The sequence below is a fragment of the Pinus tabuliformis genome, chromosome 1_1 (assembly GCF_031772625.1).
Source record: "Pinus tabuliformis cultivar Carrire ecotype Pingquan chromosome 1_1, CPIR1, whole genome shotgun sequence".
NCBI classification, from domain to species: domain Eukaryota; kingdom Viridiplantae; phylum Streptophyta; class Pinopsida; order Pinales; family Pinaceae; genus Pinus; species Pinus tabuliformis.
Window position 1 is genome coordinate 461,083,597 of NC_142297.1, and position 72,089 is coordinate 461,155,685.

Sequence of the window (72,089 nt, forward strand, 5' to 3'; positions counted from 1 at the left end):
ACGACAAGCATGGCAGACCGCGGGGCTTTGGAAGAGAGGATCGCGCAACTAGAAGAACTTGAGGAGGAACATTTCTGGCAGGATTCCATTAGCAGGTAAAAAAGCAGCAGGAAAAATCTTGGCATGATCACCATATCAAGATGTGCACGTTCAAAGAAAGTGATCTAGTATTACTATATGACAACAAGTTTGATAAATTCCCTGGAAAGCTCCGAATGCATTGGTTGGGACCCTATGTAGTCAAAGAAGTCACAGATGGAGGCGTGGTCCAGCTTGGCAAGCTTAATGGAGAACCCTTCCCGAGCCGAGTAAATGGCAGTTGCCTGAAGCTCTACACGGGTGGGTCGACCACCTGACTAACCGACCGAAGGACAGTCTCACCACTCCAGGTAGTTGAAAGAGAGCGCGGGATGATAAAGCAGTCTGTGGGGGAGCTGCGCGACAACAAGGGTGTGCGTAGAATTGGTCTGTCACAAGGGTCGCGGTTGCATAGAAGGGGATGCACTGTTGCGTGGACAAGCAGAGAGGTGACTGTTGCTGACACTGTTCATGACAAGATGCCTGAGTTATGGCAAAAGGGAGCGGGCGGTGGGCAATTAAGAGACGAGGTACGAGCCAGATCCGGAACGATATGCCGCAGGCTTAACGTTACGGCGCCAGAAAAGGAGGGAACCGCTGAATTTGAATTTCAAAACGCTTATAAATCACAGGGGGGCATCCACCAAATGATCTGTGGTTTCGAGAGAAGTAAGTTATTATGCCTTTCCACCAGTATGGAACTGTTCATCATTGCCACTAAAGGAGTAAGCCTGAGGGTTGTAATATGGCCAATGGAGATGCAGCACCTTCTGGATAATGTGGTGTCGACAGCTGCGGACGCCGCGCAAAGTTCCGCACCGACAGTAGGAGATGTATCAAAAATTCTTAGACATGAAGCAGAACTGGTCCGAATGCCGCTACCTAACCCATGGGCTGGCCGGCGACCCATAAAAGATAAGGGAAAGACTATGAATATGGAGACAAATGATGGAATTGCAGTTAACAGTTCGTCTCTGATGCACCTTGAAGATTGGGATCTCACGGATAGCAACAATTTTCTTGCAAAATTGCAACACAAGCTGCAGCAGACAGTGCATATAGTAGACTAGAAATTGGAAACTTACTGCGTTGGCATGAAGAGTTCCCGTATGTGGCACCCCAGCTTGAGCTAAAATCCTATGACGGGGTGTTGTGTGTTAATCGAGCAGAGCAGAATGGGCATCATCGGTTACGTGAATTAGTAGAGGAAATGGAGCAGGAGCTTGAAGAAGCATTGCAGGAGACAAAGAGGGAGTAGCAGAACATAGTGCGTCACTCACAAGGATGGTGGACCACGAAGCCTTGGCAGTGAGTATCACTACACCGACGAGTGACTCAGGATGAGTCACGATGATTGTGTTGGGGGCCTGTTGGGTAGCGGAGGCCCCGCGTAACGGTTTTGGGGCTTAAAGCCCATAAGATAGGGTAATGATATTGTAAAAGTTCCGTGAAGTGCGCGGAGCGCGAAATGTAATAGATTGAGTCAAAGGGTTTTCCGCCCAAAAATAATATAAAATAATAGGAAGTGAGTCAGCCTGCCCATGGTCTGCGGACCATGGGAATGTATAAATAGAGCGAGGCTCTAAGGGTAGAAGGAGCTTTTTTTAAGATCTGATGTGTTATGTGTTGGTGAAAGTAATATTCCCTCTGAGTCTATAAGAACGAGTCATGAAGGTTAGGAGTTAGATAGTAGCTCCGCAGCTGTGTGCGCGAAGGCCTGGTAGAGTCCGCAGCTGTGTGCGCAGACCCCTATAGCTGTGTGTGCAGGGCAGAAAGTGGATTGTACTGAAACAAAGATATTAATAAAGATAAGTTGGTTCTCAGACATTGTGTTGATTCTGAATTATTGTGGATCTGTTTATATTCTGGGTTATACATCTATTATATGAGTTGAGCCTGTCTTTATGAGTGATGATGATGCGCACTGGGTATTATTGCTAAATGTTTGCTTAAAGACCGTAAGAAGTAGAGCATATCTATAATAACCCCGTTAATAACAAAGCACATAGGCGTGGATCTACACAGAAGCCTTAGAGTAGTACAGAGTAGCACAAGGGCATAGAACGGTTTGCGAGCCCATCCAGACCACATCAAGACATCCCAAGGGTGCAGAAGCCTGGTTCCAACACCCTCCCCTACTACCTCGGGTGAGACTTCAGTCCGTGCTCAGTGGACTGTTGCTGAAAGGGCCGGTAGTACGGGATTTGTTTGGCTAATAACTTTTTCGAACCTAGGTCAGGCCCCAACAAGCCAACAGTAGATGAAGAGAAATAGGGTGTCGCTTGATGCCTTGAGCACATCAAAAATCTCGTGTTTAAATTACAGAAGCAACATGCAACAATAAAAAGTTGAGTGAAAAAAGAGGAACATGTTAAATGGGGATTTTGACAAAGAAACCCTGAAGAACCACATACGTAACATAACATATTGAAGGTATTAACACAAAATGAGAGTCTAACAAAGAATGATCATAGGTATTTAAACAAAACGCGGCAAAATCTAAGTATGTCGGCAAAATATTCACCGACATCAACGTGAAGATTGGACTAAGAGCTATCATCCTTCTTGGAGTCAATGTAAGCACAAAAATGTACATGAAAGATACATTAAGAAAAGATGAGCATGTGGTTCACCTCATTTACATATAGACAAGAAGTTGAAAATCACCATAACTTGAAAATCCCCCAACTTTTAATGGTAGCACCTTAGGTATTGCAGAAAAATTTCGGTTGCTTGGACATTTCTCTAGTGACATGAAGGGTAAAATAGCAATTTATCATAAGACAACATGCTAAAATATGTAGGAACATGATGATCAACTCAATTGAAATTTATTTACCCATAATTTCACAAGGCAATTTCTTTCTGAGAATCATTTTTAACAAAATCTTAATGAAATTTTATAAGAAGAAACAAAAACTATGGTCCAATTGGAAGATAAGCATAGATTTATTGTCCTTGTGTTGGCTATAAAATATTGTCCTTATGTTTGCTGTAAAATAGATCAGAAGCTTCAAATGAGTTGCTTAATTAGTGGTCAACTATTGCAATACAACTTTGGGTGTTGGAACCAAAAACCTTGTATGAGGCCACCAATAAACATCATCAAGACTAATGGTAGCAAAAACAAGACCTGCAAAATAAAGTGAAGAAAAAGTCGAAAAGGGAAAAGGAAAAGGGGGCTTAGATCATTCTTGAAATATGATCAAAAAGCAAACAAAACAATGTAAAAGGAAGAAAATAGCATAAACAAATGAACAAGAAGAAGTGGAAGGGCCCTATTGGAAGGTTGTTGTACACAAGGGGAAACGTATCAAAATGAAGGACCACAAAGAAGGCACAACCAGCCTCAAACTATTGCAAATGTGGAAAAAGCTACATGTGGCAAGGAATATTTTTGAAGAATTGAAGAAAAGCAAACATAGAACCAAAAAAGTTGACACTTAGTAAACTCGTTGACCAATCACTTTCTATACCCCATAACCACCTGCTATAGATAGATTTCTTTCCTATTATGCTAAAGTCTAAATGTGTTCTTAAACAAGAAAAGGATGATAAACATTGAAAATAAGAAATGGCAACAGGAACTGAGGCTAGTTATCCATGTAATGAAAAATTGTTGACTATATTGAATGGGTTGAATACATGTCCATATTTTACATGTTATTCAACAAGGATCTTATGATGTGAGTTCTAATGAACTAGAACTAGAACTAGTGAGAGGAACTAGAACTAAATTGAACTTAGAACTTAACTAGATGTTTAACTAAATGGGAGGCTAGTCTGAAGACCTACAAAAACAACACTCTATTTCACTGAAGGTGACACATGCATGCACCCTCTACCAAACAGTGGCCTATATTTCTATCCAACTGCACCCTCATTACTCCTATTCACTTTATCTAATTTGATATATGAGGCCAATAATTACTCAAAACTTTACAAATTGATAATATGCTTTCCTGATTTAAGAAAAAGGCATGGCCTCTCTTATATATGTAGACAAGATGCAAATAAAAGTTGTAGTTGAAATGAATGTTTACATGACTAGAAACTTCAACTGTAAGTGACACGAGGAAAAAATTTGTTATGGTGCCAAGTTGTGATTAAGAGTGTTTCAGGGGGTCTCAAGTTGGAGCCTTGGTCAAATTAAATACCATGCTTGGTTTGGCCAATGATAACTTCTTGATAGCAAAAGATCCATTTTTGGAGAAGTGCATCATTACAGAAAAAAATTAGATAATGAATGTTAAGAGGGATAGGTTGTAGTGGGAGGAACTAGAACTGAATTGAACTTAGAACTTGACTAGATGTTTAACTGAATGGGAGGATGATCTGAAGACCTATAAAAGCCACTCTAGTTCACTGAAGGTGACACATGCATGCACCCTCTACCAAATAGCAGCCTATATTTCTATCTAACTTCACCCTTATTACCAAAGAACAGACCTAGAAGGCATTATGCAAGTCCACTTGGTGAGATAGTGGGGGTCATGAATGAATTCAATTGTGATAACAAATAGGAGTCTAAACAAATTGATTTAAACAACAGTAACTACCAGATCTTCTCATGGTATCTTAACTGTAAAGACAAGTTATCAAAACAACAAAACAATATTTTAAGTAGTCAAACCGAACAAGATGCACTGTTGGGAAATGCACAACAAAACCAATCAATACAGTCATGGTATTTTAAGTGTACAGAAAAGTTATCAAAACAAAAATCACTGATAATTTTGAAGACATACAACAAAATGATTCTGTCTATTTGATTTTTCAAGGACACTAACATACATGTTGATAATTTCCTGCAATAAAGCAGAAGTATTTTTGCCTTGTATGAAAGCATAATGTACAAATATTCTTATCTAAATGCATGCAATAATTTTACAGGTTGTTGCATCTATGGCAAAAGGTAGTTATGTTTCTCGTACAATGAGAAGTGGCAAGAGAGTTACAAGGGGTGCGCAACTGTGATGCACATCGCCTGATGAGGACAAGACAAGTGATTTCAATGTCAACAATGCCCAAAGGAATGTTGCTAAGGATGACCATGCGACTGAAGCTGATGTTATCACAGCATCAGCCACAGAACCATCATCAACAACAGTCCAAGGGGTAAGTTCAACTAAAAAGATCAGTGCTATAAGAGGATGGAAAAAAAGAAGAAATGTTAGTTGCAATTGACGACATAGAGTTTAATGGATACTCAATTTGGGCATCTGCAAAAAAACATGGTATTCCTCCCTCATCAATACATTATTGGATAAATGGACTGAATCATACAAAACGTAGAGGGCCTCTTACAATTATGACTGAGGAGGAGGAGGCCAAGGTGGTTGAGTGGTGTAAAGAGATGGCCCAATTGGGACATGGGCTAGAGTTGATACAACTCAAATCCATAGTCGCTCAAATCTGTCAAGGGAGGCCAAACCCATTCAATGATGGGTTTCCTAGTAAATCATGGTGGTTTGGGTTTAAAAAAAGGCATCCAGGATGTTAACTCAAAATCACGCCCTGGAGGGCTGCAGACCAGGAATACTTCAAGTAACTGTTTCAAACCAATCTTTTAGCTAAGGCTTAGCCTCCTTAGCCTGAGAGGGCTCTCTCAAAGGATTTAAGGTTTGTGATTATAATTGAGATGGCTAACTCTTTATGAAACAAATAGGAAATGAGGCTGGCAAAATATAAATTAACAAGCATCCATTGGGATCATGGAGTCATGTGTCATTTAGCATTAACAGTGAATTGGCTTTGCAATAAAATCAAGGCATTCAGACTTCAATATATATAAGGTACAGCAGACACAAAAGGGACAGTATATGAGCATATGAATGAAATTAGAACACTGCAAGTGATTTCTAAGTAATCAAGTACTCATAATACTGTAGACAACATGAAAGATAACAAGAGGAATTCATACATTGAAGTCACTATGATTCTTGAGAAGCAGAAGCCATTACTATATTACCAAAAGAAACAGAGTCTTTACATAAGCTTAACAACAGAGCTTTTTTACATAAACTTCCAACCCTGATTACGTTTCCCTTTCTCCTATATATAGACCTGACTGAGATTCCTCCTTAAACATTAGGGGAACTCGAAACCTACCTCTAATGGCACCTGTTTAACTTTTAACTGCCTATTTAATGTAACAAACTTCAACTAGACTTTCTAGAGGTCTAAATCAAGTAGGATTCTAACACCATGTTATGCTAATAATAGCCTTGATTACAATGGTTCTCATTCTTTGACATCTGGATCCTTTTTGGTTTGGCTGTGATGAATATTCAAAACTCCATTCTTGTCTTCAATGCCACATCTTCTCTATTGTCCTGAAAAATAGGAAACTACCCATGTTCATCGGTCTTTAGTTTGCCTTACAATTTTCGAATCCAAAGAAGCATGTCCTTTATCTTTGATTATCCAAAATGTAACAAATGGCCATGTCCTTGATGTACTATCCACCTCCTTTATGTGTAAAGGCAAAAACTTTTTCAAGCTATTTTGACATATCTTGAACGGTGGTAAATGTGCTCACTTTATGACAAAAAATTTAAAGTTGGATTCGTATCCATTTTTTCTCCACCTGTCTTGACCTGGTTGAATGTTGAAGCTTCAGATGATGCTTTGTATATATTCCCCTTTCAAATTTCCCGCTTCTGTTTCAAAACTGGTTGATTACTATTCGATTATTTAGTTTCAGCAGTTTCGTAGCGCGCTACGAAACTGCTGAGCTCTAGTCATCACCTTCAGCAGTTTCGTAGCGCGCTACGAAACTGCTAAGTTGTTTCAAAAATCACAGTTTGAACCCAAAACTTTGCTATTTGAGCACTTTGCTGCTAAAACATTCTTTCAACTGTTTCAAGACCTTCCAAAACTGAATGGGAATGTTTGAAAAAATTATACCAAGCAAAACCATCAAAACTTTGAAACATGTCCTTACTTGAAGTGAGATTTCTTTATGGAGATTCTTTTCACTAGCTCAACTGTATCTTGTAGTCTTCAATTTGTTTCTTCATTACTTTGATCCCAGACCTGAGGTTTGTATTGACTTTTCTAATAAATTGAGCTTCCTTTATTGCAGGAGTAGTCCAGCTACAGAATTGAACACTAAAATCAACCACTTCAGGAATTTGAAATGTTTGGTCCTCCCATTGAGCCTACATTTGGTTGAAATAAGTATCCTTAGCTGCAAATTTCCTAGCAGCTTTCATCAATCTAGCAATCTCAAAGTTGGCATATTCCAATCTCATTTTCAAGTCTTCCACACTACCTTCTTCTCGAATGGCAACTGTTTTGCCTTTATCCTTTCTTTCCTGAAGCCATGTCACCTCCCCTGTTTCATCAGCTCTTGGTGGTACCTCCTGTACTTGTTTGAACTTCCTTGTTATGGGTCTCCTAGGCTTTAAAACAAATTGATCAACTTGATCATCAAACTTGAGTTTCTTTGAGGCTTTGACCTTCTTAGCCTCCTCTTTTCCTGACTGTATCAACTCATCTTGAACTAGTGGGCACTCTTCAATGCCAATTGCTTGCAATAAATCATTTAAGTCTCCCTTTGAAACAGGGCTTTCTTCAATACTCACTGACTTACCTTTTTCTTTGGCTACCTGGATCCTAGTTCTCCTTCTTTGAACTCCTCCACCTGTGCTTGATTCATGTGCAGTTTCTTTGACCTGAGTTTTTCTTTAATTGGCTACTGGGGTGTATCTTGAATAGTCAGTGGCTTGGTAGACTCTCCCACTTGTTTCCTTGCTTTTAACTTTGAAACCCTCTTGGCTCTTGTTTCTGCTTGAGGACTGATAATTGTTGAAGGTTCTTTCACTGCTTGAGGGCTGAGACCGGTCTTGCTCTTGAAACCGGACATGAATATGAATGTGTCCCAGTCTCTGCCTACCCTCTGGAGCTCATGCAGAACCATTAACTTAACCAAGCCATGGTGGAATAGTGAAGTCTCACAGGCTTCCTTTCTTAGTTGCACCTTGTCACACATTTTACTTAAACTGCGAAATAAATAAAAAGGTAGATCAATAGATGTCTTGCCTGTGAAATGCAACAGAAGTTTAAAATGGTATGAATACACTTTGTTATATCTCCCTTCACAGGTCAGATACTTCTGTATACAAGTAAGCAATTGAGCATATGATTCTTTAACATAACTTCTAGGAACAGACTTGCTCAAATCTGAGTTAATGAACTCTTGCTTTAGGAATTCTTTGCATGGGTTCATGTCAAATTTGGAATTTCTGTAACTGTGGATATCATGTCTGGTGAGACCTGCAATTCAAGCATGCCAACCTTTGAGTTTAGCCCTGTGAAATTCAGTGCAAATTCCTTAGTAACTTGTGCATGACCTCCCTGAAGCTTCCTGCAAAAATTCCAACATCCAGCTTGTTTAAATGCCAGTTCGACCTCTCTGTTCTTCAAATTTATATCCAAACCTTCAGGCTCGTTTCTCAGACATTTGCTTGATCTGTGGTCTTTCCTTTCTACCGATCCCTCCGTGAAGATTCAGTGAAATGGAGGCTAGAAATGCTAGCGCTGCTCAAACTCCAAACTCTGCCTCGCTTGAATGGCTACCTCACTTGATAGCTGCCTCGCTTGATGACAATGTTTTCAATTTTAAATCTTGCAGACTTGTTTCTCATGCAATCGCATACCATCATCATTAAGACTGTGAATACCGGATTTTCTTGGAACTTGTAATCCGTGTGTACCAATGTACCTTATGATTGCAATGATGGAGATAAGTGGTTGGAGATGATGTATGGAGTGCATAAATTGACAATGGATGACGTAGCCATAGATTAACTTGACAGATTTGACAGTTGGGAAAGATTCGTTGCGAAATGCACAAATCTCCGATTTCGCAGCGCGGTCAATGTAAATTTTGAATGATGCGCGGCGAAATCACCTAAAACCTATCGTGCTGCGAAAACACCTAAAGGACTTTTGCGTTGCGTAATCACATAATGGACCTTTGCGCTGCAAAACTGCTAAAAAGGCTTAATGCGCTGCGAAAATACTTCAGAATGGTTACATGCGCTACGCAATCAGCTAAAAAGGCTGTGTGGTACATAATGATTTTTAAATCAAACTGACACATGGCTATGAGATCGGTGATGAATGAGGGTGACCAGTGATAGATGAGAATGCATGCTTGACTCAAGACCTCCTAAAACTCAGACTCGAAGGAAAAATGAAATCAAACTTAGACTAACACTGACCTTTATCATCAGGCTAATATGAAAAAGTTTTGCATTAGAATTCTTAAGTGATAACAGTGGCTCCTCTTGGGATAGTGTGCTCCTGTAGTACACTAAGAACTCGTTGGTCCAGTGATTTTTCCATTTTATGAAAAACATAGATTTGCTTGACGAGCATTCCTTTCCAACTTGTTGGGCCTTCACCTCGAGCTTGAGCTTTCTATTCAGCTTGTCATTATTTGCAACAAAAGAAAAACTGATAAAACGGGTATATACAATGTTGTGAGAAACTGGCAGAATTTTGATCAATAATAATGCTTTAGGAACCTGCAATTGATAGGTCCTCCAGCATATGGTTTTCCATTAATCTCTTGCAGAATGTAAGTATTATTTCCATGAAAAGCAGAAATTTCATATGGCCCTTTCCACAGATTTTCAAATTTACCATGCTTACCCTTTTCTTCAATTCTAGCTTCCCATTTCAACACTTTATCATGGATCTGAAAGGTAACTTCTTTGATATTTTTATCAAATGTTCTCTTGATTCTGTTTTGATTTTGTTGATGACTGTCAAACACCTCATTTCTTTTATCCTGCAAGGCTATCAGCTGATTGATTCTTCTTTGTACAACATTTGGTTCCTCCTCTAATCCTTGAATCAGCTTCATCACGGGCACTCCAAGGGATGTTGGAAAGATGGCCTTAGCACCGTATACTAATTCATATGGCGATGTTCCAATGGATCTCTTAGTGCAAATCCAGTCAGCCCACAAAGCATACTTTAATTTCAAATGCCAAGCTTTCTTATTTTCCAGCAACAGCTTCTTGATGATTCTTACAAGGCTTTTGTTTGATTATTCAGCAAGGTCGTTTCCTTGCGGATAGTAAGCAGTGGAATGCCCAAGAGAAATGTGATACTGATGGAAAAATTTAATCATCTTCTTGGACTTAAAATCTTGAGCATTGTCAGTTATAATCTTCATTGGACAACCAAATCTTAATAATATATTATTTTCTAAGAAAGAAATAATCACTGAATCATTTGCTTGCCTTGCTGGGACCGCTTCTATCCATTTGGTAAAGTAATCAGTGACTGTGAGAATCCAGCGATGCTGACCTGATGAAGGAGGATGGATTTCTCCTATAAAATCTAATCCCCATTGCTGGAAGGGCACTTCAACATATATAGGAACCAAAGGTAGTCGCACAAGCTTCCTCTTTCCTTCAAACACTTGACATTCATGACATGTAGCTATATTTTTATAGATATCTCTGAACATAGTTGGCCAAAAATAGCCAGCTCTCAAGATCTTGTTTGCAGTAGCTTTCCAATAGTGATGTCCTCCACAATCTCCCTTATGGAATTCATCAATTACTTTATCAGCTTCTTCTTCAATGAGGAAATTTAACAATATCCCTCCTGCATCTTTCCAAAACAAATTTTGGTCATACACAAAATATCTTAAAGATTTCAGCTTGACAAACCGAGCTTTGGATTTTGAAAGATTAGCAGGGGCTTTATTATGCTGCAAAACAAATGCTACATCCTTGTACCATTCTGAAAGCAAGAATTTTTCATTTATTTGGACCAACTCCTCTTCATTTTCAGAAATTTCTAAGATCTCTGTACTCAAGTTAATATCAAGACATTCCAGATTTGATTGTGTCAGCAGTTTGGCTAGGCCTTGACCCTTTACCAACTTCATGGGTTTAATCTCAATGTCATACTCTAACAATTTTGCTATCCTCTTGCCCCTTTTCCATCTGGATCAGCCTATGTCAGAATATCCTTTATAACAGATTTGGAACGTAGGAAACAATGTGAGAATGCAAAACATAGATTCTGAAATCCTTTATTGCTTTCACCAAGGCATAGGCTTGTTTCTCTAGGATATTATACTTCAATTCAGCATTTTCTAATGTCTTGCTAAAGAAAGAAATAGGTTGTTCAGTACCTTGACTTCCCCTTTGCAGCAAAACTCCAGCAACTGTGTCCTCAGAAGCAAATGTAAAAATAAGGAATTCCTTGGTAAAACCTGGGCTGATAAGTACTAGTGCTTGTGTGAGTGCCTTTTTGATCTCCTCAAAAGATTCCTTTGCTTCAGCTGTCCACTTGAAATCCACTCCCTTCTTCGACATCTTTGTTATGATCTTGACAACTTCAGCAAAGTTAGGAATGAATCGTCTAACAAAGTTAACTTTTCCAAGGAAGGATTGAATCTCTTTCCTACTTCTTGGCAGATCTAACTTTTGAATTGCAGTAACTCTATTAGGATCAATCCTAATTCCTTCTTTAGAAACAATATGACCAAGAAGTTTGCCAGAGGTTAAAGCAAAAATACTTTTGGTTGGATTAAGAGAAATACCAAACCTTCTACATTTCAGCAGAACTCTTTCAAGGTGCTTCAAATGATCTTCTTCTTTCTTCGAAAAAACTATGATGTCATCAAGATAAACCACCACTGATTTGTCCTTTTCTTCACCAAAAGCAATATCCATTGCTCTCTGGAAAGTGGCTCCTGCATTCATGAGACCAAAAGGCATCTTGGCGTACATGAATGTTCCCCATGGCGTTGTGAAGGCTGTTTTCTCTTGATCATCTGGATGAACAAGAATCTGATTGTACCCTGAGAAACCATCAAGCATAGACATCCTTTGTGAGCCAACAATGTTTTGCAGAATCAGATCCATCTTGGGAAGAGAATAATTATCTTTCAATGAAGCTTTATTCAGATTTCTGAAGTCTATACAAATCCTGATTTCTCCATTCTTTTCCCTGACTGGGACCAGATTAGCAAGCCAATTTGAGAATCTGATTGGAACAATAATCTTAGCATCAAAGAGTTTTTTCACCTCCTTTTCAATCAATGGCATAAGAAGAGGATTAATTCTTCTTAACTACTACTTAAAAGGATTTTCATTCTCCTTAATAGGAATGGTATTCTGTATAATTGATGAATCAGATTGTTTCAAGTTAGCATAGCTCCATGCAAAGACATCAATGAACTTTTTCATCATCTCAACATATTTATTCTTCATATCAGCTGAAAGAAATTTTGAAATCTTGACCATCTTAGGCACAAGTGAGTCTCCTAAATTGCAGCTTTCCACATCTTCCTCATCAGCTTGTAATTTTGGGGCTTTGAATACATCGTTTTGATCAAACAATTTCTCAAGGGGAATGAGACCTTTTGGAATTAGGTTGTTTTTTAATTGTAAAACCTCAGACTTCTCCTTTGATTCCACAAACATATTTTGCTGGTCCATTTGAGTGCTCTGAAATTCTTCCTTTAACTCAATGAAATTTCTCACCTGTTGATCATCCTCAAAGACCTGCCAATTAATGATGTTATCTGGTATAACTAGTCTGTGACGAACTTCCACCTCATATTTTTCAGAAGAGTGTGTAGGAATAATAAAGAGGCTAGCTGAAACAGCAAAAGAGTCTGCAATAGAGTTTTGGTCTCTGGTTTTGATACTAAAATTATGAGCCTGAAACTTTTCCAACATATCCAACAGCAAGTTTCTATATGCCCTCATCCTTACATCTTTGGTTTGGTAAGCACCTTCCACTTGTTTTATTACCAATTCAGAATCTCCACAAACAGCAATGTTCCTAGCCTTCAACTTTAACCAGGCTTCTAAACCCAAAATCGGAGATTCATACTTGGCCATATTGTTAGTGCAATCAAAATTTAACTTGTAGGAGAGAAACTTACTTTCTTTATCAGGAATTGTGATCCAAATCCCAGCTCCTGCCCCCTCTCGTCCTGCTGATCCATCAAAATATAATGACCACCAACCTGCTGTCTCATTTTCATCTTTTTGTTGATCTCTTTGGCACTGGCTTTCTGAAAACTTATCGTCTGATTCTTCTTCAGCTGACTCATTGAAAAGGATGGCTGATCCAAGACCAGTGTCACATGAATAAATGGGAAAGTTTTGAGGTTTATCTTTGTTTCTTACCATATAAGCCAGTCTGGTCTCCCGATACAGCCTCCTTTGCTCACCAAAAACAGGGATAGTAGCATAGCTAAGGTCCATCTGCATTGTGCCCTTGATTTTTGCTGCCCATGATCTTGAAAGAAGCATCTCGAACTTAGGTGGAATGTCAGCCACAACAATGTCCATGACAATTGTTTTTGTTGGAATTTGTGTGAGACCCACAACAACATCTTTAATCAAACCAATGCATTGAACTCTTTTTGAATCAAAGGAAAATAAATCCTTATATGGTCTAGTTACCTCTAATCCCAGTCTTTCCATGATCACCTTGGGCATAAGATTATGAGATGCCCCTGAATCTAACATAGCATTATGTAAGGTCATGTCATGAATGCTAATGCTTATGTAGAAAGGAGGGAACTCTTCATTCTGTTCATCTTCAAGTCTTGGACCCAAGCAAATAATAGGATTATCTTCTTTTACATTTAGGATATCAGCTACTCCTGGTTGTGAATTGAGCATTTCAACAATCTTGCTTCTGTATTTGTCTACCTTGAGGATTTCACTAAAGGAGACTGATATCTTGATTTTTGCAATCTCATTTTCAAGGTTAAAATCAGAAACAGTCTTCTCAATTTCTTTAGTAGGGGATGGAGCTTGAATATCATTTTTGTCAGGTGGAAAATCATTCTTACCTTTAGCAACCTTTGAGTTGTCCTTTTTATCTTCAAATGCCTTTGAGGCATCCTTCTTGGGTTGTGCTTTGCTTGCTATAATGGACACGTTTCTATTCCTGAGATTGTATTGCTTTTTCATCTCAAAGATAGCATGTTGATAGCCCTTTAAATAGTCTAAAGGCTCTTCTGCAGGTTTGGTGGACTCATCATGTTCTTCCTTAGTCAAGAAAATCCTTGACACCTCTTCATAAAGACAATGGATGGACTCCTCAGGAACTTCAGTTTCATCTTCTTCATCTACCAAATTTTGCTGGAAAGGAGGTCTCACTGGAGGATCTGGCTATTGATTTCTGTTTTCTCTTGGCCTTTGCTGATTTTGAGGTCTTATGAACTGAGGATTCCTAAATTGAGGTTCCTTCTATGCTAGGGGAGTAGAGGTATTCCCAAGAGCCAACCGATCCATCAGTTTTTCCATGGTCTTCATCATTGTTTCAAACTTATCTTCTGGAGCTGAAGTGGAAGGTTTCTCTTCTTCTTTAAGTTTAGCTTTTGCCATCTTTGATTTATTAGCAGCAATCATGTTTACTTCCACTTTAATTGCATCATTTTGCATATCAGCAAGAGTATCAGAATCCCTTTCTCTGAGTAACAGGGAGAAATCAGAATCAAATGCTTCGGCATATCTCAGTTGTGCCAAGGCCCCAGGAGGTTTCAAATGAGCTAGGATGGAATTGTATATTTTATTAAACCTCTTGGAGAATTTTTGGACAGTTTCATCAAGAGCTCTTCTAAGATTGTTGTATTCAGTAAGAGCTTGGACAAGGTTAGTTCTATTTCCCCATTTCCTTAGAAAACTATCTTCAAACTCTGCCCAATTGTGAATGCTTCCAGCTGTAAGAGCCTTGTACCATATTCTAACCTCTACAATGAAGGTTTGTGCAAACAATCTAAGCTTCACATCCTCATCATCAAATTCCTCTCTGTCTGCAAAACCATTGAATCTGTCTACATGTTCTTCTGTTTTGATATTTTCATCCCCACCGCATGTTGGAATTCTAGCAGCATATTTGCTAGGAAGGTCATGTAAAATAGCAGGGAGGGCTAATGGAGCATACCTAGCAGGTACGACCATAATGAATGGAGGAGCAGTGATTACAGGTACTGTATGTACAGTGGAACCAGAACTTGTATGAGGTGGATTTCCTAGTGTCTGAGAACTACTAGGACTAGCAGAGGCAGAGGACAAAGTGCTGGTACGAAAGGGACTATTTGGACTTTGCAAACCACTGACAAAGGTACTCCAATTTGGAAGGGGTAGACCAGTTTTAGATTTGAGTAAGACTTCAAAAGGATCAAGCTCTTTGAGTTTATTTAAATCTTCCTCTTCTAACAATAATTCAGAAGTAACAACCTCCCAAAAATCCTCCTTATCTTTTTGTGACACTAAGGACGAAGTATCAATACCTCTTTTTTGTAAATCTATAATAATTCCAATAAGTTCTTCTTTGTTTTCAGACATCAACAACACCTCATGAATCTTATCATCAACAATTTTATCCTCGGGACTTCTTGAAAATTCGGAGAGCAAAGATTTTGAAAAATATGGAGTACTTGGTGTTTCAGTAAATCTTTGTCTGCTCCTTGAAATGGTGTTTGGATTGTCCACAAGAGTAGGTGGATCTGGGTCAGGATTTCTCTGTGTATATCTCCCTCTCGACTCTACCTTTTAAACTTTGAAATTGTATGGAGTCACCAAGGTAGAATGCAACCTCGAAAAATCTTCTGAGCTCCTGCTAACTTCAGAAGTTCAGTCTTTAATTTCTGGAATGAATAATCTTCAGGCTCCCGGTAGACACACCAAAATGTTAACTCAAAATCACTCCCTGGAGGGCTGCAGACCAGGAAGACTTCAAGTAACTGTTTCATACCAATCTTTTAGCTAAGGCTTAGCCTCCTTAGCCTGAGAGGGCTCTCTCAAAGGATTTAAGGTTTGTGATTATAATTGAGATGGCTAACTCTTTATGAAACAAATAGGAAATGAGGCTGGCAAAATCTAAATTAACAAGCATCCATTGGGCTCATGGAGTCATATGTCATTTAGCATTAACAGTGAATTGGCTTTGCAATAAAATCAAGGCATTCTGACTTCAATACATATAAGGTACAATAGACACAAAAGGGACAGTATATGAGCATATGAAGGAAATTAGAACACTGCAAGTGATTTCTAAGTAATCAAGTACTCATAATACTGTAGACAACATGAAAGATAACAAGAGGAATTCATACATTGAAGTCACTATGATTCTTGAGCAGCAGAAGCCATTATTGTATTACCAAAAGAAACAGAGTCATTACATAAGCTTAACAACGAAACTTTTTTACATAAACTTCCAACCCTGATTACATTTCCCTTTCTCCTATATATAGACCTAACTGAGATTCCTCCTTAAACATTAGGGGAACTCGAAACCTACCTCTAATGACACCTGTTTAACTTTTAACAACCTATTTAATGTAACAAACTTCAACTAGACTTTCTAGAGGTCTAAATCAAGTAGGATTCTAACACCATGTTATTCTAATAATAGCCTTGATTACAATGGTTCTCATTCTTTGAAATCTGGTTCCTTTTTGGTTTGGTTGTGATGAAAGTTCAAAACTCCATGTTGGTCTTCAATGCCACATCTTCTCTATTGTCCTGAAACATAGGAAACTACCCTTGTTCATCGGTCTTTAGTTTGCCTTACAATTTTTGAATCCAAAGAAGCATGTCCTTTATCTTTGATTATCCAAAATGTAACAAATGGCCACGTCCTTGATGTGTTGTCCACCTCCTTTAGGTGTAAAGGCAAAAACTTTTTCAATCTATTTTGACATATCTTGAATGGTGGTAAATGTGCTCACTTTATGACAAAAAATTTAAAGTTGGATTCGTATCCATTTTTTCTCGACCTGTCTTGACCTGGTTGAATGTTGAAGCTTCATATGATGCTTTGTATATATTCCCCTTTCAAATTTCCCAGTTCTGTTTCAAAACTGGTTGATTTATATTGGATTATTTAGCTTTAGCAGTTTCTTAGCGCACTACGAAACTGCTGAGCTCTAGTCATCACCTTCAGCAGTTTCGTAGCGCGCTACGAAACTGCTGAGTTGTTTCAAAAATCACAGTTTCAACCCAAAACTTTGCTATTTGAGCACTTTGCTGCTAAAACATTCTTTCAACTGTTTCAAGACCTTCCAAAACTGAATGGGAATGTTTGAAAAAATTATAGCAAGCAAAACCATCAAAACTTTGAAACATGTCCTTACTTGAAGTGAGATTTCTTTATGGAGATTCTTTTCGCTGGCTTAACTGTATCTTGTAGTCTTCAATTTGTTTCTTCATTACTTTGATCCCAGACCAGAGGTTTGTATTGACTTTTCTAATAAATTGAGCTTCCTTTATTGCAGGAGTAGTCCAGCTACGGAATTGAACACTAAAATCAACCATTTCAGGAATTTGAAATGTTTAGTCCTCCCATCGAGCCTGCATTTGGTTGAAATAAGCCTCCTTAGCTGCAAATTTCCTAGCAGCTTTCTTCAATCTAGCAATCTCAAAGTTGGCAGATTCCAATCTCCTTTTCAAGTCTTCCACACTACCTTCTTCTTGAATGGCAACTGTTTTGCCTTTATCCTTTCTTTCCTGAAGTCGTGTCAGATCCCCTGTTTCATCACCTCTTAGTGGGACCTCCTGTACTTGTTTGAACTTCCTTGTTATAGGTCTCCTGGGCTTTAAAACAAATTGATCAACTTGATCATCAAAATTGAGTTTCTTTGAGGCTTTGACCTTCTTAGCCTCCTCTTTTCCTGACTGTATCAACTCAGCTTGAACTAGTGGGGACTCTTCAATGTCAATTGCTTGCAATAAATCTTTTAAGTCTCCCTTTGAAACAGGGCTTTCTTCAATACTCAATGACTTACCTTTTTCTTTGGCTACCTGGCTCCTAGTTCTCCTTCTTTGAACTCCTCCACCTGTGCTTGATTCATGTGCAGTTTCTTTGACCTGAGTTTTTCTTTAATTGACTGCTGGGGTGTATCCTGAATAGTCAGTGGCTTGGTAGACTCTCCCACTTGTTTCCTTGCTTTTAACTTTGAAACCCTCTTGGCTCTTGTTTCTGCTTGAGGACTGGTTGTTGTTGGAGGTTCTTTCGCCGCTTGAGGGATGACACCGGTCTTGCTCTTGAAACCGGACATGAATATGAATGTGTCCCAGTCTCTGCCTACCCTCTGGATCTCATGCAGAACCATTAACTTAACCAAGCCATGGTGGAATAGTGAAGTCTCACAGGCTTCCTTTCTTAGTTGCACCTTGTCACACATTTTACTTGAACTGCGGAATAAATAAAAAGGTAGATCAATAGATGTCTTGCCTGTGAAATGCAACAGAAGTTTAAAATGGTATGAATACACTTTGTTATATCTCCCTTCACAGGTCAGATACTTTTGTATACAAGTAAGCAATTGAGCATATGATTCTTTCACATAACTTCTAGGAACAGACTTGCTCGAATCTGAGTTAATGAACTCTTGCTTTAGGAATTCTTTGCATGGGTTCATGTCAAATTTGAAATTCTTGAACAAGTTTTCTTGCCCTCTTGGAATTTCTGTAACTGTGGATATCATGTCTGGTGAGACCTGCAATTCCAACATGCCAACCTTTGAGTTTAGCCCTGTGAAATTCAGTGCAAATTCCTTAGTAACTTGTGCATGACCTCCCTGAAGCTTCCTACAAAAATTCCAACATCCAGCTTGTTTAAATGCCTGCTCGACCTCTCTGTTCTTCAAAGTTATATCCAAACCTTCAGGCTCGTTTCTCAGACATTTGCCTGATCTGTGGTCTTTCCTTTCTACCGATCCCTCCATGAAGATTCAATGAAATGGAGGCTGGAAATGCTAGCGCTTCTCAACCTCCAAACTTTGCCTCGCTTGAATGGCTACCTCACTTGATAGCTGCCTCGCTTGATGACAATGTTTTCAATTTTAAATCTTGAAGACTTGTTTCTCATGCAATCGCATACCATCATCATTAAGACTGTGAATACCAGATTTTCTTGGAACTTGTAATCCATGTGTACCAATGTACCTTGTGATTGCAGTGATGGAGATAAGCGGTTGGAGATGATGTATGGAGTGCATAAACCGACAATGAATGACGCAGAGATTAACTTGACAGATTTTACAGTTGGGAAAGATTCGTTGCGAAATGCACGAATCTCCGATTTCGCAGCGCGGACAGTGTAAATTTTGAATGATGCGCTGCGAAAACACCTAAAGTACTTTTGTGTTGCGTAATCACCTAATGGACCTTTGCACTGCGAAACTGCTAAAAAGGATTAATCCACTGCGAGAATACTTCAGAATGGTTACATGCGCTACGCAATCATCTAAAATGGTTGTGTGGTACATAATTATTTTTAAATCAAACTGACACATGGCTATGAGATCGGTGATGAATGAGGGTGGCCAGTGATAGATGAGAATGCATGCTTGACTCAAGACCTCCTGAAACTCAGACTCTAAGGAAAAATGAAATCAAACTTAGACTAGCACTGACCTTTATCATCAGGCTAATATGAAAAATTTTGTCATTAGAATTCTTAAGTGATAACAGTGGCTCCACTTGGGATAGTGTGCTCCTGTAGTACAATAAGAACTCGTATGTCCAGTGCTTTTTCCATTTTATGAAAAACATAGATTTGCTTGACGAGCATTCCTTTCCAGTTTCTTGGGCCTTCACCTCGTGCTTGAGCTTTCAGTTCAGCTTGTCATTATTTGCAACAAAAGAAAAACTGATAAAATGGGTATATACAATGTTGTGAGAAACTGGTAGAATTTTGATCAATAATAATGCTTTAGGAACCTACCATTGATAGGTCCTCCAGCATATGGTTTTCCATCAATCTCTTGCAGAATGTAAGTATTATTTCCATGAAAAGTAGAAATTTCATATGGCCCTTTCCACAGATTTTCAAATTTACCATGCTTACCCTTTTCTTCAATTCTAGCTTCCCATTTCAACACTTTATCATGGATATGAAAGGTAACTTCTTTGATCTTTTTATCAAATGTTCTCTTGATTATGTTCTGATTTTGTTGATGACTGTCAAACACCTCATTTTTTTTCTCCTGCAAGGCTATCAGCTAATTGATTCTTCTTTGTACAACATTTGGTTCCTCCTCTAATCCTTGAAATAGCTTCATCACGTGCACTCCAAGGGATGTTGGAAAGATGGCCTCAGCACCGTATACTAATTCATATGGCGATGTTCCAATGGATCTCTCAGTGCAAATCTGGTCAGCCCACAAAGCATACTTTAATTTCAAATGCCAAGCTTTCTTATTTTCCAGCAGCAGCTTCTTGATGATTCTTACAAGGCTTTTGTTTGATGATTCAGCAAGGCCGTTTCCTTGCGGATAGTAAGTAGTGGAATGCTCAAGAGAAATGTGATACTGATGGCAAAAATTAATCATCTTCTTGGACTTAAAAGCTTGAGCATTTTCAGTTATAATCTTCATTGGACAACCAAATCTTGATAATATATTATTTTCTAAGAAAGAAATAATCACTGAATCATTTTCTTGCCTTGTTGGGACCGCTTCTATCCATTTGGTAAAGTAATCAGTGGCTGTGAGAATCTAGCAATGCTGACCTGATGAAGGAGGATGGATTTCTCCTATAAAATCTAATCCCCATTGCTAGAAGGGCGCTTCAACATATATAGCAACCAAAGGTAGTGGCACAAGCTTCCTCTTTCCTTCAAACACTTGACATTCATGACATGTAGCTATCTTTTTATAGATATCTCTGAACATAGTTGGCCAAAAATAGCCAGCTCTCAAGATCTTGTTTGCAGTAGCTTTACAATAGTGATGTCCCCCACAATCTCCCTTATGGAATTCATCAATTACTTTATCATCTTCTTCTTCAATGAGGAAATTTAACAATATCCCTCCTGCATCTTTCCAAAACAAATTTTGGTCATACACAAAATATCTTAAAGATTTCAGCTTGACAAACCGGGCTTTGGATTTTGAAAGATTAGCAGGGGCTTTATTATGCTGGAAAACAAATGCTAGATCCTTGTACCATTCTGAAAGCAAGAATTTTTCATTTATTTGGACCAACTCCTCTTCATTTTCAGAAATTTCTGAGATCTCTGTACTCAAGTTAATATCAATACAGTCCAGGTTTGATTGTGTCAGCAGTTTGGCTAGGCCTTGACCCTTTACCAACTTCGTGGGTTTAATCTCAATGTCATACTCTAACAATTTTGCTATCCACTTGCCCCTTTTTCCAACTGGATCACCCTGTGTCAGAATATCCTTTATAATAGCATTTGGAACGTAGGCAACAATGTGAGAATGCAAAACATAGATTCTGAAATCCTTTATTGCTTTCACCAAGGCATAGGCTTGTTTCTCTAGGATATTATACTTCAATTCATCATTTACTAATGTCTTTCTAAAGAAAGAAATAGGTTGTTCAGTACCTTGACTTCCCCTTTGCAGCAAAACTACAGCAATTGTGTCCTAAGAAGCAAATGTAAAAATAAGGAATTCCTTGGTAAAATCTGGGCTGATAAGTACTGGTGCTTGTGTGAGTGCCTTTTTGATCTCCTCAAAAGATTTCTTTGCTTCAGCTGTCCACTTGAAATCCACTCCCTTCTTCAACATCTTTTTTATGCTCTTGACAACTTCGGCAAAGTTAGGAATGAATCGTCTAACAAAGTTAACTTTTCCAAGGAAGGATTGAATCTCTTTCCTACTTCTTGGCAGATCTAACTTTTGAATTGCAGTAACTCTATTAGGATCAATCCTAATTCCTTCTTTAGAAACAATATGACCAAGAAGTTTGCCAGAGGTTAAATCAAAAATACTTTTGGTTGGATTAAGAGAAATACCAAACCTTCTACATTTCAGCAGAACTCTTTCAAGGTGCTTCAAATGATCTTCTTCTTTCTTCGAAAAAACTATGATATCATCAAGATAAACCACCATTGATTTGTCCTTTTCTTCAGAAAAAGCAATATCCATTGTTCTCTGCAAAGTCGCTTCTGCATTCATGAGACCAAAAGGCATATTGGCGTAGATGAATGTTCCCCATTGCGTTGTGAAGGTCTTTTTCTCTTGATCATCTGGATGAACAAGAATCTGATTGTACCCTGAGAAACCATCAAGCATAGACATCCGTTGTGATCCAACAATGTTTTGCAGAATCAGATCCATCTTGGGAAGAGGATAATTAACTTTCAATGAAGCTTTATTCAGATTTCTGAAGTCTATAAAAATCCTGATTTCTCCATTCTTTTCCCTAACTGGGACCAGATTAGCAAGCCAGTTTGAGAATCTGATTGGAACAATAATCGTAGCAAAAAAAGGGTTTTTTCACCTCCTTTTCAATCAATGGCATAAGAAGAGGATTAATTCTTCTTAACTTCTGCTTAAAATGCTTTTCATTCTCCTTAATAGGAATGGTATGCTATATAATTGAGGAATCATATTGTTTCAAGTCAGCATAGCTCCATGCAAAGACATCAATGAACCTTTTCATCATCTCAACATATTTAGTCTTCATATCAGCTGAAAGAAATTTTGAAATCTTGACCATCTTAGGCACCAGTGAGTCTCCTAAATTGCAGCTTTCCACCTCTTCCTCATCAACTTGTAATTTTTGGGCTTTGAATACATCGTTTTGATCAAACAATTTCTCAAGGGGAATGAGACCTTTTGGAATTAGGTTGTTTTTTAATTGTAAAAACTCAGACTTCTCCTTTGATTCCACAAACATATTTTGCTGATCCATTTGAGTGCTCTGAAATTCTTCCTTTAACTCAATGAAATTTCTCACCTGCTGATCATCCTCAAAGACCTGCCAATTAATGATGTTATCTGGTATAACTGGTCTGTGACGGACTTCCACCTCATATTTTTCAGAAGAGTGTGTAGCAATAATAAAGAGGCTAGCTGAAATAGCAAGAGAGTCTGCAATAGAATTTTGGTCTCTGGTTTTGATACTAAAAGTATGAGCCTGAAACTTTTCCAACATATCCAACACCAAGTTTCTATATGCCCTCATCCTTACATCTTTGGTTTGGTAAGCACCTTCCACTTGTTTTATTACCAATTCAGAATCTCCACAAACAGCAATGTTCCTGGCCTTCAACTTTAACAAGGCTTCTAAACCCAAAATCAGAGATTCATACTCGGCCATATTGTTAGTGCAATCAAAATTTAACTTGTAGGAGAGAAACTTACTTTAATTATCAGGACTTGTGTTCCAAATCCTAGCTCCTGCCCCCTCTCGTCCTGCTGATCCATCAAAATATAATGACCACCAACCTGCTGTCTCATTTTCATCTTTTTTTTTATCTCTTTGGCACTGGCTTTCTGAAAACTTATCCTCTGATTCTTCTTCAACTAACTCATTGAAAAGGATGGCTGATCTAAGACCAGTGTCACATGAATAAATGGGAAAGTTTTGAGGTCTATCTTTGTTGCTTACCATATAAGCCAATCTGGTCTCCCGATATAGCCTCCTTTGCTCACCAAAAACATGGATAGTAGCATAGCTAAGGTCCATCTGCATTGTGCCCTTGATTTTTGCTACCCATGATCTTGAAAGAAGCATCCCGAACTTAGGTGGAATGTCAGCCACAACAATGTCCATGACAATTGTTTTTGCTGGAATTTGTGTGAGACCCAAAACAACATCTTTAATCAAACCAATGCATTGAACTCTTTTTGAATCAAAGGAAAATAAATCCTTATATGGTCTAGTTACCTCTAATCCTAGTCTTTCCATGATCACCTTGGGCATAAGATTATGAGATGCCCCTGAATCTAACATAGCATTATGTAAGGTCATGTCATGAATGCTAATGCTTATGTAGAAAGGAGGGAACTCTTCATTCTATTCATCTTCAAGTCTTGGACCCAAGCAAATAATAGGATTATCTTCTTATACATTTACGATATCAGCTACTCCTGGTTGTGAATTGATCATTTCAACAATCTTGCTTCTGTATTTGTCTACCTTGAGGATTTCACTAAAGGGGACTGATATCTTGATTTTTGCAATCTCATTTTCAAGGTTAAAAACAGAAACAGTCTTCTCAATTTCTTTAGTAGGTGATGGAGCTTGAATATCCTTTTTGTCAGGTGGACAATCATTCTTACCTTTAGCAACCTTTGAGTTGTCCTTTTTATCTTCAACTGCCTTTGAGGCATCCTTCTTGGGCTATGCTTTGCTTGTTGTAATGGGCACGTTTCTATTCTTGAGATTGTATTGCTTTTGCATCTCAAAGATAGCATGTTGATAGCCCTTTAAATAGTCTGAAGGCTCTTCTCCAGGAAAGTTGGACTCATCATGTTCTTCCTTAGTCAAGAAAATCCCTGACACTTCTTCATCAAGACAATGGATGGACTCCTCAGGAACTTCAGGTTCATCTTCTTCATCTACCAAATTTTGCTGGAAAGGAGGTCTCACTGGAGGATCTAGCTGTTGATTTCTGTTTTCTCTTGGCCTTTGCTGATTTTCAGGTCTTCTGAACTAAGGATTCCTAAATTGAGGTTCCTGTTGTGCTGGGGGAGCAGAGGTATTCCCAAGAGCCAACCGATCCATCATTTTTTCCATGGTCTTCATCATTGTTTCAAACATATCTTCTGGAGCTGAGGTGGAAGGTTTCTCTTCTTCATTCAGTTTAGCTTTTGCCATCTTCAATTTCTTAGCAGCAATCATGTTTACTTCCACTTTAATTCCATCATTTTTCATATCAACAAGAGTAGCATAATCCCTTTCTCTGAGTAACAGGGAGAAATTAGAATCAAATGCTTCAGCATATCTCAGTCGTGCCAAGGCCCCAGGAGGTTTCAAATGGGCTGGGATGGAATTGTATATTTTATTAAACCTCTTGGAGAAGTTTTGGACTGTTTCATCAGGAGCTCTTCTAAGATTGTTGTATTTAGTAAGAGCTTGGACAGGGTTAGTTATATTTCCCCATTTCCTTAGAAAACTATCTTCAAACTCTTCCCAATTGTGAATGCTTCCAGCTGTAAGAGCCTTGTACCATTTTCTAACCTCTCCAATGAAGGTTTGTGCAAACAATCTAAGCTTCACATCCTCATCATAAAATTCCTCTCTGTCTGCAAAATCATTGAATCTGTCTTCATGTTCTTCTGTTGTGATATTTTCATCCCCACCGCATGTTGGAATTCTAGCAACATATTTGCTGGGAAGGTCATGCAAAACAGCAGGGAGGGCTAATGGAGCATACCTAGGAGGTACGGCCATAATGAATGGAGGAGCAGTGATAACAGGTACTGTATGTAAAGTGGAACCAGAAATGGTATGAGGTGGATTTCCTAGTGTCTGAGAACTACTAGGACTAGCAGAGGCAGAGGATAAAGTGCTGGTATGAAAAGGACTATTTGGACTTTGCAAACCACTGACAAAGGTACTCCAATTTGGAAGGGGTAGACCAGTTTTAGATTTGAGTAAGACTTCAAAAGGATCAAGCTCTTTGAGTTTATTTAAATCTTCCTCTTCTAACAATAATTCAGAAGTAACAACCTCCCAAAAATCCTCCTTATCTTTTTGTGACACTAAGGATGAAGTATCAATACCTCTTTTTTGTAAATCTAGAATAATTCCAATAAGTTCTTCTTCGTTTTCAGACCTCAACAACACCTCATGAATCTTATCATCAACAATGTTATCCTCAGGACTTCTTGAAAATTCAGAGAGCAAAGATTTTGAAAAAGATGGAGTACTTGGTGTTTCAGTGAATCTTTGTCTGCTCCTTGAAATGGTGTTTGAATTGTCCACAGGAGTAGGTGGATTTGGGTCAGGATTGCTCCGTGTATATCTCCCTCTCGAAGCCACCTTTTAAACTTTGAAATTGTATGGAGTCACCAAGGTAGAATGTAGCCTCGAAAAATCTTCTGAGCTCCTTCTACCTTCAGAAGTTCAGTCTTTAATTTCGGGAATGAATAATCTTCAGGCTCCCGGTAGACGCACCAAAATGTTAACTCAAAATTACGCCCTGGAGGGCTGAAGACCAGGAAGACTTCAAGTAACTGTTTCAGACTAATCTTTTAGCTAAGGCTTAGCCTCCTTAGCCTGAGAGGGCTCTCTCAAAGGATTTAAGGTATGTGATTATAATTGAGATGGCTAACTCTTTATGAAACAAATAGGAAATGAGGCTGGAAAAATCTAAATTAACAAGCATCCACTGGGCTCATGGAGTCATATGTCATTTAGCATTAACAGTGAATTGGCTTTGCAATAAAATCAAGGCATTCAGACTTCAATATATATAAGGTACAACAGACACAAAAGGGACAGTATATGAGCATATGAAGGAAATTAGAACACTACAAGTGATTTCTAAGTAATCAAGTACTCATAATACTGTAGACAACATGAAAGATAACAAGAGGAATTCATACATTGAATTCACTATGATTCTTGAGTAGCAGAATCCATTACTGTATTACCAAATGAAACAGAGTCTTTACATAAGCTTAACAACAGAGCTTTTTTACATAAACTTCCAACCCTGATTATATTTCCCTTTCTCCTATATATAGACCGGACTGAGATTCCTCCTTAAACATTAGGGGAACTCGAAACCTGCCTCTAATGACACCTGTTTAACTTTTAACTGCCTATTTAATGTAACAAACTTCAACTAGACTTTCTAGAGGTCTAAATCAAGTAGGATTCTAACACCATGTTATGCTAATAATAGCCTTAATTACAATGGTTCTCATTCATTGACATCTGGTTCCTTTTTGGTTTGGCTGTGATGAATGTTCAAAACTCCATGCTGGTCTTCAATGCCACATCTTCTCTATTGTCCTGAAACATAGGAAACTACCCATGTTCATCGGTCTTTAGTTTGCCTTACAATTTTCGAATCCAAAGAAGCATGTCCTTTATCTTTGATTATCCAAAATGTAACAAATGGCCACGTCCTTGATGTGTTGTCCACCTCCTTTATGTGTAAAGGCAAAAACTTTTTCAAGCTATTTTGACATATCTTGAACGGTGGTAAATGTGCTCACTTTATGACAAAAAATTTAAAGTTGGATTCGTATCCATTTTTTCTCCACCTGTCTTGACCTGGTTGAATGTTGAAGCTTCATATGATGCTTTGTATATATTCCCCTTTCAAATTTCCCACTTCTGTTTCAAAACTGGTTGATTGATATTGGATTATTTAGCTTCAGCAGTTTCGTAGCGCACTACGAAACTGCTGAGCTCTAGTCATCACCTTCAGAAGTTTCGTAGCGCGCTATGAAACTACTGAGTTGTTTCAAAAATCACAGTTTAAACCCAAAACTTTTCTATTTGAGCACTTTGTTGCTAAAACATTCTTTCAACTGTTTCAAGACCTTCCAAAACTGAATGGGAATGTTTGAAAAAATTATACCAAGCAAAACCATCAAAACTTTGAAACATGTCCTTACTTGAAGCGAGATTTCTTTATGGAGATTCTTTTCGTTGGCTCAACTGTATCTTGTAGTCTTCAATTTGTTTCTTCATTACTTTGATCCCAGACCTGAGGTTTGTATTGACTTTTCTAATAAATTGAGCTTCCTTTATTGCAGGAGTAGTCTAGCTACAGAATTGAACACTAAAATCAACCACTTCAGGAATTTGAAATGTTTGGTCCTCCCATCAAACCTGCATTTGGTTGAAATAAGCCTCCTTAGCTGCAAATTTCCTAACAGCTTTCTTCAATCTAGCAATCTCAAATTTGGCAGATTCCAATCTCCTTTTCAAGTCTTCCACACTACCTTCTTCTTGAATGGCAACTGTTTTTCCTCTATCCTTTCTTTCCTCAAGCCGTGTCACCTCCCCTATTTCATCAGCTCTTGGTGGTACCTCCTGTACTTGTTTGAACTTCCTTGTTATGGGTCTCTTGGGCTTTAAAACAAATTGATCAACTTGATCATCAAACTTGAGTTTCTTTGAGGCTTTGACCTTCTTAGCCTCCTCTTTTCCTGACTGTATCAACTCGGCTTGAACTAGTGGGGACTCTTCAATGTTAATTGCTTGCAATAAATCATTTAAGTATCCCTTTGAAACAGGGCTTTCTTCAATACCAGGGAAAATTTTAAGAACCCCCCCTAAATTTATAAATATAATAAATGGGCGAATCTCCATGGTATATAGGAAAAATGGAAGGCGATTTTATCAATAATATAATATGTATATATAATTTTTTGGCGAATCTCTCACCAGGCATGGCGAATATTTTACTCAATTATAAAATCTTGTAAGATCTTGGCGAGTCTTTCACTAAATAATAAAACTTTGTAAAGTCCTAGTGAATCTTAGCATAGACTACATGCTGGTTTAATTCCCCCATTTAAATAGGCTACATTCCAGGTGAATACCATGGGTCAATACCATGTGCCATTTTGGTGAATACCATGGGTCAATACCATGTGCCATTTTGGTGAATACCATGGGTCAATACCATGTGCCATTTTTATTTTTATTAATTCTAATATTAGGGTTAATAATGGTTTTTTGCATCGTATTAATAACAATCTAGTCCATGGTATTTGTCCCATAGTATTTTGGCCATAGGTTTCACCTAAATATAACCCATTTTTTGAGTGTTCGTAAATATAAGGTGACTTATGGAGTAAATATAAAAAAATGTTTTATTTGTTTACCATACCTCTCATTTATTTATATTTTTATTAATTTACCATACCTCTTTTACAAATATGGTATTTGGCCCATAGGATTCACTTAAATAAAACCTCTTTCTTAAGCCTTCATAAATAGAACGAGGGTTATGGACTAAATATAAAAAGAGGTTTTATTTATTTACGATACGTATAGTTTACTTATATTTTTATTTATTTACCATACCTTTTGAGTAAGTATAAAAAGACGTTTTATTTATTTACCATACCTCCACTTTACTTATATTTTTATTTGTTTACACCCTTACATGTATATAAGGTGACTTATGGAGTAAATATAAAAAATGTTTTATTTATTTACCATACCTCTCATTTATTTATATTTTTATTAATTTACCATACCTCTTTTATAAATATGGTATTTGGCCCATAGGATTCACTTAAATAAAACCTATTCTTGAAAATGGGCAAATGGATTCACTTAAATAAAACCTATTCTTGAAAATGGGCGAATGGATTCACTTAAATAAAACATATTCTTGAAAATGGGCGAATGGAAGGTTGTAAGTCCTAATTTCAAGGGCTAAATTTACCTTTTTTACCCTCTCCCTTAAAATAAGGTGGGCTATTTGAGGTGATTTGTAAAAATGTACTATGATACAAAATATTCGCCCACTAAAAATTTAAAACCCCTTAATTTCGCCAAAGGGCGAACATTCGCCCCTAAAATTATCCGTGTTCAATACTCACTGACTTACCTTTTTCTTTGGCTACCTGGCTCCTAGTTCTCCTTCTTTGAACTCCTCCACCTGTGCTTGATTCATGTGCAGTTTCTTTGACCTGAGTTTTTCTTTAATTGACTGCTTGGGTGTATCCTGAATAGTTAGTGGCTTGGTAGACTCTCCCACTTGTTTCCTTGCTTTTAACTTTGAAACCCTCTTGGCTCTTGTTTCTACTTGAGGACTAGTTGTTTATGAAGGTTCTTTCACCGCTTGAGGGCTAAGACCAGTCTTGCTCTTGAAACCGGACATGAATATGAATGTGTCCCAGTCTCTGCCTACCCTCTGGAGCTCATGTAGAACCATTAACTTAACCAAGCCATGGTGGCATAGTGAAGTCTCACAGGCTTCTTTTCTTAGTTGTACCTTGTCACACATTTTACTTAAACTGTGGAATAAATAAAAAGGTAGATCAATAGATGTCTTGCCTGTGAAATGCAACAAAAGTTTAAAATGGTATGAATACACTTTGTTATATCTCCCTTCACAGGTCAGCTACTTCTGTATACAAGTAAGCAATTGAGCATATGATTCTTTAACATAACTTCTAGGAACAGACTTGCTCAAATATGAGTTAATGAACTCTTGCTTTAGGAATTCTTTGCATGGGTTCATGTCAAATTTGAAATTCTTGAACCATTTTTCTTGCCCTCTTGGAATTTATGTAACTGTGGATATCATGTCTGGTGAGACCTGCAATTCCAGCATGCCAACCTTTGAGTTTAGCCCTGTGAAATTCAGTGCAAATTCCTTAGTAACTTGTGCATGACCTCCCTGAAGCTTCCTGCAAAAATTCCAACATCTAGCTTGTTTAAATGCCTATTCGACCTCTCTGTTCTTCAAAGTTTTATCCAAACCTTCAGGCTTGTTTCTCAAACATTTTCCTAATCTGTGGTCTTTCCTTTCTGTCAATCCCTCCATGAAGATTCAGTGAAATGGAGGCTGGAAATGCTAGTGCTGCTCAAACTCCAAAATCTGCCTCGCTTGAATGGATGCCTCGCTTGATAGCTGCCTCGCTTGATGACAATGTTTTCAATTTTAAATCTTGCAGACTTGTTTCTCATGCAATCGCATACCATCATCATTAAGACTGTGAATACCGGATTTTCTTGGAACTTGTAATCCGTGTGTACCAATGTACCTTGTGATTGTAATGATGGAGATAAGTGGTTGGAGATGATGTATGGAGTGCATAAACTGACAATGAATGACGCAGCCATAGATTAACTTGAGAGATTTGACAGTTGGGAAAGATTCGTTGCGAAATGCACGAATCTCCGATTTCGCAGCGCGGTCAGTGTAAATTTTGAATGATGCACTGCGAAATCACCTAAAACCTATCGCGCTGCGAAAACAACTAAAGGACTTTTGCACTGTGTAATCACCTAATGGACCTTTGCGTTGTGAAACTACTAAAAAGGATTAATGCGCTGTGAAAATACTTCATAATGGTTACATGCGCTACGCAATCAGCTAAAAAGGTTGTGTGGTACATAATGATTTTTAAATCAAACTGACACATGGCTATGAGATCGGTGATGAATGAGGGTGACCAGTGATAGATGAGAATGCATGCTTGACTCAAGACCTCCTAAAACTCAGACTCTAAGGAAAAACGAAATCAAACTTAGACTAACACTCACCTTTATCATTAGGCTAATATGAAAAATTTTGGCATTAGAATTCTTAAGTGATAACACAGAACTTGTATTGTGTACTGCTGAGGGCCTTGACAGAGACAAAGCATTAAATTTGCGCCCTGAAGTTGTGCAGAAGTTATATGACACACTTTCTAGTGCTTACGATAAACATTCTTATGGAGCAGACCATATATGGAACTGTGATGAAATAGGTTTACAGGAAAGGAGGAATTGTGCCATGCGGGTAATTGCTAAGAGAGGGAGCCGAAATATGCCAAAGATTTTTCCTAAGAGTAGGGAGTGGATAACTATTTTATGTTGTGTCAATGCAATTAGTACTTCAATCCTGGGATTTTATCTATTCAAAAGTAAAAATCAACTAAAAAACTATATACAGAACTGTGAACTAGGTGCATGCATGGTTGCACATCCCCATGCATGGATGACTAAAGAACTGTTTTTAAGTTGGCTTTTTCACTTTGCTGCATCGGTACCAAGTGGCGTCTCACCTAATAACAAACACCTATTGATATTAGATGGCCATGGGAGCCACATGGAGGTAGAAACAATTGAGGAAGCAAACAATTTAAGCATCGAGCTATTGACATTTCCTGCTCATACCACTCACAGACTGCAACGCCTTGATGTTAGTGTGTTTGGCCCTTTCAAGAACTATTTCAGGTCGGAGTGTGTTGCATGGATGGCAAAGAATCCAGGGACTGAGGTGAAAACGTTCGAGCTAGCAGAGCTTGCAATTAAAGCTTTTAAAAGGGCTCTTACACCATCAAATATCAAGGTTGGCTTTAGGAGGACAGGAATCTGGCCACTGAACTATGATGGTCTTATTCATGATACTGGTTGTAGCCAGGCATTTCATGTGGATGGTCAAGAAGAAGGGAATGCCCAAACATGTGATGAAGTGCAAGAAGTAGATGACCAAGATGATGTGGTTGCAGCTAGTAATATGATTTCCCTCTCTCAAGGACACTTATTGATGAAGAGGATGAAACTGTATGTGAAACACAGTGTAACCATGAACAAATTCATAGGAACATGGAGATCGTTCCACCAACTCAAGAGCATGAAACTCCTGTTGTTGATATTGTTAATGACATTGTTGAACATGCAGTTGACAATGACCAATTGACATTGCCAAGCCAAGTAACCCCACTATCATGGCTAGAAGAAGCAATGATTAATATGAATGCACATAGTGTCTCAACAACCAATGAACAAAGCATGAACATGCCCTCACAACCAACAAAGTTGAACAGTGAAATTGTTCATTTTTTTGTGGACAACAAATCAATGGAAGAAGATGAAGCACATAATGAGGCATCAAATGAAGATAATGATATAGTTCAATCAGTTCCATCAGATACTGAAAGGGAAGTACCAAGCAATGACATGCAGGTGGGAGGGGTGGAGAAGATACTTGGTCGGTTCCTAAAGCTACCAGTAGAGAGAGTATCAATGAAAAAAAAGAAAGGTACACCAAGTAGTCTTTGTTTGGGTCGAGGTGGGAGGGGTGGAGAAGATACTTGGTCGGTTTCTAAAGCTACCAGTAGAGAAAGTACCAATGAAAAAAGAGAAAGGTACACCAAGTAGTCTTTGTTTGGGTCGAAGCTCATAGTTACTCACCTTAGAGGACTATATAAACCTATTAGTTGAGTCTGAAAAAAAAAAATAAAAAAAATAAATAAATAAATAAAATAAAATAAAATAAAAAATAAAAAATAAAATAAATAAATAAATAAAATAAAAAATAAAAAAAAATTGAAATGCAAGAATTAAAACAGAAAAATAAGGATCTAGTCAAGGAGAAGAAGGCAGCAAGGATTGTTGCACCGCAACATCGAGCATATGAAAGGCTTGAAAGAGATAAAGAAAGGCAAGTTAAGGACCAGCGAAAACAAATGGCAAGATAGGAAAAGGAATCAAGAAAGACACAACAGATGCTTGAAAAGGAACAAGGGATGATCAATATGGTTGACAATGATGCAAGCATAGATGATGAAACTAGGATTATTTCAAAATCATTGGACTCCATTGCAGATAATACACCATTATTCCAAGATCTCATAAACATTCAAGTGCGTCACTATCAAACTGAGGGTTTACCCACTTGCCTTATTCCTACCAGAGGAGATGTCAATTCTATGTATGCTCATTACACACCTCTACTTGATGCAGGGGTCAGTAGTGCAAATGTGAGGTATGGATACTAAATACCTCCATGGTTGGAAGTTGCAAATTGGACTCAATCATATGGCAGCAATCAACCATTTCTTAATCAACCCTTTTTAGGTAGGCCAACCTACCTAGCTCAAGAAGGTAACTCGGGGAGTTTTGGCACTCAAGATTCTCAGGGCCATAAAGAATAGGGGTGTCATATGTTTTTGGTTGTAATCACATTATGATGTGGATTTTGGATGGATTGTATCTTTTTCTTGTCACAGAAACATTTTGGCTTACAACCTAGGTTGTTTTATTTCATACTGTGTGCGACATTGTAATCAAAATCCATTTTAGAAGGAACATCTATAGTCTATTATAATGTAGACATCTTACCTGAGAATGCAAATGGGATTTTCTGTTATGCATCTACACACCAAATGATTTACACAAGTGAAACAATGACAACATTTTTAGTTTACATTTCATGAGATTGTAGCAATACTTCATGATGAAACAACAGATAATGCACATAATACCTATAATTAAAACATAATACAAATGGGCAATACAACTAATGCACCCAGCCAACCTCTAAGAAATCTATTGATTGATTAACTAAGTTACAAATGCAGATTACTTTACAATAAAAGAGACACATGGCTACAATAAACATTATAGAAACATTTCTTAATAAAAATCTGTAAGCGAGATAATAATAACAGAATTTCACATTTGCAAGCACAAAGACAATTATAAACACGTTGCAACACAGAACTTAGCATGTCCATAGCAATAACCATCTAAGATAAAATCATGGAGAGATCTAATAGAAACGTTGCATTTTGGACTAAGGGACATGGAATATCTTGGAACAGAGAGAAGCCAGCAGCTACAAGTATTATCAAAGACCTTACAGAGATTTACTTGCACGAGAAGGAAGATAATTGACTACTTGCATCCCTTTCATTTTCTACTACACATTTTGAACTCTCCATATGCTGTCTGGTTGTATACAACATTATGAAAGGAGTCTATTCACTCCTTGTCTTTTTTGTGAACTGTCAAGAGTTCACTATGAAGCTCGTTGCAGTTCATAAAACCAAAATTAGCATTAATTACATACCTTAGGCCAAAGTTCCAATTTGATCATATTTAAGAAACTAAAGAACATATTTACTCAATATATGTATAAGGGTGAAAAGAAGAGTAGTTCCTAATGAATTATTGCACTGGAACTATGGAACAAATGGAAGAAAATCTCAATAATTGGTGTATAAATGTACAACCATGAAAGAGAAGCAGATCGGAATAATTTATGTATAAATTTACAATGATGAGTGAGTCAATGAATCAATCACACTGACTGAAACCCAAATTTACATCTTATTACATTCACACTGCCAAGAATGTGATGGACATGACATTTAATAGCAGCATGCTAAATCACAAATTGCAAGGACCAAAATCAAAGAATAAACCCCATTGTGACAGCAGGCCACCTCTGAAGGGTTTTTAATCGCAGCCGCTCACACCTAAGGTCAATTTCAGCATACAAACTGACAATTTCAACATACAAACTGACCTCCAAAAACAAGACCTTCCAAATTTACATCTATCAAAGTCTGTTAAAAACTTTCTACATCATGATTAACAGATACCCATTTTAGATTACAATGGAAGTTCAAATTTGGCTGACCCATCAAAGTCTGTCAGAAACTTTATGCACCATGATTAACACATACCCATTTTAATTACAACATAAGCTCAAATTTCACTGACCCATGAAACACTTATATTAATTTAGACACGATAATCTTATCTGCAAATTATCTAACATAATTTTTAATTTGAATGATAAGAACTAAGCTGCAAGTTATTGTAATCTCAAAAGTGTTTTTTATTCTAGAAAATTTATAAATATTTAAATAAAATAATATAAACTAGCTAGCATAAATTTAATTTGACAAAATAAAAAATGTCCAGGCTTAATCTTAATTGAGTCTCAAATAATCTTGATAACATGATAAAACAACCTAATTGACAATGATGTGTTGATTTCCACCAAACGATTTTCCACATCACGTTATTAAACCCTAAACCCTAATTGACGATGTTGTGTTGATTTCGACTGAAGATCTTCCCCATGACATGAACGAGCGTGTAAGCTTCTCATTATTCATTTATCCCTTAAATAACATGACTTCTTTCATTATTTGTTTATTCCTTAAATAGCAGGGCTTCTTCCATCAGTGACCTTCATTTCCAATAGTTAGAACTATCAGTTCCCTCGACCACTATATGATAGATTTTCGCCCATCATAGCACTGATGCCAGGGAACTCCCGAATTTTTTTTATCCAAGGAACAATTACATCTATAATATTGAACAACATTCTTTTATTGAAAACAAAAGAGTGTTACGTCTATAATATTGGCTTGCAAAATTATTCTAGCAGAAAAAGAAATACAACATGTAACGAAATACAACATGCAACAAGATCGCTCTTCATCTAACTTTAAAAATCTGGCAATTATAAAAAAGAAGGGAGAACAGTTACATCTATAATATTGATCAACATTCTTTTATTGAAAACAAAAGAGTATTACGGAAGAATGTAACTAATTCCACATTGGAAATATCTGAAGACATATAAAAGCAACATAAACCCCAAATTTCAAAGACCAAAATCAAAGTCTGTTAAAAACTTTCTACATCATGATTAACATATACCCATGTTAGATTACAATGGAAGTTCAAATTTGGCTGACCCATCAAAGTCTGTAGAAACTTTATGCACCATGATTAACACAAACCCATTTTAATTACAACATAAGCTCAAATTTGACTAACCCATGAAACGCTTATGTTAATTTAGACACAATAATCTTATTTACATATTATCTAACATAACTTTTAATTTGAATGATAAGAACTAATTCCACATTGGAAATATCTGAAGACATATAACAGTAGCATAAACCCCAAATTTCAAAGACCAAAATCAAAGAATAAACCCCATTGTGACAGCAGGCAACCTCTGAAGGGTTCTTAGTGGCAACTGCTCACAACTAAGGTCAATTTCAGCATACAAACTTACCTCCAAGAGCAACAATAAAAAAAAGATAGAGCAAAATCGTAAACCTACAAAACTCCAAGAGCAAAATAGCAAAAATTCCAACAGGAAGGTGAGGTGTTGAAAAACACAGTGGGGCAATGGCTGGTAGGATTTTTCCTACCGGATAGATGTAGAAGCCATGTCCAAGCATCTTTCATGTCGAAACCTTCTCCAGAGCTTGCCAGACATTCTCCATAGCTCGCCAAACCTGCAACCAACTTGGCAATGGCTGGTAGTATTTTTCCTACCAAATAGACGTAGAAGCCATGTCCATGCATCTTTCATGTCGAAACCTTCTCCAGAGCTCACCAGACGTTCTCCAGAACTCGCCAGACCTGCAACCAACTTGGAAAACATGCAAAAATAGGAAATTAGGCAATGGCATAAATATTAAAGATAATGTGAAACAAAAATCATCAAAAATATTTAAATTTACCTGTAACCCCGAACTCGCCAGAGATTGGCACTGGCTCCTTCCCAAACAATAGGTTGCACGAATGAAACAACCACCAAGGTATGTGTAAACCCTCGGTGGTCCAGAATGAACAAGACTGGCACGCGGAATGAAACAAGAACAACAGAAACCTTGTATAGATAACGAGGGCAATTAAGCATGGTTAGCAGGCCAACAATGGCGGACAAGCCGCACAGGAAATGGACCCGTCTCGCGCCACCATCAGCGGAGTGCTTCACCCAAACATCGAACCTGAACAGAAATAGATAGAGCAGAGTAGACATCGCAGCAAACAGGTAGAAGCAGGAGGCAAAAAAGCTTAAAATTAGGATTATAAACCTTGACACCCATCACAACACGTGGCGCAACACGTCGAACAGGTGTCACACGAGTGCCTGTGAAAGCCACGCACCAGTAGCTGAGGTGGAGGGGAGGGCGCACAGGTAATGGTGTCCCTCCCCTAGTTTGCAACTTCAAGAATTACTCTGGACGTAGTTGTGAGATTCGTTTATTTTTTAAAAAGAAAAGTAATGGTCAAATGAACGTACAAGCATGATGATGATAGCATGACTTCCCAGTTCCAACCTTGTAAATGAATTTTCCTTTTTTCTTTACGGAGAGGTAAAGTTTACGTGTTGTAATTTTTGTTTTTTTTTAACCTTTTTCTTTTGGAGTACTGTACAGTACCTCCTTTTCTTCTACTTGTGTGCCGCTAATCGAACTCGTCACCAGGCCTAGAATTTGATGTCTTGTAGGACGTATTTTGGGTTGTAAGACGTATTTGATAGCGATTGCAAAATTTTCCACGTCAAGTTTGACGTGTCTTATGCCCCTGTAGACCCGTCATTTTGACGTTTAATTTGAAATGTAAACCGTCATCATTTTGACATTTAATTTGAAATGTAAACCGTCAAAAACTATGATACCTCTGTCATACCTAAAATTACAAGCACCTTGAAACTATGTGTTATAGACATTTTTGTGCCTCGCAGCATGGAGCATGAAATGTCGATAATTACAAGGATCCTCAGTCCCTAAACATGTTGTTCTTACCCCTAGAAGAACAAGGTCAGCAAACCACAGCACTTCCCATCAGTTCTCCACTTGAAAACACTCAGAAACAGGCTATTTTTGGATCATGTCAGCTGCTCCACTGAGCATCTGCGCTGTAATGCAATTGCTCCTCCTTGTACCTGCGCTAGAAGTCAAATCTAATGAAGGCTACCTGCGCTGGGCGAGATTGGCCAAGTGGCACAGTCATTCTGCAAGGTGTCAATTGCCCAGGAAGCTTCCAAACTGACACTTGGTTCAAGAGATTCGCCCTGTGATGAGTAAGAGGTACTTGATCTCCATGTGTAAGCAAGGATCTCCAAGTGGACTCAAGAACTGAAGATTAACTGAAGAGGGAGAGGACACAAGGCAGCTTTATGTCAGTCTCAAGCTGACTCATCCTCTCTTCTTCTATCCTATATATAGAGCTCTTCTATGAGGTCTAAGTGAGGCTGGAATTTTGTGCAAAGCAAGGAAGTGCTGTTGGTTTACAGTTAGAGCTATTGGGTGATTGCTTTTATAGAGGTGAAGAGGAGATTTCTTGCTGCTGGGGAGGTGTTGCTGGATTGGAGCCATTGATGGTTGTAGCCTTCTCAGAACCCTTTTACTTCTATCAATAAAGCTTTGAATGTTCTCCCATATACTTGTATTGCATTGATGTATTGTATTTACTTGTATATCTGATTCACTCTAATCCATGCATCAGTTATGAGTACATGTTTCTTGTAGTTTCCCTCTCTTGTTTGCGCAGGATCTGTGTGTAGCTGGACCGGCAAAGGAAGCAAGGAGCTGGGAACAAGAGACAAAGAGAGAGGACAGGATCGACAAAAGCAAAAGACACCGGTTGGTCAATCTTTTCTTCCTTCTCTGTACTTTCATAAAGGAAAATATCAAAGCTTTACTTTCAGTTGTTGCTAAGGACTGTCACCCTTAGAGTAGGGATAGGGTCATCCGAGTCGGATACTTTTCCCCACAACAAACTGGCGACTCCACTGGGGATCCAAGTATCTTGTTGGTGTTTGTAGTATCTTTGCTATTCATTTCCTGAACCAAAGAGTACCGAATCGAAAAGCTTTTGACTATATCAAAAGCGAAGTAGAGGGGCTGCTACTCTTGCTCATTTTTGAGCAGATTCATGATTTGAAGAGCTGATCTACAAAAGACTCTTGTACTCTTTGTGATAGCTTTTCATCCTCTTGATCATCCCTTAGCTTGTACTTGACCTATAGCTTATTATTTCAGCAAAAACAGTGCATTTTTGAGCTTTTTATGACCCGGAAATCCTTGTAAACGCAACTCTCGTGTCTCAGTGCAGGCTGTCCACAGGCAGTCTGCATTCCAGCGCAGGTACTCCCTTCGGGAACTGCGCTGAGAGTCAATCTGACAGACCAGAGCCTGCGCTGATCCAGTTAGGCTATGTCTTCCTGAGGTTTCCCACTGTGTCTGAGCCCTGTTTTCACTGTTGTTTTGCTGCTGATTGCTTGTCATTGTACTTGCTGTAAACCAACTTTCCTTGACATTATTCCGCCTCAGTTGTGTGATGAAACTGTGATTGTTCTTTCAGTATTTCTTACTTCAGTTACAGTTTCCCATTGTGAAAAGCAAACCAGTATAGCTGTGGCCTCTTAGATCCTGAACTGTAAAAGTGTCTTTGTGATCTTAAGAGCTAGTTTTATTACTATTCATGGCTGTTTGAGTTTGTTTGTTTTTCATCTTATGGTTTGAATTCATATATTTTTAGTGTCGAAACAAGTGCTTGTAAGGCGTCTTTTCATTTTAGACAAAACTTGTTTGTTTACGCTTCAAATTGAATTCGAAAATTACACGACAATTTCCTTTTTGTCTACATCAACATTAAGGGAAAAGAAAAGAAATACATGCATCTTGCATTTTCATTTTGATAAGTTTGCGTGATTGATCTAGGAGAAAGTGCATTAGTTTGTGCTTTGTGCTCTGTGTGGAAAGATAGTGTTTTTCTCTCCCCTCAGTAGTTAGGATTTTCAAAGCTAAAAAGATTGTAAAGCTTGCTTATCATTTTAGCTGCATTTAGGAATTTTGTACCAATACATCTCGTGGTGATCCTGAAAGACAAACTGCTAAACAAGATCAACTTAAAATATATTGAATGAATCTAAAAACGCATTGTAACATAACGCTCACAATAGAGGTCTAGGTAGAGACGTGTTCCGGCGTCGTTAAACGTAGTGACTGTCGATCTCTACGAAGGTGGGTGATTCCTCCTGAGGGACGATAGCACTAATACAGACTTGTGCTCCCACGTACCGTCGCGTATATTGGGAGACCCCTATAGGCATTTATCCTTTATCCTTAGGAAGCCGTGTCGGCCGCCCTACTGATCGCGATGCAGTGAACACAGCATTCACGAAGATCGACCACCCGTACCGTAAAACGTATTCTGTGGTTTCGCGAAAGGTTTGGCACACCCTCTGCCTAGATCTCCAGAGCAGTTTCTTTTGGCCCTTTTCAAACTCTATAACTGAAAAGGTCCAACCGAGCATTTGTCACTTCGGGCTGGTTAATACATCGAAGGCGACTAGAGTCATCTTTAGCTTTTTCTCGACTCTTAAAACATGAAAAAGAAAAGTTGTGTCTAAAAGCGTCTAATAAAATTCATTCAATACGGAAACATAATTCCCCTTTTTGTATTTTAGTTGATCAAGTAATCCGCAACCGTGGAGGAAAGTCAATTAAAACTCCGTCGTTCGAGGAGACTCGCGAGTCAACCGTCTTTGTCTCCGGAATCGAGAGTAGTACGGACAAAGCGAACTCGCTTGACCGGGTCAAAATCTCCCATTAAAGTTAGAACAACAGTTCCGACGACATCTGAGATTCTGGTCACTCCTGATATTTCTGGAATCCCTGCCTCTATTGAAGAAGTTCAACAGCAACAGAGGGACAGTTGTACTGATCCTAGTCTGAAGACAAGTGCTTGCATAACTGAACCAGTTCCATTTGAAACCGGTCCACAGAGTCTTGTTGTTCAAACAACTGTCGCTGTCGAAGCAACCCCTTCTTCGGCACCAGAAATCTTTTACGGACCTGACGGTCTTCCTCTTCCTCCTGGTCTGATTGCAATAGAGGAAATCGTAGAGGACCAGCAAGCAAATACTCCAACTCATTTTGGAGTAGGCACCACTCTTTTTCCTTCTGCATCAGAAGTTTGTTCATCACCACAGGAAGTTCCTGTAGAATCGTTAGGCAGTTTATTGGATAGACTTAAAATGTCTGAGCAACTGTCGACATCTAGGACTGTGCCAAATGACACAGCGACAGCGGAAGTTCCTGCCGTCAATCCAACGATGTTTGCCGGCATACCAGCTGTCCCAACTAGCTCTCATCAGCTAGAAGGAGTCCACCCAGGGACTATTACGACAACTTGGTCTGTTCCAGTTTGTTCTTCCGGTATAATACCCGGTAATTCTTATGTTGAAACTAGACAAATTGATCCCTTTGGAAATCAGTTTGGGCCATCCAGTCCTCAAAGGCAATCTATACCCTTGAGCTCCGGATTGTTACCGTGTGGGGGGCAATATGCCCTTTCACTTCCCCTTCCGGGGGGATACCCATACGGCAGTTTTCAACAACATTCAGGTTTGACTGAAGTAACGACGAGTGGTTGGGTACCTATGTTACCCCAACAACCAAGAGTTGTATATTCCATGCAACAGTGTGTACCTATGTCTAGTATCCCGACGACGCCAGCAATTGTAACCGTGTCGCAAGTTCAATCGATGCCTGTTGTATGTCAACCCCAAGTTGTAATGCAACAGCCCATTGACCCTGCAACACAACCACAATCGCCAACTTCCGGGACGACACAGATACAAACGGGAACCATAACCCCGCAACTTGGTCCGTCGGTTAGTGTCGCACAGCAAAACATGGCTTCACAACCATGGATGGTGCAATACCAACAACCTCAGTTTCAACAGGTGTACCAGGGATCTGAGCAACAGATCTTTGCGATTAGTGGGCAACCCTATATTCAGAACGGGTTAAATCAACCACTTTACAGTGGCCAAGCCCACCAGCCGTATCAGTCATATCAACATCAGTTGCATTATGCTGGTATGCAAAGGCCTACTGCTCAGGCGATTCCATCGTATCCTGGGTATGCCTCGCCAAACCTGAATCAGCAGTTGCCATTCGTGGCGACCCTAGAATTACCAGATTTACATCGATTAACGAACGATCCAATCGCCTATGCCCATTGGTGGCCAGCGATTCCTCACAAACTTCCTTCGGACATTCCTAAATTCAATGGAAATCCTGGCGAAGACCCGTCGAATCATGTGATGACATTCCATCTGTGGTGTTCGTCGAATACCTTGAATGATGATTCGATAAGGCTTCGCCTTTTCCAGAGGACATTGACTGGTCCGGCGGCTAAATGGTATATTGAATTACCTAGAGCCTCCTTCGACAATTTTAGTTCCCTAGCCACGACTTTCTTAACACACTTTCAGTTACCTATAAGGTACGAAACTGGAACATAGATCTTGACCAATTTCAAGCAGACAACGGCCACACATATATCAGATCATATACATGAGTGGCGTCGTCGACGCAGAATGGTAAAGACCTACGTTCCAGATCAGCTATTAGCTGAGTGGTTTATAAAGTCGCTTCTTCCTGCTATAACAGAAGATGTGGCCAAGGGAGGCGTTGTAACAGAGGAGCAGGTTATTGCTCGTGCTCAATATTTGGACTTAGTATATACTCAGTCGGGCACGCTCTATGATAAGATACCTGACGCCCCCAGACCGGAATTTTCAATCCCTCCTCCTCCCGGATCGAATAGTGACTCTCACGCCGGTGATGGCGTGATTGGAACTGCAAACGCTAAGTCGACAAGGGATTCAAATAAGAAAGCCCGTAAGACTTCAAATCAAAAAGCAAATCAAGAGATTCTTGCTTCGGAGGTAAATGCTGTATCTACGGATAAAGGCAAAAACTCCAATCAACCAGGAAGCAAGAAGAAACAAAACAAAGGGAAGAAGAAGAAACATGGTGAATCATCCCCTCAAAAAACTTCTTCAAACCCTCCTGGGCAAGGGAAACAATTTTATCCATGTCAGATATGCGATGAAAATCATTCGACAAAGAACTGTCCGTTCAAAGCTGAGTTAAAGAGGTTCTTTAAAAGTTCCCAAACTTCAGCTGTGTTGACTGATCCATTTCCCACCCCAGGTCAAAATATGGTTGATAGTGGAAATGCTTCCCCGTCTCAAGTGCTTATGTTATCGGTCTCTAAGCAAAATGATGCTTTGATCTCGACCAGGAATAAAGATTATGGGAATCCGCCGGTGTCGAACGACAAAGGGAAAGATCAACCCAGTAGTTCGACAACAACTTCGGCAGAAGTTGTACCCCCCCTCACGCATGAATTAACAATAAAGCCACCTAAGGGAGTAGTACACAAGTCGACATTTAATCCTCATGCCAGAGCGGCGCAGCATTATAACATAGTGGAAGATTTGGCCCAATCGCCATCTGCTATGTCGACTCTTGAGGTACTGCAAAATTGTCCATCCCAAAGGCAGGCATTGTTATCAGCAATTGGTGGAGTGGATCCTAAAGATTCCAATCTTGTATCCTTGATCACAAAGGATATGATCCTCAGTTACCAGCGCAACTAGCTTTCCTTATTCAAGTGAAAGCACTCAACAAAACTGTTCATAGAACGATTATTGATGAGGGGGCGTCGACATGTATCATGTCGATGAGTTGCTGGAAAACTCTTGGATCTCCAACCTTGTCGCGATCTTCGATGAAATTGAAAGCATTTGACGGTAGGACGTACACTCCGTACGGTATCCTAAATAACTTTAAGGTTGAACTAGGAGGAAAAACAGTGGAAATTGATGTTGAAGTCATTGATGGCAATCTTGACTATAACATCCTACTGGGAAGACCATGGATATATGCCATGGCAGCTGTAGTGTCGACATATTTTAGGAAGATCGCATTCCCATTTGAAGGAGGGATTACGGTTGTCGACCAGCAGAATTTCCTCCCTAATGGTTCACAAGTTACTGGAAGCATTCCCCTGATCCATGGGAGCGACCATTCAATGCAAGATATCGGAGTAGGCTTGCTAAAAGACCCCACAATGATGGGAACTTTCGCGTTGCCACCTCCTTTCCATGTAGGGGATATCCCATTTGTAGCAACATGCAACATGGTATCTTCTTCGAAGGTCGCAAGAGACAAAGTCGTCATGGATTATCAAGTGGTTTTGCCACCTAGCCCTATAGAAATATTGTAGCAATCAATGTTTCAGGCATGGGAGGCGAGCCCAAATCAACGCTCGTCAAGCGTTTGGGTAGATAGGTCTGGAGAATATGGTACCCCATTAGATCCATGGTCAAAAGTTCATGGGAATGACGAAGGAATCTTACAATCAATGATGATTGAGGGGACACCATGGAATGATCACCACCATCGTTCCCTTCTTCCAGAATGTGAAGAAGAAACTCAACACGACCTATATCACCCTTCAGTGTTTGAATTCCTAACAAATACTGTAAATACGGTGGATTCAGAGCGAAACCTATCCAATATTGAAGAGACCGTAGTCGTAAACATCTCGACAAAATCTAATGTTGTAGAGAATATTCATGTCGGCAAAAGTTGTTCCCCTTCAGAACTGGAAATATATGGTGCTCTCTTTCGCGAATTTAGAGATGTCTTTGCATGGTCATATGATGAAATGCCAGGCATTGACTCGAGCATAGTTGAACATGAGATTAAAATGTATCCTGATGTCAAACCAGTAAGACAACGGCTTCGACAGGTACACCCCAAGAAAGCCGCTGCCATTAAGGCAGAAGTTGAAAAACTTCTCCATGCTGGATTCATCTACCCGGTTCCTCTAACCGATTGGGTATCGAATATTGTCCCTGTTATGAAAAAACAAGGGACGATAAGAGTGTGCGTCGACTATAGGGATGTAAACCAAGCTTGTCCAAAGGACAACTACCCTACACCCTTCATCGACCAGATAATTGATGAATGCGCCGGATGTGAAATCTTTTCCTTTATGGATGGATTTTCCGGGTATAATCAAATAAATATCCGCCCACAGGACCAGTCTAAGACTGCATTTATTTGTCCGTGGGGCACATTCGCCTATCGAAAATTACCCTTTGGTTTAAAGAACGCAGGGGCGACGTTTCAGAGGGCAATGAATTATGCCTTCCATGACATCAAGAACATCGTTCAACCTTACCTCGACGATCTTTCGGCTCATTCGCGGAAGCGGACTGATCATCCGCGGCATTTGAGAGCAATATTTCTACGTTGCCGACACTACAAGATAAGACTCAATCCGCACAAATGTGTGTTTTGCGTCGGTTCTGGTCGTTTACTTGGCTTTGTAGTCTCTAAGGATGGGATTCGCCTCGACCCCTGTAAGGTTCAGGCAATCATTAATTTGCCTCCACCTTCAAATTTGCTTCAGATTCAGAAACTCCAAGGGAAAGCAAACTTTCTGAGGAGGTTCATTCCAAATTACGCAGAACTTGCCAAAGGTTATACTCGTCTTTTGAAAAAGGATGTGCCTTTTGTCTGGGACCAGGTAGCGCAAGCTTCCTTTGACGCTCTGAAAGATTCTCTAGTAAGAGCATCATTAATGTACGCCCCGGACTATCAAAGAGATTTTAACCTGTATCTAGCTGCAGCAGATACGACCATTGCGATGGTCTTAGTGCAAGAAGTAGATGGAATTGAACATCCTATTTATTATTTAAGTAAAAACTTAAATGACACAGAAAGTAAATATTCCTATATTGAAAAACTAGCGCTTGCTGCTGTTCAAGCGATTCAAAGGTTTCGACATTATGTCCTCTTTAGGAAAACTACCATTCTGTCAGATTGCAACCCCATGACGTATATACTGTCGCGACAGTTGCTTGGGGACAAATATTCGAAATGGATAGCGATCCTTCAAGAGTTTGATCTGGATTTTGTAAAATCCAAATCGAAGAAAGCTCTAGTTTTCGCGGAATTATTGTGCGATCTCCCATCGTCGTCCAACGATGAAACATCAGAAGAGTCAATCGTGGATGAAAAATTGTTTCTGATATCAGTAAGCGATGAGTGGTATGGAGACATCATTGTTTATCTCCAAACCCAAAAATTTAGGCCTAATACCTCACACTCGGAACGGAAACATATACGATACCAATCTAAAGACTACATGATCGTCGGTGATACACTTTACCGTCGTGGTATCGATACGGTTCTGAGGAGGTGCCTTACCCATGAGGAGGCCGAGAAAGCCCTGAATGATTGTCATTCAGGCGCGTGTGGGGGGCATCAATCTGGATATGCAACAGCACAAAGAATCTTACGAGCAGGATATTTCTGGCCAACTATGTTTAAAGATTGCATAATAGCTGTCAGAAGTTGCCATGCATGTCAGATCTTTGATAGCAAAACCAGGAGACCGCCCGCACCCTTGCAGCCTATAGTTGTTGTTGGGCCTTTCGCCAAGTGGGGCATCGATTTCATGCAATGTAACCCCACCTCGACCGGGGGGCATGGGTATATTATAGTCGTTGTTGACTATTTTACCAAATGGGCCGAGGCGATGCCTACATTGGATAACACTGGTGAAACAGCTGCCCTTTTCTTTTTTAATCATGTAGTCGCCAGGTTCGGCGTTCCGCAGGCTATAGTGATAGATCATGGATCGCATTTTCGCAATCACATGATGGTTGAGTTAGCTGCCAAACTAGGGCTATCGCACGACAGCTCTACCCCATATTATCCACAAGCCAACGGACAAGTTGAGGCAATCAACAAAGTCCTGAAGCGTATGTTGCAAAGGATGATCGGGGTTCACAAAAGAAGATGGCACCTACTCCTGTACTCAGCATTGTGGGCTTACCGAACCTCGGTAAAGAACGCCACTGGGTTCACACCATTCCAATTGGTGTATGGCCTGGAGGCAGTCTTACCGATCCAGTGCGAAATCTCGTCTCTTAAACTCGCAATTGACCTCCTCCCCGGAACCTCAGAAGAAGAGGCTTGTTTCTTGGAATTGATCCAGTTGGATGAAAACCGTCGTGACGCCGCTTTGGCGAACGAAGCCCATAAGAAACGAGTCAAAGCGCAGTTCGACAAGAATGTCAAACCTCGTATCTTCTCTGAGGGTGACTTGGTTTTGCTTTACGACCAAGAATCCGACAAAGTAGGAGGAGGAAAATTTAAGTCCTTATGGATGGGTCCCTATATTGTTAAAAGGGTGTTAGCAAAAGGAGCCTACGAGTTAATGGATTATGACGGGATACCACTGGCGCAACCCCGCAACGGGTTGTACCTCAAGCGTTACTATGCCTGAATAGTAACCTGAGTGCTTTTGTTGTATTTTGTTTTCGCTAAAGTGTTTGTTTCGGTTTAGTAATCCACTCTTCTCGTTTGTTGCAGATGTCGAATTATTCTGAGACATATGTGGGATATGCCGACGGAGCGAGTCGTAGTACGCGGAATTTGTCCTCCGCAGCCTGGGCCATTTTTGATCCAAGCGGCGAGTTAGTGAGTTTCAGAGGTGTGTGTATTGGACAGTCAACGAACAACATCGCTGAGTATAGCGCGTTGATTGAACTCCTCTCTGATACCATCGCTCATGGTATACGCCGACTAATTGTTAGGCTAGACTCACAGCTTGTGATACTACAACTCACTGGTATATATTCAGTCCGCAATCCAGCTATCTATCGAATGTTTCTAAGGGTTAAGATTTTGGAAAGAGAGTTTGATTCAATTCAATACCAACATATTTCCAGAAACTTGAACACATTAACAGATTCGTTAGCAAACTATGTGTTAGATACACATTTACGACATATATAAAAAGAGATGCATCGGTGCTATGCAAGTGGATCACAAATAAACCAAAATAAACCCCGAAAATCAAAATATATAAAGCTGTTTATAGTTTGTACATAATGTGCTGTAATCAAAACAAAATTGGTCGTATGACCTAGAACTCAAAAAGATGCTAGGGGGCACCCTAGCCTAGTGGTGCTCATGAAAGTACGTCACGGTCTGTGCAATCATGCGCAAGAGACGAGTCCATCGTCTAGGCACGCCAATAGTGTGCCGCTGCAACTGTAAAGGTAACTCGTCAATCTGTACATCCGGAAGACCACGAGTAAGGCTCTCAACCTGCTCCTGCACAGCTGCAAGTATCTCAGTATCACCAAGGTCGCAAATAACAGCTCGCCTAGCAGGCTCTGCTGCTGGGGCAGCAACTGGCGATCGTGGACGAGCTACTGGACGAACAGGACCAACATCTGCATGCACCCAAGAGTTTGATCAGTTTTGCACAGTAACATCATGAGTAAAAACAATAAACAGTAACATGGTCAGAGATTTTACCAATAGCGCCCTATTGCTCGCCATCCGGTAGCACCAAGTCCGGATCACCTCGGTAGTCCATACCCACATATGGATACTCAGAAAACGCCATCTCCTGACGCTCGAACCACCTAAAGAAGGCCTCAGTGAAAGTAATCTGAGGTTGACCAGCATGTCGGGACATGTGGTCAACCCACCTCTGCATGCGTGGCTCGGTCGGAGAAGGCAAGTCAAGTATGATGTACTGAGGCTGCATCAATGGGATTTTCTCCAAGGCAAAGGCAGTCAGAATAGAACCAAAACCAAAGTTCTTGAGCCTCCCGTCCTTTACCTTGGTCAATTGACTTTTCATCTGAACAAATACTGCATCACACCAGTTAAACACTTTCGGTTGGAGACACTCCAAAGCGTGCTGCATGTAAGATCTGTTGGCAACATGTAAAGCTGGGCTACCGGCCATCCTACCAATAGTAAACAGAATGGACCTAAGAGACCTGTCAGTGATGTCACGGATATTGATCTTGCCGTCTTTGCTCGGCTGTGAACCTTCCCGGCAATACTGACGGATATAGTCTCTGGTGGAAGTAGTCCCTCGAGCCGTACCTGACAAAGAAATGGGGGCACCCCGCCTTGACAACCCAGTCAAGAAGTACATGTCCTCTATGGTCAAGGGGATGGTTTTCCCCCTAATCTGGAATACTTGGTTAACAGGATCCCAAGCATCAAGCATATACTGCAGTAAAGAAATCTGTGCTCTCATGCTAGAGATACGGAAGAACTTCAGTAGGCCACAGTTCCGAAGCGCGCTCACCGTGACCGGGTCATGGAGTGCAACCATGTCCTCTACTTCATGTTCTCGTTCTCGCCATGTAAGGGACATTTTGTTCAAAGTTCCCTGCAAGCAAACAAGAGAAGGAGTAAGTTCCTAATTTTGATGAAAAACTGGCGAAAAATCATCAAAAAACACATGCAGGATCAGTTTTTCTAGGCCCAGCGCAGGCAGAGAGTCTCCCCCTTGCGCTGAGAGGCAGTCTGCCTTAAGACCACCTGAAATACAGCGCAAGTTTCGAAAGGAGAACCTGCGCTGATGCCAGGGCGCCCTGATGAAACCCCTGGGGCTCAGAAACCCTGAAAAATGTGCATGAAACTGAAAAAGGAAACCATGAAAGTGAAGGGCTAAGGTTTAGCTCCTACCTGGTCCAAACGGCGCCGAAAATCGTCCACAGAATCTCCCGGAATCAGCTGGTGAAAATCAAGGAAGAAGAGGCACCTCCAGAGCTCCAACAAGCAAAATGCAAATGAAATGGTAAATGAGAGGTAAAAACACCTTTTTATGACTTTTTACACAGTTTAAAGTTAAATATTAGGGTTATAATCTCCTTTTCATGCAAATATTGTCCATTTCTAACAAAGTTTGTTGCAGCAATTGAATGTGAAGTACTACATTTGAAAAGAGAAAAGCTAGTAAAAGTAAAAAATCAAATTTGACCATGAATCGAGCAGTTTTACCACGGAATTTATGCTCATTAAAAAATAGAAAAGTGTGAGCAAAAGTTTCCACCAGAGTTCAAGCTCATTAAAAAATGAACCTATCTCGGTAAATAACCATTGCGATCGTAAATTTATCAGCCTTAAAAGCCTTGGTCGTGTTTTCATCCATCACCTCCATTTCATTTGGCCGGTCGTTCACCCCCATATGTGTGTTTACCCATTTTGAGGAACAGCTGCAAAGAGTGATTTCACCTAGCCATCCTTGTGACACTACCGTGATTGGAAAATTCCAATTTGTACCTGGAATCTGCTGCTATCCCTGTTTATCACTCGTTCCTCAAAAAACGAGTCTTCTTTGAGCTCTTTTCACTGACTCGTAAAATATGAAAAGTTTGCCGAGTTTTGGCCTTCCAGCTCGTTAAACGACCGGAACGCTATCCCTCCTCTAGATTTTAATCTTTTTGGACCTGAGGGATTATTGCACAAAAAGATCGAGCGCTTGTCTTGTTCGGCTCGTTAAAGCAATCGAAAATTCATCCCTTCTGTATTGTTTTATACTTTTTCGGACTTAAGGGATTAGATGACGAAAAAGGAATTATGGAGTTAACTTTCTGTACCTTTTCAGACTCTCTAAAAATGAAAAGGACCGAGTTTTCCTTGTCGTTAGACTCGTTAAAATGATTAAATAGCGACAAACTTGTCTTTAGACGAGAACGAGTTTCCCTATCGCTAAGCTCGTTAAATCATAGCGATGGGCTTGCCCGAAGGGCAGGTTATAGAACAAGCATATGTTATCCTCCTCAAGCTTGACAAAAATAAAGAGGTACTGGTCAGAAATGACTGGGGAAAAATTGGGAGAACATCAAAGTTTAATGGTAGCAAGTCACTCTTGAACATGACACTTTTCCTCCGTACCACATCGGGTTGGGTTGTTTCATTCACCGGTCTCATCACCATGGTCCTCGCCAAACCATCCACATTTGGGGTAATGCTACCGATCCATCGCATCAGTGTCGCTATATGTTCAAGAGAGGTCATTCTGAAAGTGTCAACCGTGTCCCATCCACTACCATACATTATCCTTCATCCATTCATGATCGCCACCCTGAATCATATGTCACAGTTTGTTTTCACCTCCACTAAAATCATTAGCTCCGTTCCGTGTCATTGATGTGGGATTCATTAAGGCCCTCCTTTGACGGATCGCTTCTTGTCGACTTCAGCTCATTATCCAAGAAGTTGATCTCGGAACAACCCCTTCAGTACTTTGAAGCTTGCATGCCTCAATGGCAAGTTTCTCACTTCCGGCGACAGGTATACATCAATGACCTTCGACCAGAAGATTTTGCGTGGCGTTCGACGCCAAGTCCTTTATTCACGCCACGTAAATTGTACTGCGGTACCTTGAGGGTCATTATCATTATCGGTGATTCCTCTCGCGCTTGTTAACGGTTTTCATTATTGGCCGGTAATCAAGCGATGTCTTTCCATGTTCGACTTCAGCGCAATTCTCACATGGATCGACTTGTACTTAGAGTGAAGATCGAACGAGTTTGAAGACCCCAGATCTAGTTTCATCCATCCGGGCTGCGATATATATTTAGGAAATATAAAAGCATTTGTCATGTACATCATTGCATCAGATGATCATCCTATTCAAAGGATGATAATTTCAGCAGAAAATTGTCAGTCTACTATCAGACGATCGTCTGTTCTATGTACCAGAATGTATTTATAAAGCTGAGCATGGGAATGCCCGCCTCAGCTAGATCATGAAAACAAAATGAAAAATAATGAATTGTATTGTATTGTATTACAGGGCGCCTCCTCAGCACTGGAATGAACTTCGGACCCTCTAGATAAAGCATTTCACCCGATAAACGGCCTCATACTTTAGGGGGCAACTGTTATAGACATTTTTGTGCCTCGCAGCATGGAGCATGAAATGTCGATAATTACAGGGATCCTCAGTCCCTAAACATGTTGTTCTTACCCCTAGAAGAACAAGGTCAGCAAACCACAGCACTTCCCATCAGTTCTCCACCTGAAAACACTCAGAAACAGGCTATTTTTGGATCATGTCAGCTGCTCCACTGAGCATCTGCGCTGTAATGCAACTGCTCCTCCTTGTACCTGCGCTGGAAGTCAAATCTAATGAAGGCTACCTGCGCTGGGCGAGATTGGCCAAGTGGCACAGTCATTCTGCAAGGTGTCAATTGCCCAGGAAGCTTCCAAACTGACACTTGGTTCAAGAGATTCGCCCTGTGATGAGTAAGAGGTACTTGATCTCCATGTGTAAGCAAGGATCTCCAAGTGGACTCAAGAACTGAAGATTAACTGAAGAGGGAGAGGACACAAGGCAGCTTTATGTCAGTCTCAAGCTGACTCATCCTCTCTTCTTCTATCCTATATATAGAGCTCTTCTATGAGGTCTAAGTGAGGCTGGAATTTTGTGCAAAGCAAGGAAGTGCTGTTGGTTTACAGTTAGAGCTATTGGGTGATTGCTTTTATAGAGGTGAAGAGGAGATTTCTTGCTGCTGGGGAGGTGCTGCTGGATTGGAGCCATTGATGGTTGTAGCCTTCTCAGAACCCTTTTACTTCTATCAATAAAGCTTTGAATGTTCTCCTATATACTTGTATTGCATTGATGTATTGTATTTACTTGTATATCTGATTCACTCTAATCCATGCATCAGTTATGAGTACATGTTTCTTGTAGTTTCCCTCTCTTGTTTGCGCAGGATCTGTGTGTAGCTGGACCGGCAAAGGAAGCAAGGAGCTGGGAACAAGAGACAAAGAGAGAGGACAGGATCGAAAAAAGCGAAAGACACCGATTGGTCAATCTTTTCTTCCTTCTCTGTACTTTCATAAAGGAAAATATCAAAGCTTTACTTTCAGTTGTTGCTAAGGACTGTCACCCTTAGAGTAGGGATAGGGTCATCCGAGTCGGATACTTTTCCCCACAACACTATGAGAGGATGGGGCGATGGACCGGTACACAAAAGAGTTCAACTTCGATCTTAAATTTATTTAAATGCTCCTAGTCGTGACTGCCTAGTGCCTACCATTCCTTCCCTCTAATGGTTGGGAGTAACTCCTCCTTGCACGGAGCTACCATCCATGATCTGACCATTATCCATACGAATGATGTTATTTATGACCAAATTTAATCTCGAGCTACCATGGTCCATCGCAGTATCTGCCTTTCAAATTATAAGGCGTAAGATCATGTCAACCACTGATTCAAAAATGCACTGACTAGGAAATTGCCGAAACTTCGCTTTCATCGTTCAATTTACGACATTAGTTCCTTTAATCCACCTATCAAAACATAATTTAATAGTAAGAAAAATGAATTATATATCATTGTTTCAGTTTCTTCAACGAAACAAGAATTTCAAAAATCAGCCAGATCTCGTTGTTATTTTGTTTTCAATCGATTGGCGTATTATCTTCTACGACATCAAACCCTTCAGAGCTTCATTGGACGCAGGGTAAAAATGGAGTCTATGCTCGATCTCTCTGCGTGCTCAAAGAGAAGAAAACATCTGGTGGTCGACTCCATAAGACTTCGGCATTATAGAAAGATCTGGGAATGTTTCTTTGAAGCTGTAGAAATAAAAGGTTTTGAGAGAGACTTACAGGTGAGAAACCTACCCTTACTCTTATATTTGTTGGATTGAAGATATATGACATTTATGTAGGCATTTCTACTTAGTGAAAGAGGCTACCCTATCGCCATTTACGATTGGTTGTAAGTTTATTTTAAATGGAGTGAAAGTGGTGAAGATGAACTTCATATGCATGGTAGAATTTTTGAAATGTGGTCAACAAAACCTGTTTTCTCTTGGGAAAATAATCGAGAATAAAAAAAGATTCTGGAACAGTAGAAGTTAGCATAGAGCAACAACGAGTGAAATTAATAGATTTGTCATAGTTAAAAACAACCGTTGATATACTAACGAAAGCAAAGTTGGATAGTGATAACTTGAAAAACCAAAAATCATAATTTATGGCTTCAATCCAACGAATGTTTGTGTTGTCTTTATTATGATGGTGTTTTGTTCAAAGACATCTAACTAATTTCAACAAGTGAACCCTGGACTAAAGGCTGATTTATGTTGTAATGTTGGTGTTTTACTTGTTAAAATTCTGGTTTTTCCTCTTAGTGTTGGATCTTAGATCTAGAAAGTTTTAAGGAAAGAGAAATTCTTATCCTTATAATCGTTTGTGTTAATAAAGGGTTACCTCTGTAAGTGTGCAATGAAAATTTTGTATAATACAAATATAAAATATAAAAGATCTTGGATCTAGAAAGTTTTAAGGAAAGAGAAATTCTTATCCTTATAATCGTTTGCGTTAATAAAGGGGTACCTCTGTAACTGTGCAGTGAAAATTTTGTATAATACAAATATAAAATATAAAAGAGACACTTAGTTGTCTGAATAATGTTTAGATAAATGGTTATTTAAATAAAAGTAAAGTTAAATTTGTTGTGTATTATATTTATTATAAAATGGAGAAAATAAAATAAATTCTAGCTTTTTTTAATGTCTCATTTCTAGGTCAGTACGATGGGACTTTTGTTACTAAATAATTATCGACATAAAATATATTTATTGTTTTTGTTATTTATTTAGTGCTATGTGATTTTATGAAAAAAGGTTAATGTTGATTTTTTCTTCTATCATCAAGTAGGCTATTTTTCTTAGTTTTTCTTTTTTTTTGGCAAATGTTTTTTGGTTAATTTTGGCTTAAATTGGATAGGGATATCTTGAAATTGTAATTTTCAAATGTAAAATCTAAAAAATATTGAATGTAGTAGGATGCCTTATATAATTTTCAACTCTAAAATCTAAAAAATATTGAGTGTTGTGGGATGTTAGATAATTTTCAACTACAAAATCTAAAAAATATTGAATGTAATGGGATGCTTTAGACCACAGCGTTCAGATTAAGACTGGTCTTAATTTTATTTGGAAGTGCATATATTCATCTAACCCTTCAAAAATGAATGGTTATAAAAAAAATGTAACGTTATTGACAAGTATATATTAAATAAACACTTAATTAAAAAATGTCAAAACGAAAATGATAAGAGAGGTCAACACTCTCAAATTTGCCTAAAAGTTAAAATGAAAAGCAAAAACGTCATCAAATTTTTATTTGACTAGCAGAGAGGATATGAAATTCCAGGCCTGCTCGTCACCGTTAATATTTTGACAACCAAGAAATTACCGAGATGATCCAATGGTTACGTAGGTGGGAAGTTTGGTTCACACATGTTAGGAGATGGTCCAATGATTCTGTAGGTGGGAAGTTTTGTTCACACTAGGCACAATGAATTTTTTTATTTGTCTTAACCTCTTATAACATATATCCAACTAAGCACACGGCTGGAATCGTGTAAAGCAGTTGCAATTTGTTCATTGAGCTCGTTTTTCGATTCATCTTTCACAACTATTTTGATAACTCGGGTTTACGGATCAATAGCGTGGCATTTGCCTTCATCTACTTCTCAGGCAAAGACATATATTCATCTTGCATCCGAGCACATCCGATCTGTAAGACGTAGTAATTATGGAGCCAGTGACCAAGCCAGCAACATACCACGTTTTCATAAACCATAGGGGCGTAGACAGCAAAGAAACCCTTGCTGGCCTCATCAACAAAGCACTCAACCCCGTGGGTTGAACGTCTTTCTGGATAGGCCCGAACTTCAGTTGGGAGATTATATCTACCCGGAAATAAAAAACCCCATTTCCAGTGCCTCCATTCATATTACTATATTTTCTAAGCATTACGCTGAATCACTTCCTTGCTTGCGTGAGCTCTATTGGATTTGGCACTCAAAACATGAGCGCAAAATTATACCTGTTTTCTATGACGTTGAGCCTTGTGACCTGCGAGAAATCGACAGGGAGCCTTATGCAAAAGCATTCCAAGTGCACCAACGCAATGACAAAATCAAGACGGAAGAGGTGGAGGATTGGAAGAAAGCACTCAGAGAGGTATCAAAAATTTCTGGTGAAGTCTTCAAAAGTGATAAAAGGTAAACACGTAGCTTACTCAGTCATTATATAACCAACTTGCTATAGCTTGAATCGGGAGATGTTCTTAGTTTTTTTATGCTAATGATTATAACTACAAATACCTTTCTTCCAGTGATTACGGCAATGTTTTGGACAAGATTGTGCAAAGCGTGTTCAAAGATGTGAAGTGGGGGCATCTTCAGATCGCGAAATATCCATGTGGACTCGACCAGGCCTTGAAGAATTTAGAAAATGAAATTGAGAAACAAAGCGCGACGAAATTGATAGGGATTTCAGGAATAGCCGGAATTGGGAAGTCGTCTCTCACTAAATATTATTTTAACTTGAGAAGTTGGTCTTTTAACAGGTTTTGCTATGTGTCTAACGTAGGGGAACGAAAAGGTAATTTAACATCTTTGCAGCTGCAGATTGTTGGTGCTCTCCGTGGTAACGATATTGTAAAAGGGTTCAAAATTCTGATTGTTCTGGATGATGTGGATGAGAGGGAGCAAATAAAGAGACTACTAGACATTGATGCAATGGGGCCTGGTAGTAAGATCTTGGTAACATGTCGTGATAAGAAAATACTTGAAGGATATAATCCTTTGTGGTATGATTTGAAGCCATTAGAGAAAACGCATGCCAAGAAGCTCTTCTGTCATCATGCTTTCACTGAAGCAGAACCATTGGAAGGATATAAAGATTTGGTGGAGGACATTTTGGACATTTGTGGGGGGTTGCCCTTTTGTTTAGAAAATTGTTGAAATTATAATTTCAACTGCAGTGAACATTGAACAGCAGCAACGACTTTACTTATTTGTCTTGATCCGACGCCCCACATTTATTCTCGTTCTTTTAAGCCACCGTCATTACTGTCTTTTCACCCTTTAATTGTTTTTGTGTTCCCGAAGGAGGAAGATCAGATCCACCGCTATGCCATTACCTCTAAACAACCGCATTAAAGAGCAAAATGGCCGAAAGTGAAAAGAACCAGCCTCGAGCCGGCCGCATCATTTATCAGCTATGGGTTTCCACATAACCGACTCAAGAAGCACAACAGAATGTCAGAAAAATCAGATTTCGTTCATTATGATCTGCAGATTGCAGCAGAGACTCTGTCAGAGAGTTGAAGCGGTCGATGGACTGTTATGACCCCTATTGCACTATATATGTGTAGACACAGCAGTAGATGATATAGAGAGCAGAGGAGAGCACGCAGCAGTGTGAAGAAAAATGATTCCAGAATAGTGAAATGCACAGCAGTGCAGATTTGAATGTAATTTGTTTTGTGATTGTTTGTTGTGAGAGAGGGTAGAAACACAGCAGCACAATTTTTGTTGTTTGCATCTGAAATGCAAGTGAGGCACAGTAGCAGTGCGATTTTAATCAATGAAGGGGAGCACGCAGCAGCGTGAAGTTTTGGTTATTGTCCATTGTGAAAACAACAGGAAGGGAATGCACAGTAGCGCAAGTGAAATGTAATGCAAAGAAAAAACAGCAGCGTGAAATCTTTGCAGTTGATCTGTTGAGAAAAAAAAAGGCAATACGCTGCAGCGCATATGTGCTAAATGAATGTAAGACACAGATTGAAGTACCTCTGAAGAAGGCATGTTGGAGAATCCCTCTCTTAGAAGGAGGATGCTATTTGTGTGGAACTGAAATGTTCCTTGGTGAATCCCTCTGTCAAGAGGAAGATGTTTTTCAGCATAATCATTGGTGAATCCCTCTGTTAAGAGGAAGATGCTCTTCAGCATAAATTGGTGAATCTCTCTGTTAAGAGGAAGATATTTTGTAATAGCAATTGTGAAAATCCCTCTATGTGAGGAAAACGAATTTATATCAGTTGATTTACTGTTTATAAATAGAAGTTTTTTTTGTGTGTTGCTGAAACACCGTAATCAGAAAATATTTTTTTTGTTACGAGACGTCAAAACAGAGTGTTGCTGAAACACCAGTTTCAGCGTTGCTGAAACACCGTTGCTGAAACACTGCATTCAGCAATTGACGAAACTGCGTTGCTGAAACACCGTATTCCGCAAACGATTTTTATTTCCACTGTGTTAAAACAGAGTATTGTTCTGTTTTGGTCAGTTTTGTTTGGAATTATCAGAAATTCCCAACATGGTATCAGAGCTTGTCCAGGCTCTTTGAAGACGTCAAAGAAGCTGAAGGAAGATTTCTTGCTGCAGCAGCTTTTCCAGCAGAGTGAAGACTCAGTCAAAAAAGATTCAAAGGTATTTCTCAAAGTTTTTTTTTTTCTGTGTTACTATTGAAGACAGTCAGTTATTTTAGATACTTAGTCAAATGGCGAGGTCAAAGAAGAAAGTCACCAATCTTGCTAAAAATGTGTCTCCCTCTACTACTAAAAGAGAATATAATCAACTTGAAAACATTCTATTTGAGGCTTCAAGGTTCAATGGGAACTTTTATATATGGGAAGTAAAAATTAGGACTCTCTTACAATCTCAAGGGATTGAAGTCTGGTAATCAGTGATTGATGATAGTAGGAAGGATAGAGAATCCAAGGAGTACAATGCAAAAGCAGCAAAGATAATCTTGGATGGGCTGTCTGATTCTGTAAAGAAGAATCTAAGAAAATATTCATCAGCAAAGGATATATGGGACAAACTTCATGACCTTCATGCAAAAGGAGCACTGACCATGACCATCAGTCAAGAAGGAAATTCAGAACCCATCATAGAAGCTGAAAATGAGAAGGTTGACCTCATCAAGCTTCAAGTACAAGAAAGGGATGAAGAGCTAGCCAAGCTTAAGAAGGAACTTGATCAAAGCAAAAGGAAGCATCATGAAGAAGTCATATCCATGACAAATCAATTGGATAAAGCAAAGAAGGAGAAAGATGCCTTGTCAAGTCAACTTGAACAAAGGCACAAGAGAGCGAACAAACTTGTAGAAGAGATTGGACAGTACAAGGTAGAGGTCTCCTCCCTTAAGTCTGAATTACAAGAAGCCAGGAAGCAGGCACAAGGAGCTGAAAAGAAAATGAGGAGCAGTCAAGCAAAGAATGAAGAAATCTTCAAAATGAAGTCAGATATCATCTCCCTTAAAATAGTAGCAATTAAAGCTATCCATAGTAAAGAAGAAACCGAGGAACAACTTGCAAAGAAGAATAATGAGTGTGAAAGATTGGAAGAAGAGATTGTCCTCCTCAGGAAAAAGATTGAAGGGATGAACAAAATCATGAAGAGCTCTCAAGCCTTGGATGACTTGCTCAGCTATCACAGATCTCCATCTGATAAATCAGGACTTGGATATGTAAGTGAACCCTCAAACAAGAATGAAAATACTTTAAGCAAAGGAGATGTGAAGAAGGCAGAAAGAAATTGTGATGCTCCTAGTTCCAGCAAAGGCAAGGAGAAAAATCAAGGCTACAATAGAAGAAATCCTACTATAAGTAGAAAACCAGCTCCAAGAAGAAATGTTGATGATGTCAAAGAGGCAAGAGGCAATGGTTATCATCAAAGGATCTCAAGGCAGAAAAGCTTCAGAAGTACATCAAGGAAACCACCATCTACCAGGTACCAAAGTTCATTTTTTGGTTATTGTTATTCTTGTTCAAACTTTGGTCATATGGCAAAAGACTGTAGAGCATTTCATAGAGATAGATGTTATGGTCTCCGACAACCTCCAAGAAACAATTTTACAGGAAGAAATCATGAAATCTTATTCATGAACAATGTAGAATGTTTCAAGTGTCATAACATTGGGCATATGGCATGTGATTGTAACTTAACATGGGCTCTTACACAAGCTAGACCCATGCAAAAGAAGAAAGTTACACAAGTATGGAGAAGGAAGGAAATATAGTCCGAAAGTCCTTCGAGCTCCCCAGCCAATCTAAGTTTCTTTTGAGAAGATTTTGCCGAAAGAAGATGATGCATACACTTAGGGGGAGCCTGTAATTTTTTATCATTATTGCTGAATTATATTAACAGTTATTCTTTGATGAAGATCTTCTTATAGGGGAAAGATATGAAATTAAATTTGCCATAAAAGCAGAGAAGAAAAGGTTGCAGGATAGCTTGGAGATGCAAAGATTGGAAATCTTCACTGAGGCAGAGAGAAAGAGGATATTACATGATTGAAGTGCTTGAGCACAGTAGTGAAAGCGATGAAAGGAAGCTGATACGAATAGGCAGAAAAGTTTCGAGTTTTTAAGGAAACGTCTGGGTATGACTGATAACCCAGCAGTTGAAATTAAAGGGGAGTGTTGAAATTATAATTTCAACTGCAGTGAACAGTTGAACAACAGCAGCTACTTTACTTATTTGTCCTGATCCGACGCCCCACATTTATTCCCGTTCTTTTAAGCCACCGCCATTACCGTCTTTTCACCCTTTAATTGTTTTTGTGTTCCCGAAGGAGGAAGATCAGATCCACCGCTATGCCATTACTTCTAAACAACCGCATTAAAGAGCAAAATGGCTGAAAGTGAAAAGAACCAGCCTCGAGCTGGTCGTAGCAGTTATCAGCTATGGGTTTCCACACAACCGACTCAAGAAGCACAGCAGAATGTCAGAAAGATCAGATTTCGTACATTATGAGCCGCAGATTGCAGCAGAGACTCTGTCAGAGAGTTGAAGCGGTTGATGGACTATTATAACCCCTATTGCACTATATATTTGTAGACACAGCAGTGTAGATGATATAGAGAGCAGAGGAGAGCACGCAACAGCGTGAAGAAAAATGCTTCTAGAATAGTGAAATGCACAGCAGTGCAGATTTGAATGTAATTTGTTTTGTGATTGTTTGCTGTGAGAGAGGGTAGAAACGCAGCAGCACAATTTTTGGTGTTTGCATCTGAAATGCAAGTGAGGAACAGTAGCAGTGCGATTTTAATCAATGAAGACAAGCACGCAGCAGCGTGAAGTTTTGGTTATTTTCCATTGTGAAAACAACAGGAAGGGAATGCACAGTAGCGCAAGTAAAATGTAATGCAAAGAAAACACAGCAGCGTGAAATCTTTGCAGTTGTTCTGTTGAGAAAACAAAAGGCAATATGTTGCAGCGCGTATGTGTTAAATGAATGTAAGACACATATTGAAGTACCTCTGAAGAAGGCATGTTGGAGAATCCCTCTGTTAGAAGGAGGATGCTATTTGTGTGGAACTGAAGCGTTCCTTGGTGAATTCCTCTGTAAAGAGGAAGATGTTTTTCAGCATAGTCATTGGTGAATCCCTCTGTTAAGAGGAAGATGTTCTTCAGCATAAATTGGTGAATCCCTCTGTTAAGAGGAAGATATTTTGTAATAGCAATTGTGAAAATCCCAGACAAATTTATATCAGTTGGTTTACTGTTTATAAATAGAAGTTTTTTGAGTGTTGCTGAAACAGCGTAATCAGAAAATATTCTTTTTGTTACGAGACGTCAAAACAGAGTGTTAATGAAATACTAGTTTCAGCGTTGCTGAAACACCGTTGCTGAAACATTGCATTCAGCGATTGACGAAACTGCGTTGCTGAAACACCGTATTCCGCAAACAATTTTTATTTCCGCTGTGTTAAAACATAGTATTGTTCTGTTTCGGTAAAGGTATTGGAAACAACAGTTGAAAAGGTTTTCTCAAGGAGAACCACTGGTCGATGCAAACCGTGTTCTAAAAACACTAAGAGTGAGTTACGAGTCAATGCACAGCGACGAAGAGAAGTACTTGTTTTTGGACATTGGGTGTTTCTTTGTAGGAGAAGACAAAGAACTAGCTGTTAATGTATCAGAAGGATTGGGCTATTATTCTGATGTTCAGAACGAACTTCTTGAAAATCTCCATAAAAAGTGCCTTGTGGACTTTGAGTCTGATGCGGAGTCCTATCGTAAAATTGAGAACCGCGGAAAAGATCCAAGTCCAGAAGGAAATGGGTATTTAATGAAACCACTCTGCAAGTTCCGGGACTGGTATAAGTACATAGAGTCTTACCTGCCAACAGTATTATCGCAGACGAGATAAAAAATTATGGTGCCAACTCCAGTCAGGGAATTGGCTAGACATATTGTGAGACAAGATTCACGCTCACGTAAAATGCCACTCCATCTTAGTTGCTCAATTGATATAGAAAAAATGTTGAGTCAGGTATGTCTATCTGGGCCTCATCCATTTATTTTCTGAAACAGCAGACAGTTTATTTGTTTTCAGAGCATAAACTTATTTTGTATTTGAATATGCTTACCAGGACGGATCAGAGTCCCGTCACATTCGCGGCATTCTTATCCCTACAGGTCAGGATTCGCCTGAACTCACTAATACCTTAAAGGGTGTGCGTTTTCTGGTTGTTGAACATCCAATAGACCTGACTGCGTTTTTTGGTTCGGCTATCAAGTCTGGGAGTTTGGTATGGCTTCGCTTGCGTGATTTTGGCTCTATCTGCATTCCTTCTACCATTTCAATAAGATTTTTAAGGGTGTTGGAGTTTCAGGGTCCTACTGATCACCTTGAAATTTTATTCGACCATATTAGAAAGCATGAGGTAAGTGGATCTATATTTTAGATCGTTCAATCAGTTCGCGATGGTAAAGAGATTATGACATTTCGTGGTGGTAAGATTCATGAAGCCAGTTCTTGATGATTAACATATTGTGTGTTCATTACAGGTACCTACAAAGTTGCGTGAGTTGAGAATTGATGCGAAAGGGGATGCATCTGCAAGTATTTCCAGCACCCACGACAGCGTCATGCCTTCCTTTCACAGCTTTTTGCAACGGATAGGTATCAAGTTGAAAGATTTGAATAAGATAGTGTTGAAAAATATCCCATTGCTACCATCACTTCCAATTGAATTTTCCAATCTTGTAAGCCTAACGCACTTAGATCTATCTTTCTCCGCTAATCTGACGAAATGGCACACGCTCCCAATTGATTTTTCCAATCTCAGAAACCTAAGGTATTTAGATCTATCCGGGTCTACTAATCTGACCGAACTGCCCACTTCCTTCTCCCAGTTACTGCAATTAGAACATTTGGCATTGCGTGACTGCGAGACGCTATCTATCCCAACAAATATTCTGGGTGGAATTTCCACACTTGAGTATGTCGACTTTAGAGGCTGTGCTCAATTGAATTACTTGCCCGAGCGAATCGCATCTCAAACCTATTTAGGATACTTGAATTTACTAGAAACTGGTTTACAAGATTTGCCTTCGGACTTACGATTACTAGACAAATTAGAACACCTCAGAATAGGTAGTCCACATTTGAAAAGCTTACCACGTTTTGTGGCCTCTTTGAAGGGCTTAAAAGAGTTGATTATGTTAGGATGCCTAGAATTAGATAACATCACACCTGTAGAAGAGTTAAATCTTTTGGAAAGATTATACATCCTTGAATCGCAAGTGAACACAATCTCACCACGGTGGAAAAATGTCAAAGTTTTGAGTATATCCGAATCTCCTATAAGTGAATTTAGTTTTCAGACTGATGTCATGGAAGCTTTAAGAGATTTCACTTTGAGAAACACAGACATATCCAACATATGCATTCCTTCACATGTTTGCCCCAAGCTTGAAGAAGTTGATCTTTCAGGTAACATTCAGTTGACGCAGGTCCAAGGTTTTCCACCAACACTTGTAAGATTGACACTGGAAAATTGCACGCTATTGGAGCCGTTGGAAAACCTTTCAAATCTTGAACACCTTAAATTTCTCAACATAAATGGGTGCACTAAACTGGAAACCCTGAATGTTGAAGGACTGATATCATTGGAAGAAATTAGCGCGGAAAGGTGTTGGAAGCTGGAGAGCATGGAAGTACCTAATGAGTTGAAACGCCTAAATTTTCTCGGCGTTTCAAGAGACATAGACGGAAGACATTTCTCGGATGCTGCGGTAAGTACCTCTTTTGTGTATGTATATATATACAAAAACCGTGTGTAGAAGCGTGTATAAGGGATGGTAAATCATCCGTTATTAAAGTTATCAATGTTTGAATTTTAAAGCGATGCATTATTTGATTATCGTGCAGGGCTTTGAGGCATTAATGCAATCTCTGATGAGTGCTTTTGAGCATGTTACAGCAGTACAGGGTGTCACTACGACCACCACAGTTAGATCTCCCGCAGAGCTAGACGATGTCCTTTCATATAAAGCAGTAATCATGTGCTTTATCACCAACAAAGGCAGTAGCAACGCCTTCCGTGTACGTTTTGAACCAAGTAACCACCTTGCACAATATGTGGAGTACACAACCTTCAGTGGAGGCGGATCAAGCGGAAGAATGCTACATATGTATATGTGGACAAAAGACTCAAAATTATTCCAAAATGAAGCTATGTACACCAAGGTCGTTGCTTATCACATTGGTAGTGGAAATGAAGTGGATGGGGAAAAGGGATGGATAGTGACGCTTGCCAGCAAAAGCCAGGTTTTAGAAGTATGCAAACTAATCATGTTTTAAGGTATTTACAATTGTCAAGGCACGTCTTAACCGAAGCTTGAGTTATTGAATTGTATTCCTCCAGAATAGATCTCTATGAACGATACGTTACAGAAACTATTTTACATATTCTTTAATTATTAACGTTTCGCTTTTGCATGTGTTTTATGTTGGCCCTTTAAAATTGGAAGTTGGCACATTGATTTTTACATCGGGAGTAATACTATGATTGGCACATTTAGCTGTAAAATATATGACATGGATGTAAAATTTCTTTTTAAATCTCCGTTTATATGTTTCAGCTAAAGAGTTGTTTGTTAAAGGAAAAAAGTAAAAGGTATATAACTTGGTGAAATATTTGTATGGTTTGAAACTAGCAAGAGCATGAAAAATTAATTAAGCATTTTTCAAGTTGAATTATAAGCATTTCAATTTAGATGATGTAACTTTATTTGTCAAGAAAGTTGGAAGATTAGTTGTATATTTAGTTATCTTTGTTGATGATTTGTTTATCATAGGGAATAATGATGATTATATAGCATCCATTAAAAAAGAGTTGTAAAAGGTTTTTGATATGATATATTTGAGTTTACTTCATCATTATTTAGGAATTGAAGTTGATCAAAAACCTAAGTATATTTTTATTGGAGAGTTATTGAGTAAATTTGGTATGCAGGATTGTAATTTTGTTTCTACTCCAATGAAGTAGAACCTAATGCTTACTTCAAATGAAGGCGGTACATTTGAAGATCCAACAAAGTACATGCAGCGTGTTGGAAGTTTGATTTCTCTGAGTACTACTCGTCGTGACATAACTTTTGTTGTAGGAATACTTTCCAGGTTTATGTATTAGCCCTGTGAAGGTCAATGGGTTGCAACAAAACGAGTGCTTAAATATTTAAAAGGCACTTAGCCATATGGAATCAAATATTCTAAAGTCTCAGACTTTCAACTCACTCGTTATTCAGATTCAAATTTTGATGGAGATAAAGAGCATGGGGTGTCTACTTCTGGTTATTTGATGAATCTCGGATCAACAACTATCACTTGCAGATCACGAAAGAAATATGTTCCTGTTGATTCTACCACTTAAGTCAAATATGTTGCAGCACCTCAAGCTACAAAAGAAATCATTTGGCTTCGGAACATACTTGAATATTTGTAGGAGAAACAAAAGACTTCAATGCTTCTCTTTATTGACAATATTTCTACAATTCAATTGGCCAAGAATCCCAAATTCCATGATCGAATCAAACATTTTGACATCATGTAGAGGCCAAAAACATTCATCTAACAAATTATCTTACTTCATAGCAAATCTTTACCAAAGCATTGGGATGTGAAAAGTTTGAAAAATTCATAATGTTATTTGGCATGTCAGATGTCCCTTCAGATTAAAGGGGGATGTTGACTAATCCTTCATAATTACTTTGTATATTATTAATTAGACGACTATTTTATTGTTAATAAATTTATCAAAAAATTATTAAGACATAAGTGTCTCTTCTCTACTCTTTATTCATATAAATAAATATTTTCAACATCAATATTCGATTGTGGAGTTTATACATGGGCATCGCTACGCTTTCTCCTCCAATTTCTCGCAGCAAACTGTTGCCTTTTTCATGTTTCCCTTTGTACTCGATTGTTCAAATGTTATTCTCAACTGGCATTTGGCAAATTGTATGGGAACTGTCTAACTATTCTACTTTTCTAGACCTAATCGAATATTGACATTTTTATTGATGATTTGAGTTGTAAATGGGTTCAAAAATTAGAATAGTTAGACTACTTTCTATGTATGCTCTGCCATAAAAAAATAATTATTCTACGACTTCGTCTTCCTCTACATATTTTTTTTCCGCTTCCTCAAAATTCTTGGCCAACTTGTTGGTATGCAACCTCCATGACTATATTCTCATAAATGTTGCACCATCCTTCTCAAAAAAAATCTCTTCATACTATTTTCCTCACATTTTACGGAGTGATTATCATCAATGTTAGCAAATGGGGGAGTTAACAAAAATGTTCCTCCATATTTCAACCTCTCGATGCATGCTATCAACTGCATGTTGCTTGGATGATTTCATCTGTATCTGTAACTTTTTTTACTGTTATGACGTTGGTGTGGTTTTTTGCCTGTCAAGAATTTTGCTTCTCTTCCAACTTTGCTTCACTCTCCACGTTGGCCAAATACACTCTTCAATTGTCTGTTTCTTCGTCAAGATACCTCTCTCAATCATCCTCTCTTTGGCTTCTCAACAATTCACTCGCTAGGAACCATTGTCGTGAGTCTTCTAGTCCTCGCTATGAACTATTCACTCATTACCTGCAGTCATGTCTCTCAATGCCAATCTGATGTCCTCAGGCATTCAGCGGCACCATAGTACTTTCTGATGTCCTCAGGCATTCAACAACACCATAGTACTTTCTAATGCTCCTCCGAGCATGCCAATGATTCTTTTCCTTGAACGAACTCTTTAATTAAGAAAATAAACTCTTGCTCTAAATTCTGCCTTGATTTTCGACATGATTCTCCTCCCAATATTTTTGGTTTCTCTAATAGCAATCTGATTCACCTCAAACCTCCAACAATTCCATTCCTCAAAATTGTTCATGAGTATGCATATACTTTGTTTTCAGATATACAGAGTATGGTCTTGAATTATTCTTCAAACATGAATTGAGAGAACTGGCAATAAACAGAGAAAATAGACACCACAAAAACACTAACTAGAACAAGAGACTAAGAGAAGATTTCATTCAGATGGATTAACATATTAGGGAAATATAGAATACTCAACTAGCAGCACATTAATAACATTCTTTATTCAATCCATGAAAGCTTAATAACGATTCTATAATGCGGAATAAACACTTAAAAGAATCGAAAAACTTTAACACCCAAGAAATCATACCTTCGGCCATTGATGCTACTCACACTCCAATACTAGAATTTCTGCTACGCTTGAGGCAGTCCCTTCCCTTTTTGTTTTCTGATATGTTTATGACGGCGTTGGCTCGATCAAAACCGGTAGTTTGGAAGTCACAGGTTCCAGTGCGACGAAGATCACAAATTTAACAGCATTGTCTTTGATATACAAAATCAACTTGGATTGAACAAATGTCCAATGATTTCAGAAAGAAGAGAATGTGAGACTTCTTTGGATTTTCTCAACGAGGATCCTGAATCTAGAGACATTCAGCTCCAACTTCTAAAGCCCAAAGGTCAAGCTTTGCAGTCACGTTTACATGAAAAGACAAAACCAGATGGCGTGTGTAAACAGAAAGCACTAAGGAAGATGCCTGAAAAACCAGAGCCAAAGGTATGGTCTCCCTTAACATTGTTCAATAGTTGTTTACAAAATTCACCCAAAATCTCTCATTCGTGGCACTTCCAAACTCTGCACACTCTGATTTGATGGTGTAAGGCTGAAGGGGATTGAGTGTGAGCTTGGGGACCAAACAGAAGTATTTATAGCCAAGATTCCATCAAGTTTTTGTTGGCTATGTGTCAAGTGTTCCACAAAACATGGTAGAGAACTGCAGAGTAATGGACCACTCCAGGAGCTCCCAACAAGAAACTAATCAATTGCAGTTGGTTTCTAAATTATCAACGACCGTTATGGAAGCTAACAGCCATTATGGAGGCTCGTTAGTCTTAATGAACATCATGCTTAGGCGATTAGATTGCTCCCATCATTCATAAAGCGTGATGACCGCTGTAGTGTTGTGTTGATGCCCCGAAAATCGTTGCAACAACATTGGGGAAACCACCCGGTCCGGACCTTAGTACAGCTCCTTTTCCGTTTGGAATAGTGGCTCCGACTGGGGATAATGGGACCAGTTTCCCAAGAATTATAAGTAAACGGGATGGATGAGTGACTTATGAGATATGATGGTGATAAGCGAACAACTAAAACTATCGGCGAAATATACTAACTATAATCTAATCCCGGGACTTATCAATTTTTTAAAGCGTAGCGTTTGATAATCTGTGCTTTAAGGCAGGCATATAGATGACTCTAACGCTAAAGCATAGATGTTTAAATCATTTAAGATTGCTCTGCATAATTAGTTATGCAGAGCGATGACAGCGAATTACTACACCTTGTCATTCATATCATTGATACATGCACGATTAAAAGAGAAGGCATATCACAAAACATCCAATAGTGGAACGAAATGGAGATTTGCTGTTACAGCGCATACATGTATTCAACAATAGCAAAAATAATAACACAGCAATTCATATAAGAGGAAAGAACACAGATGCAGATAAAAGTACCATGTAAGCTGCTTAACAATCCAGTATATTAATCGCTATGTCGCAGTCCTTCCTTCAACCTAGAAAGCATTCCAAACAAAAGAAAATATTGCGCAATTGTATAAAACAGCCTTCCCGTTAAATTAAGAACTATCGGTCGAGTTTCACAAAAGAATATAGGCTGAAGCACAGTAGTGCAAACTTCAGCCTTTAAGTCTATTACAAAATTTTACGACCCTTTCTAAAAACATGAAAGGGTCTATAAATACTAAGCTAATCTAAATATCTAAGAAACTGAAAAGCTATTAAATTGGCATCAATAAATATTTCTTCCATCTTTCTTGGCGATCTGGCAGTCGGCGGCAATGCTTCATCAGGTGGGCTCTTTGCCTTTAAGCCTTAGCTGACATATCGCCAGCATTGGCTCTACTTCCGGTGGAGTGTTGAGACGCGAAGTGAGATGGGCATCATATGTGGCATCCTGAATGTCAGGGATCAGGCATCCGAGAGCATCTGTTAAACACTTGAGGGCCGACCGTTGAGCGTGTGGCTTGATTAGAAAGAGCCAATATGCCTCGGAGGTTAAAGTATTTACTCCAGCGATTAACCTTCCCTTCTCCTCCAAGTCATGATAACTTGTTTGTTCAATCATGTTTGCTGTTGTTATGCTTCCAGGTGTGCACTGGGAGATCATGTTTGCCAAATAGAGTGTGTTGTTGACTAAATCAATCATATTGCTGGCAATCATTTTACACCTTGAAGCTGCCCTTTCCGCTTTCATCACCTGAGTGTTCCATTCCGTGAAGAGTATGTCCTTGTATGTTTCATAGATTCTGGGCAAATTCGCCGCTTTCCCCACATCAGAATCTTGCCAATCAAGATATCCGGCTATGGTTTCTTCGGCCTGATCTAGCTCATTTCTGGCTTTCTCTATCTGCTGACATACTGCTGTAGATATTTCGCATAATGGCTCAGCCTCAGTAAGTTGTTGGCATAGGAGTCTAATCTGAGATATTAATGCGCTATTTATTTGAGCTGCCTCTGCTCTGAAATCCTCCACTTTCTGGGTGCCCTTGATGTCTTCGAGCTGTGCTAATAGTTGAGCTATTTGCTCATCTTTTGATTTCATCATCAGCTCATTTGCCGTTCTCAATTGTGACAATGCCTCCGACAATTCTTTCTGCTTCTGGATTGCGCTCTGGTCTATCCTCTGCTTTTCGGCCTGCAGTTGCTGGGTTAATACATTGTTCTCTTGCTGTTGTGCCAGCAACTGCTCTTCTACTTGCGCTGTCTTGTGCTTCGCCCTGGTTACCTCTGCCTGTAATGTAAAAATCTCCTGATCCTTAGTCTTTAATAGAAGACTTACCTCCGATGCCTTGTCAATGGTCGCCGCAGAATAAGCTCCTGCATACTGCGACAGCTTTGTTAGATCATCGGAGGGATCCAATTCCTCCTTCCACACTACGTTGCCCGTGACTGTTTGCTCAGGAAAGATAGAAGGTTGATCAAGCTTTCGTCTCTTCCTTGAGCGCTTAACAACGGCTTTATGCTTTGGGCTGTAGAAAACATCCAGGGGAGGAATATCTTCCACCTGGAGAACAATTTGATCGGAAGGGTCTTTAGTAATTACTTCGACATCCTTTGAAATGGGTGGGCCGCTGGTTCCGCTTAGAACCTGAGAAGAAGTGATATCTGGTGCATCGCTTGTTTTAGAGGTGTCTGTGTCTTTGGAGCCTTCCTTTCCACTGATAATGGAATCGAATTGGTTCCATTGTTTAAGCAATTCAGGATCAATGGAGGTCTGTTTATGTTGCTCTGTCTGGGATTTGCTCCGCTCTTTTTCTTGTTCTAACCTCTGCTGCTCCTCTAGTCCTTTTCTTTGTCTCTCTTCTTGCTCCCTTTTCTGCCTATCTGCCAATTCCTTTTTCTGCCTATCTGCCAGTTCTTTCTTTTGTTTCTCCTCTTCTTCCTTCTTCCTCTGTTCCTCTATCTCTTTCTGCTTTCTCTGTTCTTGATCCTTCTGCGCCTTCTGCTGTTTTTCTATCTGCTCCTTCTTCTGCCTCTCAGCTTGCTCTTTTCTTTGCTTTTCTGCCTGCAGCTTCTTTTGCCTTTCCTCCTGTTGTTTCTTTTGTTCCTTAGTTGTAACAGGAGGTTGGCTCGTCTGTTGCCGACCAGGCTCGCTTGAGGAAGACGCTGGGGTTGTTGTCAATAAATCTAGAGGCAGAGTTTGCAACCTCTGCTCTCTAAGTTTATTGAACTCAGTTAACGTCTCATCATTGTATTTCATTCTAGCAAGCTCTTTGGCATAGCCTATTGTATCGGCGGCGACGAACAGGTCATCAAACATATCCTCTTGATGGTCAACTTTTGTTAATTTGGCCTGTTCTAGGGCAGTGTAGGCAGTTTTATTTGGATCATAGAGTCTGCTTGGGATAGTGGCCAGGGATAAAGCTTGCATCTTTGTTGCCTCTTTTTCTGCATGCTTGAGATCATGCAGCGTAAAAACACCAATTCTCAAGGGAAAAGAGGGCCAGCCCCTCTTCTTTTCTTTCTTGAGAGTTTGTGTGACACTCTCGGCCATAATCTGGTAGGAGATTTCTCGGGCCAACAATTTGTCTGGAACATATAAAGGAAGAACATGCGGCTTGGCTTGGCTCCCGAAAACCCTAACATAGGTAAAATGCTCTTCTCCGAACCAACTTGCTACAACTGGTAAGTCGAAGGAAGCCAGATAGGAGATTTTGGGAATAGGCCGATCAAAAATGGAATAATGAATGGGAACCATAAAACCATTGCAAATTTGATACAAATGGTCCTTGTAAGAGGACTTCCACAATTTCTGGTGGTACAAATGAATGGGTGAGGGGTCTTGGGTGGTCCACCTCCAACCGAGGATGGGAAACTCAGAATTAAAACACAATGTATCCATAATGTAAGCACTATAATAAAATGGTGGGATTTTCCTTTCGGTGACTACGGATTTGGCTCTAAAGTCACGAACAGCTACTGCCAACTTATCAGAAAGAATGGTGGCCCAATCCATGATTATACTATTAACAACTGCTTCCATCAGGGGAACCATTTCTATGTCGAAATTAGCAGAGTCATGTAACCCCCATAGCCTACACATCATAATCCCCACATAGCAATAGGGAGAAGCCAAAGAATCGACGGAGTACTTACCCGAACTTTCGTGCTTGTGTTTGGCCGGATTCTGCCTCCAATCCCGGATGGGCTCGGATTGCACTTCATTTTCGGCTGCAAATTTCTCCACGAAAGCTTTGTTGTAGATTTTCTCTGGCTCGGGCAAATGATACATTTGCCTTAGATGCTCTGGCTTGAAGGACCCGAAAATCCTTCCATCCCTTGTGCTAAACGTTCTATCGAAGATTGGAATTTCCTCGATGGCCCAGCGCACTACATCAGTGTAGGGAAGGACCTGCTCTCTGGCTGCTATCCTGTGAAGAAAGGAGTCGGCCAACTCTTTGAGAGTAGCATCGGACTTCTTTAGTACATCCACACTAGCCTCTGTCACTGTCACTTTCGGTTGCTCAGCCTCTAATAGATTATATGTGCCCTGCCATGAAGTCCTAGTGAGACCAGTGCACGTAGTGTCTGAAATTAGGCCTTTTTTCTTATCTGCGGCAGCTTGTCCTGCAACAGATGTAGCAGCGGAGCCCGCGGTCCTCTTGGATTTCTT

At 39.3% G+C, this 72,089-nt stretch overlaps 2 protein-coding genes across 2 annotated transcripts; both read left to right on the top strand.

The window, feature by feature from the left end:
• Window positions 1–25,242: 25,242 nt before the first annotated feature.
• Window positions 25,243–56,504, top strand: LOC149213744 (TMV resistance protein N-like). Its single transcript, XM_089389135.1, has 3 exons — window positions 25,243–25,296; window positions 55,507–55,760; window positions 55,874–56,504. The coding sequence occupies exons 1-3, from the start codon at window positions 25,243–25,245 to the stop codon at window positions 56,502–56,504; spliced, it is 939 nt and encodes a 312-aa protein (XP_089245261.1).
• A 4,790-nt stretch (window positions 56,505–61,294) lies between these two features.
• LOC149213745 (uncharacterized) lies at window positions 61,295–64,205 on the top strand. The gene is made up of 4 exons (XM_089390802.1): window positions 61,295–61,827; window positions 61,928–62,221; window positions 62,346–63,575; window positions 63,712–64,205. Exons 1-4 carry the CDS (start codon window positions 61,711–61,713, stop codon window positions 64,141–64,143), a joined length of 2,073 nt encoding a protein of 690 aa, XP_089246928.1. The 5' UTR covers window positions 61,295–61,710; the 3' UTR covers window positions 64,144–64,205.
• Window positions 64,206–72,089: the final 7,884 nt, after the last annotated feature.

Bases quoted from the DNA above. Each gene is read 5' to 3' on its own strand.
- LOC149213744 (XM_089389135.1), top strand. From the start codon at position 25,243: ATGAATGGAGGAGCAGTGATAACAGGTACTGTATGTAAAGTGGAACCA. The intron at 25,297-55,506 runs GTATGAGGTGGA...ATATTTTCTAAG, and splicing joins GTAAAGTGGAACCAGAAATG to CATTACGCTGAATCACTTCC. The intron at 55,761-55,873 runs GTAAACACGTAG...CCTTTCTTCCAG, and splicing joins GTCTTCAAAAGTGATAAAAG to TGATTACGGCAATGTTTTGG.
- LOC149213745 (XM_089390802.1), top strand. From the start codon at position 61,711: ATGGTGCCAACTCCAGTCAGGGAATTGGCTAGACATATTGTGAGACAA. The intron at 61,828-61,927 runs GTATGTCTATCT...TATGCTTACCAG, and splicing joins TAGAAAAAATGTTGAGTCAG to GACGGATCAGAGTCCCGTCA. The intron at 63,576-63,711 runs GTAAGTACCTCT...ATTATCGTGCAG, and splicing joins GACATTTCTCGGATGCTGCG to GGCTTTGAGGCATTAATGCA.